The sequence below is a fragment of the Tachypleus tridentatus genome, unplaced genomic scaffold (assembly GCF_004210375.1).
Source record: "Tachypleus tridentatus isolate NWPU-2018 unplaced genomic scaffold, ASM421037v1 Hic_cluster_2, whole genome shotgun sequence".
NCBI lineage: Eukaryota > Metazoa > Arthropoda > Merostomata > Xiphosura > Limulidae > Tachypleus > Tachypleus tridentatus.
Genome location: NW_027467782.1, coordinates 13,331,836 through 13,403,924, shown reverse-complemented (window position 1 = coordinate 13,403,924; position 72,089 = coordinate 13,331,836). Strand labels below are relative to the sequence as shown.

General features: G+C 35.8%; 2 protein-coding genes and 2 long non-coding RNA genes across 5 annotated transcripts; 3 read left to right on the top strand and 1 right to left on the bottom strand.

Annotated features, from left to right (window-relative positions):
• The first annotated feature begins 9,041 nt into the window (after nucleotides 1-9,041).
• On the top strand, nucleotides 9,042-21,437 carry LOC143242163 (uncharacterized). The gene is made up of 3 exons (XM_076485484.1): nucleotides 9,042-9,421; nucleotides 16,809-16,977; nucleotides 18,920-21,437. Exons 2-3 carry the CDS (start codon nucleotides 16,841-16,843, stop codon nucleotides 19,266-19,268), a joined length of 486 nt encoding a protein of 161 aa, XP_076341599.1. The 5' UTR covers nucleotides 9,042-9,421; nucleotides 16,809-16,840; the 3' UTR covers nucleotides 19,269-21,437.
• Nucleotides 21,438-34,928: 13,491 nt separating this feature from the next.
• Nucleotides 34,929-50,319, top strand: LOC143243086 (uncharacterized). Its single transcript, XM_076486822.1, has 2 exons — nucleotides 34,929-35,004; nucleotides 49,667-50,319. Exon 2 carries the CDS (start codon nucleotides 49,735-49,737, stop codon nucleotides 50,113-50,115), a length of 381 nt encoding a protein of 126 aa, XP_076342937.1. The 5' UTR covers nucleotides 34,929-35,004; nucleotides 49,667-49,734; the 3' UTR covers nucleotides 50,116-50,319.
• Nucleotides 50,320-55,787: 5,468 nt separating this feature from the next.
• On the bottom strand, nucleotides 55,788-59,229 carry LOC143242807 (uncharacterized). Of its 2 annotated transcripts, XR_013023258.1 has the most exons (4): nucleotides 58,925-59,229; nucleotides 57,764-57,830; nucleotides 56,917-57,079; nucleotides 55,789-56,083 (listed from the first exon to the last, which is right to left on the bottom strand). It is a non-coding gene; the product is annotated as an uncharacterized LOC143242807 (long non-coding RNA). The 2 variants fall into 2 exon arrangements; XR_013023259.1 differs by lacking the exons at nucleotides 57,764-57,830; nucleotides 58,925-59,229 and having other exon boundaries at nucleotides 55,788-56,083; nucleotides 56,917-57,414.
• Nucleotides 59,230-62,299: 3,070 nt separating this feature from the next.
• On the top strand, nucleotides 62,300-65,713 carry LOC143243194 (uncharacterized). Its single transcript, XR_013024160.1, has 4 exons — nucleotides 62,300-62,775; nucleotides 62,947-63,077; nucleotides 63,362-63,492; nucleotides 65,619-65,713. It is a non-coding gene; the product is annotated as an uncharacterized LOC143243194 (long non-coding RNA).
• The last annotated feature ends 6,376 nt before the right edge of the window (nucleotides 65,714-72,089 follow it).

The window sequence follows — 72,089 nt, the reverse complement described above, 5'->3', positions numbered from 1 at the left end:
CTAGGGACTTTTTTCCCACTGCTTTGCTTCGTTGCTTCAGATATTTCCCCTACTGCTTTCCCCACGTTGCTGGGATCATTTCTTTTACTTCTTACCACCAGTTGCGAGGGACATTTCCTCACTGATTACCACCGTTGCTAAAAACATTTCCCTTACTGCTTACCCCTGCTGCTAGGGGCATTTCCCCTGCCTACCCCGCTGCTATGAACATTTCGAACACTGCTTACCCCCGTTGGTAGGGACATTCTTTTTCTGCTCACCCTCTTTGCTAAAGACTTTTCCCCCACTGCTTAAACCTGTTGCTATGGTCATTTCCCCCACTGTTTACCCCATTGCTAAAAACATTTCCCCTTTGCTTTTCACCATTAGTAGGGACATTTCAGACACTGCTTACCCCGTTGCTAGGAATATTTCCCCCACTGCTTACACCCGTTGCTAGGGACATTTCCCCCACTGCTTATCCCCAGTTCTAGGTACATTTTCTCCACTGCTTTCCCCCCGTTGCTAGGGACATCCCTCACTGTTTACCGCACGTTTCAAGGGGCATTTAACCCAATGCCTACCCTTGTGTCTAGGGACATTTCTCCGACTGATTTCTCCCATTGCTTGAGACATTTCCCCGACTGAATATCCCCCGTTGCTAGGATCATTTCCACACTGCTAATCCCAGTGCTAATGACATTAACCCACTGCTTAACACCGTTGCTAGGGACATTTCGAACACTGCTTACTCCCGTTGCTACGGACATTTCCGACACTGCTTAACACCGTTACTAGGAACATTTCTGACACCGCCTACCCCCCTTACTAGGGACATTCTTCCCACTGCTTACCCCATTTCTAGAAACATTTTCCCCACTGAATACACCCCATTCCTAAAAACATTTCCACAACTTCTTACCCCAGTTGCCAAGGGCATTAAACTCACTGTTTACCCCATTGCTAAGGACATTTCCCTATTGCTTATCACCGTTGCTAATGACATTTCAGACACTGCTTGCCCTGTTGTTAGAAATATTTCATTTACTCTTTACCCCCGTTTTTAGGGACATTTCTCTCTCTGCTTACATCCGTTTCAAGAGACATTTCCCACTCTTCTAACCATTCGTTTCTTTAGACACTTCCTCCATTGCTTAACCCCGTTGCTAAGGATATTTCCCCCACTGCTTACCCCTGTTGCTAGGGTTATTTCCCCAACTGTTTAACCCGTACCTAAGGACATATCCCCATTGCTTATCACCGTTGCTAGGGACATTTCCTTTAGTGCTTAACCCGTTACTAGGGATTTTACCCCACTTTTTAACCCCGTAGCTCGGGACCTTCTCCGCACTGATTACTTCTGTTGCTAGGGACATTTCCCCACAGCTTATCCACGTTGCTATGAATATTTTTTCTACTGCTTTCCCCACGTTGCTAGGGACATTTCCTTTACTGCTTACAACCATTTGCTAGGGACATTTTTCCACTTTATACCACACGATGCTAAGGACCTTTCCACCACTGTTTACCCCGTTGCTAAGGACATTTCTATCTGAAAACAACTCATTGCCAGGGACCTTTTCCCCACTGCTTTCCCACGTTGCTACGGATATTTCTTTTACTGCTTTCCCCACGTTTTTAGAGATCTTTCCCTTACTGATTACCACCCGTTGATAGGGACTTTTCGAACTGAGTACACACTGTTGCTAAGGAAATTTCCCCCACTGCTTACCCCTTTGCTAAGGATATTTCCCCCACTGCTTATCACCATTGCTATGGACATTTCGGACACTGCTTACCCTCGTTGCTAGGGACATTTACCCGACTTCTTATCCCCGTGCATAGGGTCATTTCCCCAATTGCTTACCCACGTTGCTAGTGACACTTACCCCACTGTTTACCTCCGTTGCTTGGGACATTTCCTACACTGAATACACCCCGTTGCTAAGGACATTTCCCCCACTGCTTACCCCCTTTGCTAAGGATATTTCCCCCACTGCTTACCCCAGTTGCCAGTGACATTTCCGACACTGCTTACCACTCGTTTTTAGGGACATTCCCCCACTTCCTACCCTTGTAGCTATAGGACTTTCGGACACTGCTTACACCTGTTTCTATGGACATTTCCCCCACTGCTTACACACGTTGTTTGTAACATTTCGGACATTGCTTACCCACCTTTTAAAAAGACATTTACGACACTGCTTATCCCCATTGCTAGGGAAATTTCCCCACTGCTTAACCCCATTGCTAAGGACATTTTCCCTACTGTTTACCTCCGTCGCTAGGGACATTTCCCCACTGAATACAACCCGTTGCTGAGGACATTTCCACCACTTCTTAACCCCGTTGCTCGGGACCTTTTTCTTACTGATTTTTCCCGTTTCTAGGGTCCTTTTTCCCACTGCTTTCCTACGTTGCTTCAGATATTTCCCCTATTGCTTTCCCCACGTTGCTGGGATCATTTCCCTTACTTCTTACCACCCGTTGCTAGGGACATTTCCCCACTGTTTAACTCCGTTGCTAAAAACATTTCCCTCACTGCCTACCCCGCTGCTCTGAACATTTCGAACACTGCTAGACCCCGTTGGTAGGGACATTCTTTCTCTGCTCACCCTCTTTGCTAAAGTCTTTTCCCCCACTGCTTAAACCTGATACTATGGTCATTTCCCCCACTGTTTACCCCGTTACTAGACATTTCCCCATTGCTTTTCACCATTGGTAGGGACATTTCAGACACTGCTTACCCCGTTGCTAGGAATATTTCCCCTACTGTTTACCCCCGTTGCTAAGTACATTTCTCCCTATGCTTACACCCGTTTCTAGAGACATTTCCCACTCTGCTAACCATTCGTTTCTTTAGACACCTCCCCATTGCTTAACCCGGTTGTAAAGACATTTACCTCACTGTTTACCTCCGTTTCTAGGTATTTTTTCTCCTCCTTTTTACGTCCGTTGTTAGAGACATTTCCCATACTGCTTAACCCCGTTGCAAAAGATATTTCTTCTACGGTTTACCTCCGTTGTTAGAGACATTTCCACCACTGAATATACCCCTTTCATAGGGGCATTTCCCTCACTGCTTATCCCCCGTTGCAACTGACATTTACACCACTACTTTCCCCGTTGCTAGAAAAACTTTTATACTGCTTACCCTGTTGCTAGGGACATTTCCCCACTGCTTAACCCTTATTTTAGGTCATTTCTCCACTGCTTACATTTGTTGCTAAGGACATTAACCCACTGCTTAAAACCGTTGCTCGGGACATTTCCCCCACTGATAAAAACAGAATCTAAAGTCATTATGGACACTACTTACCCCAGGGCCTAGTGACATTTCCGACACTGCTTACCACACGTTTCTAGGGACATTCTCCTACTGCCTACCCCTGTTCCTAGGGGCATTTCGGAAACTGCCTACCCCTGTTGGTAGGGACATTTCCCCCATTGCTTATTCCTATTTCTAAGGATCCCCCACTGCTTACCCTCTTTCTGGGGACATTTCCCCCATGTTGCTTGGGACATTTCACCCAATGTTTAATCCTTTTACTAGGGACATTTCCCCCACTGTTTACCGCCATTGCTAAGGACATTTCCTCACTAATAAACACCGATGCTAATGACATTTCGGACATTGCTTAACCACGTTACTAGTTATATTTTCGACACTGCCTACCACCCGTTGCAAGGGACATTTCTCATTTGTTATTCCCCATTGCTAACGACATTTCCCCTAATGCTTACTCCCGTTGCTAGGGGATATTTTCCTCACTGTTTACCCCCGTTGCTAGGGACATTTCCTTTACTGTTTATTCCCGATTCTAGGGACATTTCTTTCACTGCCTTCCTCCCGTTGCTAGGGACATTCCCCCACTGCCTATATGTGTTGCTAGGGGCATTTCGGACACTGTTTACCCCCGTTGCTAGGAACATTTCCTCCACTGCTTTATCCCGTTGCTAAGGACATTTTCTCTACTGCTTACTACTGTTGCTAGGGTCATTTCCCCATTGTTTATCACTGTTGCTAGGGATATTTCGGACACTGCTCATCCCTATGCTGAAAACATTTCCCCTACTGTTTACCCCTATTGCTAGGGACATTCCACTACTACTCACTCCATTGCTAGGGATATTTACCCCACTTCTTGACCCCGTTGCTACGGATCTTTTCCCCACTCATTACTTCTATTGCTAGGGACTTTCCCCCACTACTTACCCACGTTGCCACGGATATCTCCCCTACTGCTTTCCCCACTTTGCTAGGGATATTTTCCTTACTGCTTACCATCCGTTGATGAAGACATTTTCTCACTGTTTCACTCCGTTGTAAGGGACATTTGCAATGAATATACTCCTTTGTTAGGGAAATCTTCCCCACTGCTTACCCCCGTTCCTTGGGACATTTCCTCCACTCTTTACCCTCTTTTACTACGAACATTAACATCTGAAAACAACTCGTTGCAAGGGAAATTTCTTCACTGCTTACCCCCGTTGCTAGAGACATTTCCCCCCACGGATTCCCCACGTTTCTAGACGCATTTCACAAAATGCTCACCCTCGTTCCTAGGAACATTTATCTCACTGTTTACCTCCGTTGCTTGGAACATTTCCTGCACTGAATACACCACTTTGCAAAGAAAATTTCCCCAATAGCTTTTCCCAGTTGCCAAGGTTATTAAACCCACTGTTTACCTCGTTGATAGGGACATTTCGGACACTGCTTACTCCCGATGCTATGGACATTTCCGACACCGTTGCAAAGAACAATTAGGACACTGATCACCCCCGTTGCTAGGGACATTTTTCCCACAGCTTTCCCCTGTTGCTAGGGGCATTTTACCCAATTCTTACCCCTATTTCCAGCGATATTTTCCTACTGGTTTTCCACGTTGTTTGGGACATTTTTTCCACTGCTTACCCCCTTGCTAGTGACATTGCTTACTCTCATTGCTAGGGACATTTCCGACACTGCTTATCACCATTGCAAGGGACATTTCCGATACTGCTAACCCCCTTTCTAGACACATTTCCAACAGTGCTTTCCCTTGTTGCTAGGGGCATTTTTCCAACTGCTTACCCTGTTGCTAGGAACATTTCCCCCACTGAATACACCCAGTTCCTAAAGACATTTCCACCACTTTTACCCCAGTTGCCAAGGACATTTCCTCATTGCTTATCACCATTGGTAGGGACATTTCAGACGCTGCTTACCCCGTTGCTAAAAACATTTCCCCCACTACTTACCCTTGTTTCTAGGGTCATTTCCCCACTGCTTACTTTTGTTGCTAAGGGCATTAACTCACTGCTTAAAACCGTTGCTCAGGATATTTCGGACACTGCTTACCCCCGTTGCAAGGGACATTTCCCCCACTGTTTACCACCCGTTGCTAGGGACATTTCCAACACTGCTCACCCAACGTTGCTTGGGACATTTCCCCACTGATAAAAACAGAATCTAAAGTCATTATGGACACTGCTTACTCCAGGGCCTAGTGACATTTCCGACACTGCTTACCACACGTTTCTAGGGACATTCTCCTACTGCCTACCCCTGTTCTTAGGGGCATTTCGGAAACTGCCTACCCCTGTTGGTAGGGACATTTCCCCCATTGCTTATTCCCATTTCTAAGGATATTTTCCCCAATGCTTACCCCCTTTCTGGGGACATTTCCCCCATGTTGCTTGGGACATTTCACCCAATGCTTAATCCTTTTACTAGGGACATTTCCCCCACTGTTTACCGCCATTGCTGAGGACATTTCCTCACTAATAAACACCGATGCTAATGACATTTCGGACATTGCTTAACCACGTTGCTAGTTATATTTTCGACACTGCCTACCACCCGTTGCTTACCCTGTTGCTAGGGTCATTTCTCCCACTGCTTACCACCAGTTGCTCGGGACTTTCCCCCACTGTTTACCGCCGTTGCTAAGGGCATTTTTTTAATGATAAATCCCGAATTTAAAAGCATTTCGAACACTGCTTACCGCCGTTGCTAGTGACATTTCCGACTCTGCTTACCACCCGTTTCTAGGGACATTCCCTTACTGCCTACCCCTGTAGTTAAGGGCATTTCGGACACTGCTTACCCTCGTTGCTAGGGACATTTCCGACACTGATAACATCCATTGCTAAGGACATTACCCCCACTGCTTTTCCTTCGTTGCTAAAGTCATTTTTCCCAATTCTTACCCCGCATTGCTAGAGACATTTCCCCCACTGAATACACGACGTTGCTAAGAACATTTCTCCCAATGTTTTCCCCAGTTGTCAAAAACAATAAATTACCTGCTTAACCCCGATGCTAGGGACATTTCGGACTCTGCTTACTCACGTTGCTAGGGACATTTCACACACTGCTTGCAACACTTTGCTAGGGATCCTTCTTTCCCCAGTTTATAGAGACATTTCCCTCACTGTTTACAACAGTTGGTAGGGAAATTTTACCCACTGCTTACCCCCGTAGCTTCAGATATTTCACCCAATGCTTACCCCTTTTGCAAGGGTCATTTCCCCACTGCTTACCGCCGTTGCTAAGGACTTTAACCTACTGCTTAACGCCGTTACTAGGGACACTTCGGACACTGCTTTCCCCCGTTCCTAGTAATATTTCCGACACTGCTGACCCCTCGTTGCTCGGGACATTTCCCCCACTTTCTAACCCCGTTGCTAGGGACATTTTTCCCTCTGCTTATACCCGTTGCTGGGGACACAACTTGTACTGCTTACCCCCGTTGCTAGAGAAATTTCTTATACTGTTTTCCCCCCGTTGCTAGGGTCATTTCCCCACTGCTTTGCCCCGGTTTCTTGGAACATTTCCTTCAGTGCTTACCACACGTTGCTTTGGACATTTAACCCAATGCTTACTCTTGTTATTTGGGACATTTCCCCTACTATTTACCCACGTTGCTACGTACATTTCCTAACTGCTTACACCCGTTTCAAGTGTTATTTCCCCACTGCTTAACCCCTTTCCTAAGGACATTTCAACTACTATTTACCTCCTTTGCTAGGGACATTTCCCCCACTGAATACACCCTGTTTCTAATGACATTTCCCCTACTTTTTACCCCCGTTGCTAGGGACACTTACCCCACTTTTTTCCCCATTACGAGGGACCTTTTAACCAATGTTTAACCCCATTGCTAGAAACATTTTACCCACTGCTTACCCCCTTTGCTACGGACATTTCCCCTACTGCTTTCCCAACGTTGCTAGGGACATTTCCCCACTGCTTATCCCCGTTGCAAAGGATATCTCCTCCATTGCTTACCCACGTTGTTAGAAAAATTTACCTTACTGTTTACCTCCGTTGCTAAAGACATTTACCCCACTACTTACCCCCGTTGCTAGGTACATTTCCCACTGCTTATTCCCGTTGCTAGGGACATTTCCTTTACTGTTTACACCTTTTCATGGGACATTTCCAACTCTGTTTATTTCCCGTCGTTTGGGACATTTCCAATACTGCCTACCCCCGTTGCTAGGGACATTTTCGCCACTGCTATAAACCGTTTCTCGGGACATTTCCCCCTCTGCTTACCCTGTTTTTAAGGGCATTTCCCCCCACTACTTACCATCGTTAATAGGGACATTTCCCCACTGCTTTCTTTTCATTCCTAGAAGCATTTCCCTCACTGCTTACCCCTATTGCTAGGGTCATTTCTCGACTGCTTACCCCGTTGCTAAGGACATTAACCCACTGTTTAACACAGATGCTAGGGACATTTCGACACTGCTTACCCCCTTTGCTGAGGACATTTCCGACTCTGCTTACTACCCGTTGCTAGGAACATTCCCCCACTGTTTACCCCCATTGCTAGGGTCATTTTCCCCACTGCTTTCCCTTTGTTGCTACGGAAATTTCTCCCACTGCTTAACCCTGTTGCTAAGGACATTCACCCATTTCTTAATACCGTTTCTAAGGATATTTCCCCCTCTGCATACACCCGTTGCTAGGGACATTTTCCCAATTGCTAACCACCCTATGCTAGGAACACTTCACCATTTGCTTACTCCCGTTTCTAGGGACATTTACCTTCCTGTTTATCTCTCTTTCTAGGGACGTTTTCCCCACTGAATACACCCTCTTTCTAAGGACATTTCGCCCACTGCTTATTCCCGTTGCTAGGGACATTTACCTTACTGTTTAACTTCATTGCTATGGACATTACCCCCTTTTAATACACCCCATTGCTAAGGACGTTACCCCCTTTTAATACACCCCATTGCTAAGGACATTTCCCCACTGCTTACCCAATGTCCAAGGACATTAAACCCACAAATTTCCAAAACTGATTACCCCCCGTTGCTAGGGACATTTCTTTCACTGATTACCCCAGTTGCTAAGGACATTTACCCCTCTTCTTTCCCCCGTTGCTAAGGTCATTTCCCCACTGCCTATAGGTGTTGTTGGAACATTTCGGACACTGCTTACCCTCTTTTCTAAAGACATTACCAACACTGCTTACCACCGTTGCTAGGGTCATTTCCAACACTGTTTACCCCCGTTTCTAGGGACATTTCCCTTACTGTTTATACACGATTCTAGGGACATTTCCCCAACTGCTTAATCCCGTTGCTAAGGGCATTTCCCATACTGTTTACCCCTATTGCGAGGGACATTCCCCCACTGCTCATTCCGTTGCTAAAGATATTTACCCCACTTTTTGACCCCGATGCTAGGGACCTTTTCCCGACTCATTACTTCCATTGCTAAAGACATTTACTTTTTAGTTCTAAAAATGAATCATTAAAACACAATAGTTTGAAGATCACGATAATTTAACACGTTTAATGATTTACCATCAAGTTGGAATATACCTAAGCCTAAAGCAAGGTTGCTACTGCAGCCTGTCTTTTTCAACTCTTCTGCATAAACACATTTTCTGGGACTTTGAGAAAAATATTATTATTTTTAACCAGTGGAGGTATTTCGCTGCTATACATGATAACTTGTATAACTATCTCTCTTTATAGGGCATTCGCCTCTGGCAAAAAAGGTTCAGAGCACATCATATAATGCATAAAACCTGATATTTAGATTTTTTTTTTCAATATTCACTTTTAAGTTAAAAATTTAACTGATATATAATACTAAAATTTGAATTATAATTTCCAATTTAAAACCAAACTCATTTGTTTTGAATTTCCAGCAAAGCTTTACGAGGGCTATCTGTGCTAGACATCCCTAATTTAGTAATGTGAGACTTGAGGGAAGGCAGTTAGTCATCACCACCCACCACCAACTCTTGGGCTGCTCTTTTACCAGTGAATGGTGGAATTGACCATCACATTTAACACCCCCACAGTTCAAAGGGCCAGCATGTTTGTTGTGATGAGGATTCAATTTCTCAACGCACGGGTTACAAGTTAAGTGTCTTAACCACCTGATTTGAAATTAGTGTTTTGAAGAAAATGTTTAATGAAAAATTTTGTTGTAAGTAATTTTTTCTTATCCAACTTTTGTCATTAAGTCATAGAAATTGAAATGAATGTTATGATATTATGCCATTCAGTAGACATGTGGTATCAGAATGTGTATTTTCACCACCTCAGTTTCAAACTTCCAAAAGGAGTATGCAAAGTATGTTTTTTTTATGTAACCATTGTTAAATAATACAAAATCATAAGTTATTTTATCCATACTATAAAATTCCATTGTATTAATCATTTTTATTAGGTAAACTGTATCTGGTCTAAAAACAAAATCTTTTGAACATCACCCTTTCTTCATAAACTATAACAACAAAAAGACAAGTTTACTTCTGAATACACTTTGCAAAGCCTGAGAAATTGTGCAGGAGGAACTGTGAACTTTGATTGGTTATGTTGATTTCTCCAAGCCAGTTCCCTTGGCTGTGGTTTTGCGAGATAGTAGATACAGGGATAGTTGGAATCTCCTTAATCCATTCATGCACGTCACTAATAAGATGATGAGACATTTGGCTAATCATTCAAATTAAATTTCCAAGTAACCATGGTTTATTCTCTTCAGAAAGCACACTAGCTGAGCTAGCACTCAGTTTATTAAACTAAGCCTCAGATTGACCTTAATGTGTGGTATTCAAGTACAGTAATGCCTGTCACACAGTTATAAGTAGCTGCAAAATACAAATCCCTAAATGTTTTGCACAGAATTGTTTCAAACATGAACAATAAGAAATTCCACCTAATATCATTGTGCAATCACCAAAATAATCATTACTCAAACATTAAAACTAAGTCTCCATCCAACTACTGACTACAACAGGCTCATGGAGAATTGAACAAGAAGATGTGTAGATAGAGATGAAATCAATAACTTTAATACATATTCCACACTGTTAATTCTAACTCTGAACCTTGTGCACTGTACTACAGTCCATTTCACAGTAAGGAAGTACTAATTATTGTAATGATGTAAAATAGTCTCACTTCAGGATGACATGACAATAAAAACACAACTACAAGTGTTACAGCACAATAGATACAGCATATAACGTTTGCCAAAAATAAAAGATCAGTATTCATATAAGACTTGCATCTGATTTACATAGGTACTTTAACCCTATTTAAAAAGTATGTAACAACAGAAAATATAACATACTGAATAAAATAAGCAAAAAGATTAAACAATGTTTTGTGTTAAAACTATGAATCAAAACCAATTTATGAAAAACAATTAAAATTTATCATACACCTGGAATGGCTGCTGCAGACTTACTCCATGCAGTGAAATATTAAACTACTTATGTATGACCAAACCGCTCCAAAAATAATTTTCTGATCATGACTTCATCAGTAACTAAAACAGTAAAAATCACTATTTGTGTGAACCTCAACAGACACAGTTACAATGTTAATCATAAACTGGATTCAAAAGAATATAAATCTTTAAATCATTATGATGTAGAAGCACACAGAGATGAACTGAAAACTGCTGAGAATGATATATATGATATTGATGAAATAACTTTGTTGAAGACCAGTATTTTGTAGAATACAATCATGTTTCAGTTGTAATGCAGTACATTTTACGTATATTTATACATATTATTATTATTACTGTCTACAAGTAAATCTTGAAATATCAATTACTTATCATAGAGCACAGAACATTAAGTAAAGAAATACAGAAAAACAATGATGTTTCCTTCTCAATGAATGTGTACTTACTTTCCACAGTTTGCTAAGCCTTGTCACATTTTACAACTGAAGTATGTAAAATATTTTTCTTGTTTTATATACACATATTGATATAAAGAACATCATAGGTTATATTTAAGTACCACAGATTTCTAGTGTAATTAATAAATCTTATTAATTAAAATGTATTTATGTCTAAAAATATTTTTAAACATCATTCATCTCACCTTTCCTTGTGAGTCTACAACAACAAAAAAATGGATCTACTCATGAAGACACTTTTCAAACCTAAAATACCATGTGGGTAAAAATTCTGAGCTTTCAATTGGTTGTAAACATTTCATAGAACAAAGTAAGAATGTGTAAACAATCATTTCCAAAAACCAAAGAAATTGACAGAATTAACTTTTTTGATTTTCTAAATATAGTAATATTTCAGAAAATAGATAAGAAAGGAGGTTTTTTTTATTTTATATTCAAGCTTGTCAAAATAGGTAATTTAAATTTCTATTTGTTAAAAAGTGTAAAATTTGCCTTTGGACATCAGAAATATAATTTAAACCAAAGAAGCCTTCAGTTTTGTGCATGACAAACAAAAATTGATATTTAGGAACTTGTTTAAATATTTATTTTTAAATTAATTAATTATTGTGTACTATTACATTTGAATTACAATCTGCTACCACATGTATTCACACATATTTGTAAAATAATTGATCAATAAAATTTTGAATGCAAATCTACAAATGTGATAGCACCCTCTGACCCCTACACATAGTAATAGAGTTAAGAAGGTGTAGAATGAAACAAATACGATTACTAGTATAAAATAATAAATAACATTCAAGCCACCAGAAGCAATACTTAAAGATTATATATGCTATTACAGTGTTGTGACATGCATTTTGAAAGCAGCGTCTTCATATACTGTATGGTTTATGGGAAACATGCATGAAAGAGTGGTGTGATTTGGACATGAAAGCTTTCTAATAGCATCTTTTGCAAGGGCAAAAATGCTGCAGACACACAAAACTTGGTTTTGGTAAATACCAACAAAATCATGTCAACAATAAAGGAGAGTACATAATTTCATTGTAGCAGTAACTTTGTTGTTCAACATCATAATACTATTGTATTAATTTACCACATGTAGGTGTGTGAATTTCTACACATTACATGTGGCATTTAGAGCATAATGAAGGCTGATCACTAAGATGTTACTGACTAGTCATAGCATATCATTAGTTGAAATATATCATGCAGACTCTCCCTTCAGTGTCACACAAAGAGGGATATCTATGAATGGGTTAACATTCAAAGAGTCATATCCATAGTTTCATGAAATAGTTGTATTGTACTTTATACTTCCTTCTATATATGAAACTTTATTGTTGTAAGATGTAGAAGCTACTTCTCTGGATACTTGTAATCTGATTTGGTGAGTGATCAACTGAAGAGAGGGAATGGATATGGTCAGATTTATTTTGGAAAAGTCAGGATTTGCCGTTAAGATATATGTAATTTCTTTCTTGAACATGCTAAATGTTTGTGTTTTAGTTATTCACGTGGTGTAAACTTTAGGGATAGTAGTTTTTGATACAAAAGAATGTTTTTGTCGTTCCAAAAATATGAAGAGACTGGCTAAGCAAAATTTCCAGTGTACCTTTGAAAGATTATAAATGGCAATGCACTAGATGCAAAAGTTAACACTGAAGGTAAACAACAAAAATAACCTGAAGTCAGCTTGTATATCTAATGAATATAAAGTTTTTGATGTTTATGACAATATCAGTCTGAGGCATGTTCATTGTAGTTTTGAAAACTGATTTAAAAAATCAAATACAAGAAGAAGATTTTCAAACATATCTCATACAAATATCTTTGGTAGCATGTATGTAAAGTTCAATTAAAAGTTGTTGCTTATAATTATAAATATTGTACCAAATATAGTTTTGTTTCTGGAATATGTTAAATACTTTTTCCTTTCATAATTACTTGCAGCAGTCTACATATTGTGAAGACTGTAATTGTACAGCCTGATTCAGTGTCAAATTTACAAGTCATATTGATATAAGAATGTTGTTATGAATTAGGAAGAAATAAACCTTTTGCTTGTATCAAATTATTATTTTGTTTGCCACAATGAACATTTTTTTATTATAATATTTGTTATCAAAACTGAGAAAAATGAATGAAAGTAACATTGATATCAAACTGATACTTTTGTGAAATCTTCATCTGTTAGTCACAAAACCTTGTGTTATGGTCTTATATATTCCAAGTTCAACTCACAGTCTGGAGTAGTGGGTTTGAATTCATGTCCAACCAAAAATGCTTGTTCTTTCAACTTAGGGACATTATAATATTATAATCTTTTTGGTGGGAATACAGTTTCCATTAAATACTTTAAAAAATAAATAGAAATCACCCCTGATATTTCTACCAATCATACCTCCAACCTTTGAAAAAAATATATATTAATTTGAAATATACACCCTACTATGATATTTGTGTATGATCTTTGATGATTATTCATGGCAACTAACTAGATTGACATCACTCTTTGGATTTTGACTGATAGATGGAATATTATGAACACATTTCAGTGCTGTTCCATTATGGCAGTAAGTTGGCAGCATGGACTATTAACGACAGTGCAGTATTTATATATATATATATATATGTGTGTGTGTGTAAAGAAACTCAGGAAATAACCAAAATTATATAATAAAGCACATACCTACACAAATAGAAGTCGCACAAAAATAAAACCAGTATGCAAGTGGTACATAAACACTTAACATACCATAACTAAATAGTTGTTGTTATCGTAAAGGTACATGAATAAAAAATTTTATACTTAAAGTTAAACTTCAGAAATGTATTTCTGGACAAAAGTATGAAAATTACATGATTATATTTTTATAGGTTTAAGTTATTACAGAAGCAGTTTTATGTTTATCAATTAATTTTAGGTGCTGATATATTTATATTCAGTCCAGTTATGTTTTAATCGTAATATACATGTGATTATCATCATATTTTGAACTTTTTTGTTAGCTTGTATAATGAAAAATAAAATTATTAATGACATTGTCAGTTCATCACGTGATTGATTTATAACATCTACAAACTAAAAGGTAAACAGAATGTATCTATGATTCACTCTGTTCCTGTGCGGGTACAGTGGTAAATTTATGAATTCTTAATGCTAAAATCGGGGGTTCAGTTTCATTTGGTGGATACAACAGACAGCCTGATGTGGCTTTGCAATAAGAAAACACACACACTTGTCTCCTTAGTAATGCAATTCTGTGTTTCACCATCAACTATTTCTAGTTTATTCATATAACATTTAATTATTTTCAGGCATATTTTAGTGTTTTTAGTTTCAAATTTTATGCATATTATTTCGTAAAATTTGTGAAGTATAGTTATAATTTATAATGCTAAATTTGGATGTTTCCTTGATAAAAGAACCGATTTTAATTTAAACTTATCAAAACTCCTGTGAATCAGTATTAAGTTTATCAGTCAGAAAAGTCAAATAACATGAATATTTTGAAGTACAAATGTTGTTTGTAGTAAAAGATCTGTTTGTATGATTGCAATGCATGTGGAACTTGTATATGCTTGGTTTAGTTGTATTTTTATAAATGAAAGGTAAGCTATATTACCCACATTAAGCAAGAATAAATTTGTGTCTAAGAGAAATAATCTCAGATTTATAGAACAATGGAAAACATTCAAGAATCATTATAAACTTGTATGGGCACATCTGTCTTTAGTAATGTAGTACTAATATTAAGAGTCGTATTTCAGTTATTTACCTTTTTTCTAAATTTGAATCAGGAACAGCAAGATAGTTGTACTATATTTTCTGTCCATTTTCCTTGTCATATTGAAAATTAAATTTGATAACAGTGTGTTACCTTAGATGTTATGATTTTTATGATGTGTATAGTTTACATTTGGTTGGATTTGATTAATATGTAGCTTACCTAGTTGCAGCCAACAGTATGTAATATTCCACAGTTTTAAAATATATATGGATGAGTGCAAAGTAAATTGTTTTACTTTGACTGTATACACAATATGTAGTTGTTTCTAAATATACTATACACATGACAACCATGTATATACTTTTTTATAATTTGTAATGACTACGTACACTACTGTGTACAGTATTTTGCACGTGATTAGGTAGTTCAGACTGTATAACTTTAAAAATAAATTTCCAAGACAGACATGTATGTCGTCAAGGTTTAAAATCAACTGTATTATGGTTATCTATTTATTTTCATTTACCTCTACACAAACAAATTGTGTGTAAAACGTTCAGCAGATATTTACAACAATGTTATAACAATAACTTGACACGCATAAATGTACAGTTATAATAATATTGTCTTACATGACATATTTTAAACTTGAAGTGACCGAAACAAATCATCTTATTTAAGTTATAATGAACATTAAAATTTTAGCACATACATAAGCTCTTATCATTAGGTTTAATTTAGTTTTACTTCTGTTTAGCATTGTTTTGACCAGAATTGTATATTTCTTCTGAATAGGTTTGCCATATATTTTCATGTACAATGAGCAGGCTTCATAAATGGTGACCTTCAAGTCATTTGTTAAAAATGGTATGGGGTATTATGCACATTAATATTTAGAACTCTGTTGTTTCTTGTAAGTGTGTTTAACTGTTGGTTATTGTGGAGGAGTGAATTTGAACTTGAGTATGAAAAACAAAACAGGTTATTGCAACATTCTACATGTAATGAATAGTGTATTATAAGGAACTTTTCAAAGTCTTACATTTTACTGAGATTTACTAAGAATGCTACTATATTTTTATTTGAAATGTTTCCAGGGTTTTTTTTGCTCATAATACTGAACTGATATCTCTCACTTTTGGCCCGGCATGGCCTAGCGGGTAAGGCGTGCGACTCGTAATCCGAGGGTCGCGGGTTCGCGCCCGCGTCGCGCTAAACATGCTCGCCCTCCCAGCCGTGGGGGTGTATAATGTTACGGTCAATCCCACTATTCGTTGGTAAAAGAGTAGCCCAAGAGTTGGCGGTGGGTGGTGATGACTAGCTGCCTTCCCTCTAGTCTTACACTGCTAAATTAGGGACGGCTAGCACAGATAGCCCTTGAGTAGCTTTGTGCGAAATTCCAAAAAACAAACAAACAAACAAACTCTCTCACTTTCTTCAAATGTTGGCTGTGATTAAGTTTTCGTTTGCCATTCTTTGTATTGCTTTTATATTGTTTTAATAATTTCATATTGTGCTGTTTGTTGTTTTTTATCTCATGAATTGTTTGTTCTGTTTTACTGTATGGGTATTGTAGTTTGTAATTTAGTCTGCATATTGCTTGCTGCAGGTGAAGAAGTGCCTACTTCAAGTTTATCCTTTTAAGAACTTTATAAAGATTTATACTGAATACTATTATGTTTTTTCTCAAAGATTTTATAGTAACATTAAATGAATAGCAGTAAAACTTGTTAAACAGTTAACTTTCTTGTAATTCTATATTTAACTGGAAAAGAAAATCTTTGCAAATTTTAGATGACTTGAATCTTAATTGTCCAGGGATTAGTTAAAATGTTAAAAATAAATTGGGACTAAAGTGAGATTTTGTGTTCAGAACAAGATTTAGTGTGAAGAAAAGTGTATTTTTCTTCTTTACAGAACTATAAGATTTTAATCCTTTTTTACTGTGAATGGCCTTCAAGTTCAACTTTCCAGCTCCTTGTCATCATGTCAGTGGTGCTGAACAAGAAAACTGTGAAGAAGCCTGTGAAGGAAGAATCTGTCCATCAGAAGGAAAGGTACCAATAAACCGTGGAGGTGAAACTGTGTGGGTAGAGGTGTCAGCCATTCCACAGCACGTACAAATTTGTTCATTTCCTTTTTTTTGTTTGTGCATGCTTCTATGATAATTTTAGTTTTGTTGGGTTTTAAAATTTTTTTTATTGAACATTAAATTTCTTTAAGTGAGCTAGACATACATAGTGTAGCTCCTACAGTAACGTCTCGAGGTTATTATAAACGCTAAAATCAGGGGTTCGATTTACCTCGGTGGGCTCAGCAGATAGCCCAACCTGGCTTTGCTGTAAGAAAACACACACAAAATAACATTAACGAAGGAAACGATCCTATATAGTTGTGACGTGCAATATGTATCAATACTGTTTATAGTTCTGATGGGTCTAGTAAGTTATGCATTGTTGTGAATTTGCATGCTTTTATTATAACGACTGTATTTTACGTTTAAATACTGATATTTTTGGTCCATATTATACACATTCGAAGACATGGGGTAGTTTTAATAAAGTAATTTGATGTGTATTTGATTCTTAATTCCATGTCGAATCAAAGCCAACGCTCGAGACAAAAAACAGTGAACAAAATAATACAAAATGCTATACAGGTTATACTACTTGAAATCATTAAGTTGCATGACCTCCGAAACAGTGTTTACTGTATTGTGTTGGACAATTCACGACATTACCGCAGATTATTTATGTCGTAAAGATTAAATGTCAGAATAGATAATACTATTATTTTATTTCATCTCAAGAACATAGAGGGGGATTCCAGACGTGTAGTTTCCAGAGACTCTTGTTGATTGTTTGTTTTTGAATTTCGCACAAAGCTGCACGAGAGTTATCTAAGTTAGCCGTCCCTAATTTTGTTGTGTAAGACTAGAGGGAAGGCAGCTAGTCATTATCACGCACCACCAACTCTTGGGCTACTCTTTTACCAAAGAATAATGGGATTGACTGTAACATAATAACGCCCCCATTACTGAAAGGGCGTGCATGTTTGGTGTGACGGGGATTCGAACCCGCGACCCTCAAATGAGGAGTCGAGCGCCCTAACTACTCGGTCATGATGAACCGAATCGTGTTGAAGCGAACCAGTTGCACCCTACCTCAACTAAAGGCTCTAACGTCAAGCACTGTGTAAAACCGTACATAGTTTGTGAACTGAGCTATAAATGTACAAAATCTCTTATACTCAAGTATGTGCATTTGTGAAACAAAATTGATGAGAATTTCATACTTTTCTCAGTTTCCAGTCTAGTTATACTAATATTTCCATTCAGGTAGTTCGCTGAACATTGTTCAAATATTGTCTTAATGTATACGGGTTCTTTTCTGAAGAGCTAGGACTGAGAAACTTATTTTTAAAATTTTATTCTGTGTTGGTACGAAACACACAGCTAATGTCGTGTTTAATGTGCTAATGAACAAGAAAGAGAAAAAAAACAAAAGTTTTATCTTTATAAAAAAATAAATAAATATTAACGTTAACGTGCAATAAGTTGTATTAAATCGAGTCATTAGGTGTAATTATTCAGCTGGTTCACAGCTCGACTTTCAATGGCACTTTTATTCTCGAAAATGCTATGTTGAAAAACACGCGAAAAGTATTTGATACTAGTTCTTCTGTACCAACCAAATAAGATGTATTACATAAATACAAACTATACAGGCAGTTGTGAGTACATACAAAAATTCCCCTCGGTGGACAGAACGATACAGTTCTGTCTCACACGCTATCATTTTCAGCATACTGCAATAAGTTAAGACTTTTGTGTAAATAAAGATAAGATACTAATACTCGGGAAGAATTCAGGTTTAGGTAGTTGAGAATTTGAAGCTCAGAATGTTAGTAGCCGAAACAGAATATTCTTTAAGATAATTCATATGTGTGTACATTGATACATCTTAATGAAAGGACTAAAATACATATGTGCATTTAATGATACTTCAAGAATCCAGTTCCATACACAGGAGCCCTATGGATACCAGCGGCGTGAACAGGATTTCCATATGCATAGGCAGTCGTAACATGAGCCTTCACTACAGTAAGTCCGTAAGCGACAACACCTGGTTGGCTGGAGGCCACAACGGCTTCAGCAGGAGCACTAGCGGCGGTTCCTGGTTCGTTGGTCTTAACCGCAGCACAGAAACCAGCACCATCAACAACGTACTCAACTCTGCGGTAACGACCGTCGATGTCAGTCAGACTGTAGGCTCCAAGTTTGTTTCCGTATCCGTCTCCAGCCTCCCAACGGCCATTGGTGGCCCCGAGTGGGTCAACAATGTCGTAGTTGAAGGCGTAGTTACCAAAGTCCTGTAATATTTTAAATTGTGTTTAAAAAATTTAGAAGCAATCGATAAACATTTGCCTTCATTCATTTTCATTCGAATCGAGTTAACTCAATTAGCTATCCTAAAATTTCATGTGTGCTTATACTAAACATTGGTGGGTGAATATGTTATGTAATTCAACTTATTACCTTTAGCTGAATTTCATTCGTTAAATATATTGCTATTACTCTTTATGGCAAAAAATACGTCACTTTATAGGATAAAATATTATTTATATCATGGCGGCGAGAACTGACACTAGAACCACCTGCTAAACCATAGTACAGACCAGTGATGTCGAGAAACCCACTTTAATGAAAACCCAGTGGGAAACATTTGAAGCTGTTAGAATGCCAAATGAAAAAAGACAATATAAAATACCTTTTACAAAAACTGTAAAACTTGAAAGTTCATTAACATCATGTGGTTCACTTCATGATGCTTCACCACAGGTCTCTGTTCCCCAACTTCAGATTTCTCACTTGGATAAGCATGCCCGCAATAGAAATGCAAACTCAACCCAAAATGAAGTGTTGCTAACTACATTTAATTCTGTATCCACAACTCGCACACTACCACAATTAACATACCAAGATGCAGGTTTTGGACCAAGTACTAGCTCTTTCATAAATAAGTCAAAATTCAAGTTAGAGGATGCAGCAACACCTGATAAAACTCAACTGAGCAGAAGAATTGCTGATCCTTTAGAAGATGGTTTTACACTTTGCTGCAGTGTGTTTTGTGTGTGGAGAATGTTCTTCAGCAACTCAAACCTATTCACTATGGGCACATCCAAACCAAGAAGAAACAGCTTTCTTCCCATTTCTGTTCAAGCATATGCCTCCTAATAAAAGTGAGCCTCTTAAAGAAGATAGCAGCTGTTTTGTGTGTACTTTTTGTAACCACTCGTTGACAGCTCAGTGGATTGCTTATGAAACTTCACCTTATCCTGAAGATAGCAACCCCTGGCAACGTCAGTACGATACTTACCATTACGTGTGTTTATATGTGGAATCACTACTTACAGGAAGAGCACACGCTCCATATCTGTGGAAGATTTCCCTTTTCTCATCGAGCATTCCAGACCAGCTGGTTTTCTAGCAATAAACAGAGGGGAAAGTGTTATCACCTGTCTGACATGCTTTGAGTCTTTAATGTTCCAGTGGAAAGACTTTGAACTTACAGAGATTTGGATCTTGTATCACTGGGTTCCTAGGACACCAAATTTTACCATTATGGCTTTTTTTATTTTTTATATTGTGTATTCTGCTGCTGAAAATTAGATTTGTAAGAAGATGTGCAAATTCTTGGAAATTCAGAACTGCAGGTATTTGGCATGTACCAGTCAATGAAAAATGTGTATCAGATCAAAACTATATATATTTAATTCACAAATCATTAGTAATTCTCATGGTAACAAACATTTAAGTTATTGCAAAACTATTATTACTTTTACCTACAGTTTGATTTTAAACTCTAGGAAGGATATACAAGTTGATAAGAAATACAAAAGTTTTAAACTGTTAACTATGCACATTAAATGTCACTTTAGTTACATGGTAGAAATAAGGTAAACTTCTTTTATTAGTTTCTTAGGTTCACATGAAAAACTTGGATGCAAAATATGGTATAATTTATTCCCAACAACATATATCTGCCAACAGAATTATAATAATTGTACTTGCTGTTAAAAATTACATTCTAGTTTTTTGTGGAATGCAGAAAGAATGTGTAGATTTTTTATTTTGGTCCTTGGGCAGGTGTTTTGTTTTTTTTCTTCAAATTATAAACTCCTTCATTAAGGCATATCTCTAGAAATCATATCTGGCATTAGCACACAGGTAAGAAACTTATCTTTGGAAGAATAAAGCTAAATATTTTAGGGTGATTAAATTGTTTGTTTGTATGTACAGTATTCTACAATTTGTAAATTATGTTCACATGCATACTACAATATAAGATAATATAATAGTATGAATACATGGGCATTGTTATTATTACTGATTAAAATTTTTACAAGAACAGTATCTTTTATTTTTATTGTAATTATCCAGAACAAGTATCATTTATATATTGGAAACACCAAAAGGCAGTACATAATTGTGGTAATTTTCAAGAACTAACTTTTTTCCTCTTGTAATTATCAAAAAACCAGTACCTTTCTTTCTGTTTGAGATATCAAAAAACTAGTGCATAACCTTCTGTTGGAACTGTCAAGATCCTTTCTTTCTTTTAGAGTTATTTGAAAGTGGTGAAAGGCATTTTCTCATGAGTAAGCCAGATCAGAAACCCTCAGATCATATTAAAACTCTGATGTTCTATCTACAGAGCTATACGTACAGGAGTTTTTTAGCCCAAGCCGATAACTCTATACCTTACTTATTATACCATATTTAAATACTAATGTAAAGCTACTTTGTGTTCAATAATCATGATAAATTAATCACCACTCTACTTCCCTTTTCATGATATATCAAAAAAGGAAGATATCTTCATGTTTGGAGGTGACATTTGCAACATTTTAAATTACCAAGTATTTTTGTGTACAGATTTTAAATGCTCTAAGTAAGACTGCATGCTTGTGGGGATTGATTTGGTTGAGGGTGGTTATATTTCAAACACTAACCATCTTTATGGACACAACCTTTTTCTTTTTTTCCTGTGTAAATTAATTTATTTTTATTAATGTTAAGCTGTACAGAAAAGTTTACAGTGGTAGCCTGGTGACTATATAGTTGTTGCAATATATTATGTGGAGATGTTTTATTTCTTTAACATTCCTGTGTTAATACAAATTATAACTCAACATTTTTAATAAGCAGTCTTTGAAAAGTACAGTTGGCTAGTGGAATGTCTCTTCTGCTGGTAGATTTCTCTAGCACTAGCTCAGCTAACCACTTCCTGGAAAAGTTAAAATAAACCCCTGCTTAAAAGTTAAACATTTAAAGAAAACAGGAAAGAGTATGGTCAAGACAGATGTTTTTTGTTTTTTTTAAAAGACAATTGGTTTATGGAATTAGTTGCTATGAGTAGTAGTTTTTGTTAGCACTTTACATATAAATACATATAATTTAAGGGCAACATATGACTTGTTGGTTCATCTAGGCCATCAGATCCACTAAACTCTAAGATAAAAGTAACACACTCAAAGCTCGTCTTTATCACTTTTCAAACCTTCCCTTAAACACCTGTAAATTAACTGCATTTACATCTGAAGGCAACTCCCTTTTAAAGGCCAACAACCCTGTTAGAAGAATAAAACTATTAGCTGAACATCACTCCTATTTTGCCAAAGTATGTTTTAAATTCCCTGGTCTCACCATTTTAATCATCAAATATGGAAAAAGATGATGCATCAACACTTCTGTTTACAATCTTGAACACTCGAATCAGATCTCCTCTAAATTCTTTCCTCAAAAAAACTTTCAGTGATTTTAACCTGTCCTCATTGGACAACAGTTTCATCCAAGGTATCATCATACTAGTCCTTCTTTGAACCTTTTCCAGTAATTCAGTGTTCTCTCTATATTAAGGAACTTTAAACTAAACATTACTCCAGATGTGATCTCACTTATGACCTGCACAATGGCATTATAACCTCTTTTGGCATGTATTCAATATTTCTGTAGGTAAAGCATGATATCCTATTTTCCGTATCACTAGCGACAGTATACTACTTGGATTGCTTGAGAGACTGGTCAATCTAAACATCAAGATCTTTTTCTGCTGCAACACAGTTGAAGCTATTTCTATCAAAATTATATATACTGATAATTCAGATTGTCAAAGCTCAAATACATTCCCTTGCATTTATTATATTTAAAAGCCACCTGCCTTCTATTCACTCAACTTATCAAATAAACCAAATCATTTTCTAAAGCAACAACATATTCTTCTTATAGCCAGCAGCACACCTTATTGAAGCTAAACACCACTTTGATCAGTATTCTTCTTATAACCAGTAACACACATTATTGAAGCTAAACACCACTTTGATCAGTATTCTTCTTATAACCAGTAGCACACCTTATTGAAGCTAAACATCACTTTGATCAAGGAAAAAAAAATTAAAAAAAGCAAATTCTTGCATATCTTTGAAGAAAAGTAAAAAATATTAATAGCCTGGAAGTTTTAGAAATATATATAGAAGTATCAAAAACAACTCCAGAAAAAGTTATAAATGACCGAACCAACTTAAGCTCCTCACCACTTGTTTCAAGGTGAATTTGAAGGCTATTTCCTGTTCTTTGGTTAAAAATATATAAACCTGTTTACAAACCTTTTCAGTCTAAACCTGATGGTGAAACCATGGTCATTAATGAATAGAGTACTTGTGAAACATAGTTTTTTTTCTCCTCCATTCTTTAAGGCATGGGGGCCCAGCATGCCAGGTGGTTAAAACACTTGACTCGTAATCTGAGGGTCATGGGTTTGAATCCACATCACACCAAACATGCTCGCCCTTTCAGCCATGGGGCATTATAAGTAACAGTCAATCTCACTATTTGTTGATAAAAGAGTAGTCTAAGAATTGGCAGTGGGTGGTGATGACTAGTTGCCTTTCCTCTAGTCTTATACTGCAAAATTAGGGATGGGTAGCACAAATAGCCCTTATGTAGCTTTGTGTGAAATTCAAAACAAACCTTTAAGGCCGTATATTCCCTTAATAAACCATGCTGATTTTCTTCAACAAAATTGTAAACTCTATTAAATGACTTTGCAAGTAATCTCTTATCAAATTTGAAACAAATGTTCCTACTACTGATATAAGAATAATAGGTCTTTAATTACAAGGACAGTATTCACTTCCTTTGAAAAGAGGAGTAATATTAGCTAACTTCTAATCTTTTGACACCTGCCTACTTTATGAGGAGTTAGAAAATAAAATAGTTCCACATGGTTTGCATAACCAATCCTTAAGCTCCTTCAACACCCTTAGGCAAATATTATTTGGCTCAGGTGATTTATTCTTTAAACTTCTCAATTTGTTGTGTTTTATTTTTCACAACCTCAGAATTAATGTGATCATCTTGTTCATTTTTTGTTTTCATCTAAAAGTTGTTCAGGACAAGGAACACTGCTTAAATCTTCATCAATGAAATTTAAAGAAAAAATAGAATCCAGGAACATAGCCATCCCATAACCATCGTTATCTTTCTGGTATTAGCCCTATTCTTATTTTGACATTTTGTTTATCTTTAATGTATTTAAAGAAATCTATGCTATTAATTTTCAAGTTTTCACCCAACCTTTCTTTCCATAGTTTTTTTTATTAACTTTCCATTTGACAACAACTCTCTTGATCTTTTTTTAATTCTCTGAATCTCCCATTGTTCCATTAAATTTAAGTTTCTTATTTTATCTTTTATAAAATTTACAAGTCATTCTGATTTGTTGATTTTAGCTCCATTTTTTTATGAGAACATTCATATATTGAATATTTAATAATTTTTTTAATTATTAAATTAGCATCTCCAATTAATTTATTTTTCCCCTATTCATAGCAGACAACTTTTGTCTAATCCCTTCAGAGTGTTTGAGAGAGCAGTTGATGCCCAATAGTGTGTAAGGCTTTGAAGGGTCAAGTGGTCTGTTTTTGTTTGTACATTATGTACTTAAACATACTGGATTTTATGTCATGAAGGGACCTTTAACACCAAAAATAGCAATGTGCATCAGAACTGCCATTCCTGTTACTACTGAAAAAACTAAGATTAATAGGCACAAACAAATATTTTCATTTCTCAACCAGATATTATTTTGCAGAATAATAGTATTAATTTGAATTTAAATAGTCATTCTGGTAGTACAGGAATCATGATGTACAAGACATCTGTGAAAGTTGAGCTGCTTTACTAGTCCAGTCAACAAATAGCTAGAGATTAGCAGTACTTAAGTTATAAGGGGAATTTCTCTTGTAAGCTAAAAGAATAAATGTGAAAATGTGTGATGATGAGAAACCCACTTGAAATAAAATGTATCTCAGGATGGCTGGTATGGGTATTAACACTTTAAAATAAAGTACAGAACGGCATTTTTGTTAACCTAAAGATGACCTAGGAAAATTGAAACATTGTTCTGTACTTTATTTTAATTACAGTTTTAATATCCATATCAGCTGTCTTGAGAATACTGTTTTCTGTGTTTACTATTAATTTTGTGTTGTGTAATAATTTCCAGTAACACTTTGTTTTTACAGTTTATTGTAAATGTTTGATAGTCATCAGTTTCCAATAACAGTTTTGTATGATAATAACTAATTTTCCATTAGTATGTTTTCCTGGTGTAATATATTAAAATTTATCAGTCATAAGCACAATCTAAGTCATGCAGCCATTTTATAGAATAGGAATGGAAAAACAGTTGATTAATTCAGCAACCTACTGCTATGTAACATTTCTTTTGTGCTACACTTGGGCAAAATTCATGGTATGGTAAATATAAAAAACAACAACTTGCAGATGTTTATGTACCTAAACAATCAAGGCACACCATTTTCCAATTTATTTGAAATTGTCAGTTCTGAGAGAAATTTATGTTTGGACTGTCTAGCTTTTGAGTTAGCTCAGTCATTGAAATAATTTATTGTTTGCGTTTTTATCTGAAATAAGAAATGAAACAAGAATAATGAGGAGTCTGTAACATCATATGTTGAGAAACCTTTGTTACCATTATACTATAGATCAGATTCCATTTTCCAAGGTAATTTTCCATATAAACCTTAATAAAGGATTCTCTTTCTCTTTGTTTTCTTATGTCAACTTAATCAGAAATTTTTCTGATCTTTTTAAAACCTCTTTCTCTTGTAGCTGAAATTTAAATAATGTGTATTTGAAGTATCAGGAATGTCTACAATATCCACAATGTTGAAAAACTTTCACTTCCTATTAATGTTCTCTATTAATCTTTAATAGCTTTTAAACTTTACGTCTACATGTAATGTATATGCAAAATACTAGACAATTAAACATCTAGGTAAAACACCCCCTTGTTCCAAATAAAAGTTAAAATCTCTGTTTTTTGTTATTAATTTACTCAAAAAGATAAACATTTTTAAAATTTATTTATAAAAACTATTCATTGTGCACAGTGCTAAAACGTTGTTAATAGTGATTAGCTACCTTTTGAAATATCACATTGAGGTATTTGTAAATGTATAGTATTAAGGCATTTATATATGTAGAATAGATTTCAGTTCTGCGTGCGTTATAAAAGTTAAATTCTTGTGTTTGTAAATCAGTCATTCACAAAATACAAAAATGAACTGATTTTTCGTTGAAAAGTTATTCCATTATGAAAGATATAGTTTAATTTTGAGACATTTTCGTGTTTGTATTTACAAAAAAAAAGTTTGAATATAATGTCGTTTCATAAATTGATATCCTGTAATAAACTGTTATTTTGTGTAACGAATAGTGAATTGAAAGTATTTAATATACTAGTTTTGAAATGTGTGTTTATCGGATAAAAAGGTTATTGCACGTGACCGTGGAAGTGTCCCACATGGTCGATGTTTGAAAATATTCCATGACGTCATTTAGGAATTGCGAATTTTCCGTGAGCTGTACTATGTTGTGAGGTAGAAATAATTTAAATATATTGTAGATAGTGAAAATATATTTAAAAAAGCCCTGAAACAAAGTAAAGCAATGTACAATATAGCAATAGAAAAATATCACGAGTGGGTAAATGCTGAAATTACATATGCATTGCGTATACAGTTAATTTTCACTTGGGAGCAAAGAACTTTATTTAATCTATAGTACCCTGTGATGAAAGCATGCATGCGACTTTATGATAGGCACTACATGATGTATCCACGTGTCGACAGTACATATATTTATTTATTCAGACTTAATTTTTTTGCTGAACATACTGTTGTATTATATCGTGGCTATATATTTTTTCATGGAAATATTTAGGTAGTAAATAATTATCTTAAGACGTAAGGTCATTAAAATGTCTTAGTTGAAGTCGTTCGTTTATTCATTGTGTATATATATACTGTTATGCGTGTTCAAAATACTTTATTAATTTGGTGAAATGCCACGCGTTATCATTATTTCATGTTAATGTTTTGGTATAGTAGACGTAAAAAAACAGCATCGTTAATAAAGTATACATACTAAGTATAGATAACTAAGAAACTCGCGAAGTCTGACTTACTACAATCTTAAAATCACCCTAAAACACACACGTCTAACAGTTTAATCTGTCGCAATGTCACTCGTTTTTGGTTATATTTAACGTTCCAGGTATCTCATGACTGACTTGTGAAACTCAGTCAAAATCGGTTTAATAGTAATATTTTATAGAAAAACATAACGTACACAATGATACGTTTTGTTCAGTTTTGTGTAAAGCTGCCCAAGGGCTATCTATGCTAGCCGCCCCTAATTTAGCAGTGATAAGACTAGAGGGAAAGTAGCTAGTCCGCACAACACCCCAAAAGCTCTTGGCCTACATTTTTTTTTTTTTTTAATTTTCGACTCGCATGTTAAGAATTAAGAGCGCTAACCACCTGACCATGCCAGATCGTATACAACGGTATGAACAACATGCAAATTGTACAACAGTATGAACAACACACCAAAATAATGAATGGAAAAGCTGAGGTTGTCCTAGTTATTAGCGTGCGCGAACTATTTGTTAAGATTCCTGGTTTACAATCCAATTCTAACGAACATATTCCACATTCTATGATAATGGAGAATACTATCTGACGATCATACAAGAGTCCGATATTTGGCGTTGACGCACAAGTACTAAACGTCCATAACTTGGAGAATTTTGTCCATACTGTGATGATGAATGTTCGTTATTTAAGCATTGACCTTTAAGTCCATCAATTACGAAGGATAAAGATACATGATTTCACGTGTCCACCAATGAGAGTAGTGACCTCGGATAACCTTTCCCTTCTCGTCTTTTGTGTTCTGTGCCCAAGAAATCTGAGAACTCGAGAGATGTACTTGGATATCACAGTTGAAGGAGCACAGAGTGACCTTACAGTTGTAAATCTGAACGCATTATAAATTTAAAATGCAGTGCTCACTTCAGTATAGTAGAGCCTGCTTAACAATATTAGAAGAAAGACTATCGAAAGTGCCCATCACATGGTGCATCTTGAGTTGAATATAAACAAAGAATATATATATAATTTATGTAATTTAAAAGAAGATCATGTCTCTTGACCGTCAATCTGTACGAGTTCGATGTGACAGAAGGTGCACGTGCAACAGGGCTTGTCACACACAGCATGTCTCCCTTCTCTCTCCCTAATCATAAGTGTTAATCACCACATTTCACTTGTGTTAAATAGTTTACGGTTGATTAAAGATCGACTTGTGTAAATAACAAAACACATCGATAAACACGTAAAAATAATTGATATATTGATCAACATCGTATAAATATCATATGACGTATTGATAAACGCTATTGTATGAAAATACGTAAAGTATTAATAAATACTTGTATGAGTAGTAAAAATAAATAAACAATTTTAAAAGAAATTAGGAACCATTGGGTATTTTGGATGGCATTATGATCCATATAGTTAAATGAAGCAGTCTAAATCACGATACCATCCAAAGTATAGACTGAAAATCGTTTTAAAATATATCCAAGTCGTATCACTTTACTTATTACTGTACTTTTTATTATGACACTTAATTTGTTTTGAATAGTTTTACAGAAATTTTAACAATAACCAATGATACCTATTTTCCGTTAAAGTTTTAATTTTTCCCTATATATTTCAGTTTTATGTCTATGCAATGAACACGATACATATAAACTTTCAGAATAGCCATATCCACGATAGCTATAACTTTTACAATAATTAAAAATCACAATCAGAACTACATAAAATTTAATACTTACTTTGATCAGTATATAAGTGTATAAAACTGTCACAGTAGGGATTGAGGTTTATAAATTTTGATTATTATTTCCTTACTTTTGTAGCACGATCTCTACTGAATCTTAATATATATATATTTATAATATTCTTGCTTGCTTTCTTTTCATGTTCCAGGTGGGTTAAGGCGTTCGACTCGTATTCCGAGAGACGCGTGTTCGAATCCCTGTTGCGCTAAACATGCTCCCCCTTTCCCCCATGGGGGCGTTATAATGTTATGATCAATCCCACTATTCGTTGCTAAAAGAGTAGCTCAAGAGTTAGCGATGGGTGGTGATGACTAGCTGCCTTCCCTTTAATCTTACATTAATAAATTAGGGACGGCTAGCACAGATAGCCCTCATGTAGCTTTGCGCAAATTAAAAAAAAAAAAATCTTTTTTATGTTATTCTTATATAAAGTATACACTTTACCTATAGAAATTGTATTTATCCACCAGTTTGTAGCACCATCTGTTGGTTTAAATCGGGTTGAAAAGATATTTATGTATGTCTATGATATGTTTACTATTAATAAAAACTCTGTATATATTTATAGGTATATTAAAAGTAGATACCCTCAGACCAGTCAAGTAAGCTAGATAAATCTTGTAACAATAGTCCAATCCCTCTGCCCCCAGTGGCTCAGCGGTATGTCTGCGGATTTAAACGCTAAAAACCGGACTTCGATACCCGTGGTAGGCAGAGCACAGGTAGCCCATTGTGTAGCTTTGTGCTTAATTCAAAACAAGAACAAAAACAACCAAGCCCTGTAGGGGCGAGTTTCGTTGACATGATCGGGTAGGAAGTAGACGAAACATTGATGTACCGTAAACCTTAGCGACCTTTTATCTTATTATTAGTATATATATATGACAGGTTTTCACTTAGGAATTCAATAGGATGGTTTTTCGGCGCATGAATTATTTGAAAACCTTGTCAGTCCCTTCTATTACTGTACTTAATAATAAATAAATGTACTGCAAAACTCTTAAAAAATAAATATTGTTAAACACTTTCATGAATCATCTTACTATAACGGTAGTAGCGCGTATATCAATATCTATGTATATAACCAAAACTCATGCGCTATATATTGAACCACACCACAAACAAAATTCATACATTTGAAACTTTGGGTATTCAGAACTTAGACAATTAGAAAAATAACTGTAGTATGTGTAACAACCATTTCTGTATAATATAACACAGTTTTAAATAAAAAGTACTCGCTTTACTATGAAAACAGGAATGGAATGGACAGGTGGTTAAGGCACTAGACTCATAATCTGAAGGTTACGGGTTCGGATCCCCGTCACACCAACCGTGCTTGCTATTTCAGCCGTGAGGTCGTTATAACGTTACCGTCAATCTCACTATTCGTTGGTAAAAGAGTAGTCCAAGAGTTGGCGGTGGGTAGTGATGGCTACTGCCTTCCCTTTAGTCTTACACTGCTAAATTAGGGATAATTAACGCACATAGCTCTCGTGTAGTTTTGCTCTAAATTAAAAAATAAACGCAACTTTTTCTCGGACTGCACGTGAATATTTGACTATATGTTTATTGATACAATTTTTAAATGTAGTACTGAGACTTCATAGTTCGTATAAAATATCTTTCACTAAACGGTATCACTTTTCATATATAAGAGCATTACAGTTTATATTAGTAAAATATATAAAAATATTAAGTTTTGTACATTGAATCTTTTTTAATGAAGTTACGTATCACTAAAGAAACAATCCGAAAACGACTCTTCCCTTGTATAACTTTTTGCTTTTATGTTAAGTGGTCTTTGGTTTGAATTGCCTCGAAGTGCGGCGCTGCATATTGTATTAAAAAGAAATATATATATTTGGTAACATATTTTCTTCCCTTTATATATATTTTTGCATAAGTATCATGGTAGCTAAGGTTTATCTAAGCAGTCTCGCGTTATAAAGCACGTGATGGTATTTTACTTTAACGTGTTGTTGTAAAACAAGTTTTTCTTAGAATTTGTTTGTTTGTGTTTTGAATTTCGCGCAAAGCTACACAAGGTTATCTACGCTAGCCGTCCCTAATTTAGCAGTGTAAGACTACAGGCAAAGCAGCTGGTCATCACAACACAAACCACCGCCAATTTTGACCCTCACATTATAACGCCCCCACGTCTGAAAGGACGATCATATTTGGTGTAACGGGGATTCAAACCTCGACCCTCGGATTACGGGTCGAGTGCCTTACTCACCTGGCCATGTCGGGTCAGTTTTCTTAGAAGGCTGTATTGTTGCAAAGTTGTTAAGAGATCGAAAAAATTACAATAGCCTAAGCAGCTGCCACGTAAAAGCTGGTTTGCTGTATAATATCTATATAAATGTAATAGTACTGTGCTATATGTCCATATACTTACTTCGCAGGGTGTTGATGGATCTTCAAAATTAATATGGAGGCTTATTAGGTCCATACGGAGGAATAAGTTTTCAGTTTTGCGGTTTTTTACCACTACTTCGTCCTCTGTAGATGGATCTTTACCAATTTTGGTAAAAGGGTTCCTTGGGTCTATGGGAAGATATTTATAAACTTCCAGTTTTGCGGTTTTTGTAAGGCTTTTTTTGCGTTTTTTACCACTACCTCGCCCCCTGTTTACGAATATTTACTAAGTCTGGCAAGAAGGCTTGTTAGGTTCATACAGAAATACAATGTAATATGCAGTATCACCTTTTATGTTTTGCAGTTTTTATGGGCGTTTTTGCAGTTTTTACAATCGCATTTTAGGAAAACAACTTTGCATGTTGCAATATAACTTTTCATTTATCATGAATTTACATAATTTCTACCCAGAAAAGGGGTACTTTAGCGAGGCTAATAATAAATTAAGCATAATGTCATAATATTGGTCACACACCTAAACCATTTTGGACTACTATATTATGAATTATACAGACCTCAAGTTTTATATAACTCGAGCTTTGTGTATAAGGAGTGGTTTAGTTTTAATTTTCTGAATGCTCAGAGAGATATTTCAATATTGTATTTACTTAGTGACAAAGGAAAAGACTACCACCAAATCACCACAGTTTAACTTCTATAATAAATAGTAGGCTTATCACAAAATAACGTTGAATTTCATATGTAGACGCCTTTTCGACACCCGCAGAAGCGAAGGAAACTTATTTGAAACGATTTTAATTCAGCTCTTAAAAAAGTTACAAATTTAATTCTTTATATGTGGAGTCAAAAGGGGTTTGGCGTTTTCGGTACTGGATCCAAGGATTTACATGATAATTAGCACAAGTATTAGGGAGGAAAAAACTATTACTAAATGTAAGAGCTATGTAGGGCTGCCTGGTGAACTTGAAAAATGTGATCAAAGAAGATAGGGTGAGAATGGACTCATCACTTGATCCGCTTAGTATTTATATTGCAGACTCGGCAGTCTTGGCTTTACATGGAAAATAAAATCCTTATATTACTGGCTTCTCCGTTTCACCTATCGAAAGCTTAGTGTTTTAATTTTTGTCATCATTATACTTTCCCTATAGTTAATTTAAGAACACTATTTCTATTTTTTAATACAGTAACATTTCCAATTTCCAAGTCTTGATTCTGTTTCTTTTATAGTGAAGTCGTCAGTAATATAGGAATTTTATCCTCCATGCTAAGTAGAGACAGCCTTATTATTTAGCAATACAGTATACCCTCACCTGTTCGCGGCCCCGCATATTCGCGGGTTAGGCTCTTAACCCTATCGCCTCGTATGCCGTTATACCGGGCTAGCGTCGTAACGTCATAAAAACGAATGCTCGGTAAACCGGGTTTTTTGTAGGTCATAGAGACTAAAAGCGCTTTTCGAGGGTATGTCTGTATTTACTCTCTCAAGCAGTTTTATCGATTGACGTCTTTATCGAACAATTATTACTGAACTGTACTGTATTATTATTACCTGAACTGTGCGTACTGTATTTATCTGTCTAAGTTTGCCTTTAAATTTGTTCCACTTTCTGTCAATTCTAATACATGTGTTGTACGCATAGAAAATGACTTTACGGTACAGCAATACAGTATGGGTAACTATACTATGTACGTTTCTTTTTGATTAAAATATTGTTGCAGTACAAAATTAAAATGTGTTTACATTATCATTACTACATTAGTGAAATACATGACTGCATGCAGTATTACTACATTATTACTGTATTAATGAGTAAGAGTGTCTTTAGAAAGTGTCTGGGAAGCATTTAGTACCGTATATAATCTCATACATAGAAGTTTTAAAACTGCATCCAATATTCGCGGTTTTTCGCTATTCGCGGGGGGTAAAGAACGTAACCCCCACGAATAGCGAGGGAATACTGTAAATGTTTTTCCTAACACGTGTTTACTTTTTATAAGATGGTATACATTGGTTACTTGCATTCTTAAGCTTTATAAATTTTGCATAGAATAATACTAAAACAGCCAGTTAAAGATCGTGAAAACTATTTTTCTCTATCGGATGATGATTAAATTATAGTTTCTTTTAGAAGTAGTTAAGCGCTAGGCCTTATAAAGAAAGATGATAATGCTACGAAAACAAGAAATCTCATTTATGGCTGTTCGTTGGTTTCCAACTCTGGGATGATCTGGATAGCTGAAAAGCGGCATGTACACCGAAGATAGAGCCACTGTACCAGTGATTTCCAACCTTTTTTATACCCCACACCCCTAAAAAATTTTAATATGTTGTCGCACCTCTCACAGTAATTATTTATTTAAGAATGAAGGTGAAGATGGCCAAAACAAATGTTATCTCTCACCCCCTGGAACGCTATCTCACACCCCTGGTTGGGAACCACTGCACTATACCATGTGGCTCTTCGTGCTTAACTTCTGATGACCTATAGAGAAATAATCTAGATTTCTTGTATTGCTTTAATACGGGCTTTATCTCCATTTCTACATAGTGTTAGTACACTTAGACGCTTAAGGGACTGCGCAAATTGAGTCCCCCTCCCCAGTGACAGAGGTGTGTCTGCAGACCCATATCGCTTCAAACCGGGTTTCGGTACCCGTGGTGGGCAAAGTAGAGATAGTCAATTGTGAAGCTTTGTGCTTTTTTTGAGACAAACAAACAAATTATCTGCGTTTAGGTTTTCGTTGGGTTTGTATAGAGGGATCTCTGGTTGTACTGCATGTATTTGCTTGCAGATTGAGTGTACTGTAACTGATAGTGCCAAGGAAGGAATACAGAGTTTTCTGTTGAATTATCTCGTATTTTCTATGAATAATGGTTGCTGCACTTAATTATATTTGAGCCCGTTTTTAGGGTAGGAGCAAATAACACTTGGCCTGTAGTACAGATCAGGAGTTTTTAAACTGGTCAATTAAACTCTCTCGAAGTCCATCTTAGTTATATGACGAGTTCCTCTTGTCAGTGGGTAATAACTTATATAAAACTTCTTGTTTATTGTTTGTAAATCCTTTATCAACTTCCACTAGACGTAGTGAATATAAATTTGTTTAATATGGTTTGTCTGTTATGCTGGTTTCCACAGATTAGTTTCAAATTTGATTTTTATTTGAACAGAGGGTTGAATTTACTGTTACCCTTTTCAAACAGTTTGGGAATTTCGGTTGTAACTTCAGTTCTTTGAAAAATAATTGAGATATTAAATCCCATCTTCGTTATACATGTTTTGAAAGTTAAAATAGAGATTATAATATGTTTTTTTCGAACTTGTGGAATTCGTTTTGCAAACTTCTCCTTTTTGTATTTTTTAAGGCCAGTTTACGTAGTGTGGCGTCATCTAGCGAGGAAGATACTAAAATTATTGACAACGTCGAAGATACCTCGGCCACTGAAGGTTAGTTTTGTTTTTCACGTACGTATTTTAAAGTTATGAATAAAATACCAAAATAACGCTGTGGCTAAGTTTTATAATATAATTTAAATAGCAAGTTCTATAATTGAGTATTTACTCTAATGCTTTAATTCAACTGTTTGAACTTTTGCTTTATATGTTAGTTACTTATACCGTGTGAAGACTTGAAGCCTTTAGTTAAAGAGAATAAAGTATTAAAAAACATATAGTTTCTATACTGTTTTATTTAAAAAATCGATATTTTAATTTATAGTAATCATAATATAGCTTTTCTACTAATTGATAAAAGATGGCGCCATAGAGTATTAAGCGTGTGTTTTTCTTTGTACTATTGTCAGCATTTTAATCTGAAGTAAGTGTGCATCTTAATTTGTTTTCGTTTGTATTCTGAGCATTTTTAAATAAAATAGTTTCAAATGTTCTTTCACTGCAATGCAGACTGAGGAAAAAAGAAATGAAGCATACCACGTAATTAATATATTTGATTTATAATCATATTTATAAATACCTCAAAACTCGTTCCTTAGAACGCTCAATTATTATTTGATTATATATTATTATATAATGGTTTATGATTAGATTTTAAACTACCTTATTTTTTACTAGTTGAATTAACATTTTTATGGGATCTGTATGTACAATAATCAAGAAATAAATAATGGCTGATGTATATATAACATGTTAAGTAAGGGGTTTCAATTTAGACGTTTGCTGATGTATTATTAGGAAAGGGGTTGTTTCAGTTTAGACACTTAATTGAAGCTTCCCTAGTTTTGAATAAAAGTAAGCTATTTCCAAGACTGATCAGCTATTTTAAAAGTTAAAGAAGTTTATAAGAAGTGAAATAATTCAATATTTTAAATACTTTTAATAATATTGTTCTTGTAACTTTAAACAAACATCTGTTTGTATATAGTGTTGTTATTTTATTTGTATTTGCTTTAATGGAGAAAATGTTTTTAAGACCTTTTGAAATAACATGCATCTTTTTAATTTTATCCTCAGAACTGACTCTGTAAAATTTATTAAGATGAAGTTGATATTTTAAAATTAATCTGTACAAAAAAATATAGCATAACCTGTCTTTCTAAACACATTCAATTAATCAAACAAAAAAACCTGAATTTTCATGTGCCTTTTCTCAAATTTCAATTGTTCATCTACATTTTTAGAATGTTTAAAGATTAACAATACTTCTGCACCTTTAATCTTATGATATAAATAACAAAGTAATTCTTAGGCATTCCATGTGTGATATTATATTTGTTAAATAATAAAGTGCACCTCATATAGATCAATAAACCTGACATAGCGCTGTAACTACATGGAAATTAACTTTGTTCAAATTGCATTGAAATGAAAGTTCTTGTAGGTTATCTGTTGAATTAAAAAGTCGTGATTTATTTTATTACTTACTTAATTAAACATCAAAGGAGTAAGACTAGATAATAAACCTCTGTGAAAGAACTCTACTGCAGGAGTTTCCTTTCAGAATATTTCCTTGAGATGGGGTTGACTAATGCATTGTGGGTAATTTGAGGGCTAAAGGTGAAGTATATGTTTAAATATTGTCTTGTAAACCCCTAAGTTAAGTAGTACAGTTTTAAAGGTATATACCTTTCTCAAACCAAATATTATTGTTTAGAAATAAAAGCAACATATATTTGCCAATATATATATATATATAAAATGTAGGTGGAAAGTTGAGTTTAGGGGAAAGTATTCCCCCAACACTTCAGGAAGAAATAAAATCCTGGTATTATATTACTCCTGATGGTTTATTTAATTTCATAATGAACAATTATGATTATTTGATAGTGTTTTATCCATGTAAAAATGAAGTAAAAGAAATATGAACAAAGTTTTGACAAGAATTTTCACCTCTTTTCAACATTCAAATGATATTAAAACCACCCATCTTGTGAATAATTTGACTGATTATATATGAACATTTAGTTCATAGGTTGTAAGTTACTTGTTTACTCAGAATAAATTTTTGCTAAATAAAGAGTTTCTTATGCAAAACATAAAGATCTTTATTAGTTTATTTAAAAGTTCTGTGCAAAACTTTTAAAAGATATTTTATGCTATGATTTGTAATGTTTTGAAGTATTTCAACTGTTTTATTAGGATAATTATGATTGTGAAAAAAGGTTTTTTTTACTTCAAGTAGAAAATGTTTAAGGTAATTTAACCACTATATGTTAATAGCCTTTAGAATTGAATGTAAAACTCTTAACAAAAAGCACAAATTCTTAGTTTGTTTTCTGTTTTTGAGAAATATTGAAATGTAGCTGTGAGGAATGCCTACGAGGTTTCTCTGAGTTCTATATTTTAAAACATCCATTCATGTGTTAAGAAAACCAAGTAAAAACCAACTGTTTTTGAGGATGTTTTTGTGATCGTCACTTAGAGGACTCTTCATTACATATACTTTCCTGTCTTTGTTGACATTATTTCTTCAGCCTTGTGTTGGGTTCTGCTTTAGAACATGTATGAATTGTGTACTGTGTTTTCTTTTATAACGTGTGAATTCTGTATTGGTATATTCTTTAGAACACCAGTTGTTAAAAACAAATTCTCTCTGGGTATGTTTTTACTAAGCAAATATTTTCTATGCATTTGAGAAGTGTGTGCTGCTTAGTAGGTGATGCAAATATATGATGTGATAAGAAATGCATTAGTAATTGTCATGCTGTATTTGTGGTTATATTAATTATTCACACACAGTCTTATGTGTATTCATTACTAATCTACTCGCTTTTTTGTGTACCACACAAATGTTTTCCAGAACAAAGCTGTTTCTCTTGTACAGTCATTGTGTGTCTTCTTGATACTTAGCATCTGTGTTCTAAAGTTGTATATCCATTCAAATGATGACAGTTACAATACAGATCAAGATGATATTTTGCCTTCTATTTTATCATTCTGTAGTAATGTGAACCAGTATCATCAATGTAAAAACCAAGTTCAGGAATCACTTTGAAGTGGTATGCTGTTTATATGTGAAAATGGTTCACAATCATTTATGACAAGTGAGCTCTTCTGCTGTAAGTCTTCCAAACAGTATATTCTGTATATTGAGCTCATTTTTTTTTTGTTTTTTCTTGTTTTTCTTGCTGAATGTTTTCATTATAGCGTAATGTATGTATTATAAAACCCTCTCCTTGAGAATACTGTGAGGTATAATAACTTTTCAGGATGAAATCTAAATTATGAGTAACAAAATTAGCGAATAACTTTATTAAATAATTTCATTCTCATTTATGGCTGTATTCAAACTTACGTATATTATACACCTGCTGTTACATTAGAAACCGGTGTTTCAAGCGCTACTTTTGGTAACACGAACATTGGTGGATTTTAATTCCGTATAATGTTTCTTACTTTTAAATCTGTTTAGTTTGACGCTTGTACATCGACTTTTCTTGTATGACTTACTTGTATCACACGAAAGCGCTACTGAAAATAAACGTGGCGTTTAAAGCTGCATTATTTTGTACACACTTTCAAGATTTCTGTGAATCAGCATATACGTTTTTAGTCGTATTTTCTTGCATTTCTATGTAAATAAAGCGGATGCAAACAATAAACACACAACCCATTCTTAAAGAACTTTATCACAACACTGTTCTGTTTTGTTACTCTTAACCTTGTAAGGTTTTCGTTATTCGACGTATCTTATAACAAAATATCTTCTGTTTTCCAAAATATGAGTATTATTAATTCATACAGTAGTCCTATTCTCTTATATTATCACAAAAAAATAAAAAACAACTCGTACATCAGCAGTTTGTGTCCCAGCATGGCCATGAAGGTTAAGGCATTCGACTCGTAATGCTAGGGTCGCAGGTTCGAATCCCCGTCGCACCAAATATGCTCGCACTTTCAGCCTTTGGGGCGTTATAATGTGACGGTCAATCCCACTATTAGTTGGTAAAAGAGTAGCCCAAGTGTTGGCGGTGGGTGGTGATAACTAACTGCCTTCCCTGTAATCTTACACTGCTAAATTAGGGACAGCAAGCGCAGATAGTCTTTTGTAGCTTTGCGCGAAAGTAAAAAAACAACAACAAAAAACAAACATCAGGCGTTTGTATAATAATCCTGCGTTTACATTGTTAAAAGAAATCTCGTATGGCGGCAGCTCCTACAATAGTCCTGTTTTCTTGTGTTGTTACAAAAACCTATCGCATGAGATAGACTCCTGAACACAGTTATGACTTATTGTAAGTTAGAGCTTTTACAGTAAAGAAGAGTAAATAAAAAAAATCATCCTCAAGCACACAGGTGATCGGAACGTCGTGACTGTTTTAAAACACAATATTCGTCCTAAGTGTAAAAGTTGTAACTTCTGATAAAATCATGACGTATCTTGTACGTGCACAAATATTTAATGTTTATAGTTGGAAAAATATGAGCGTGAAGTTATGTACATAACGCTGTTTTCTGCAGGCAACACATCTGCAGATGTTTACTGTTATTTTAATGTAAATTATGTAGTAAGTATGGGTACTGTATTCGTTTAGTCAGTGACAGCAGTGCTTAATGTTGCCTGTTTTAAAGCTTAGAGGCCACTCAGTACTGCTAAAGGTATTGTGAACATTTCGTAAAATGAATTATACGCTGTAATTTCTTTAACAGTGGATGTATACTTGTCATTCCTTCAATAGCGGAAGTTTTTCCTTATTGCTATAGTGAGTGATTACTAGCGCTTCAAATATTAGCAGTACTATCTGGTTGTGGATTTGGTCGGTTCACGTCAAAACGTTTTGGTACACATTGTTAACGTGACAGTAACCAAGATAGCAATAATGGCTCAGAGGAAACCTCATCTCATCTGTTATGGGAGAACGAACTGAATAAAATGGGTCACGTGTGCATCTCCCGATCCAGGACAAACACACAGAACATCTGAAGTGTTTTTGACGTGCGCGAGTTAATTACACAGCATGGCTGGGAAAACCGACATGTGACTGTTTGCAGTGGGCAAGCTGAAACTATTGTCCAGTCCCTGACTCTTGTCAGTTCGCGTGCGAGGACGCCAGCAATATTGCTTGTGGCAGAGAATTAATGATAAAAATCAGCGAGTGTACTGACATGCACTGAGTTGTCGGTGGATTCGAGGGTTCGGGTTGTTCTGCCTTCGAGTGTCAGATCCTCACCCCCACATTCTTTCATCAACTCGCCTGCCTCATTGATTGTGGCTCGACGGCATTTATCATCACGCTAGTATAAGACAAACCATTGCTACAGTCTGCTAGCATTCACGGGCGTGTTGCTTTTAATTCTACACGCAAAGCTAGTACTAATAGCGACCTTCCAGTTCTTAACTCGGGTGTGGCTTTCTTTTCACACACACAATAAAACCAGCTACTTTAACTTCAACATACTCTGGACTGTTCGCCCCTTTTACTTTCTCAATTTTCCAACATATGAGAATAGCAGTACTTTAATTTAAAATGCACACTACTAGATTGTCTGGTGCAGATTGTATTAACTTCGTGCGTGTCTTGTGGTTAAGTGTTACATTCATTACACATTGCCGACAGATTTACTGGTTTCAAAGGCAAAGTGACTGTAAATATTGATTTGTATATTTAACCATTATGTTTCCCGTGTGCGAAAAACGCAAAGAGCGCGTATGTATTCGTTAACGCCTGTGCTACAGCTAGCTTAGTCTTTTGTAACTTTTGAAAGGATCGTTTGTGTGTTGGTGCTGTTTGTTTGTGATACATCAAGTATGAAGTGTTAAGTGGTGGTTAGCCAAAAGAAATAAAACCTTAAAAGTAATGTCGGCTGTGTAACGGTATTGTGTATATTAAATCAGTTAACAAACACACGATCTAAGTTAATACTCGTGGAACAAGTTGGTCAACCTTAGCAAATGTTTGTAACCCATTTTTAACACAGATTTGAACAAAGTTAATATTTGGAGAAGCCAACTCAGAATTGAACAAGGCTAATACAGAATTCGAAGTTGAAACATTTGGACAACGCTAACAAAGTATTCAAAGGTTCAGGACATTTAGACAACACTATTAAACCTTTGAACAGTGTTATACGATGTTAAAAATATGTCGATCCATTCTGACTCTCCTTCTCATACGTATTCTCAGTGTTAACATCATATTGAATTAACCGTTTTAAAGGCGTCGCTTAGAGTATGTTAAAACAAGATGAGCGTTTCTCTTACAATGAATGAAAAATATTACTTGATCCATATATGATGCACGTGTAGGGTTACACGTGAGTTACATTCTGAACTCAGTTCAGGTGTAAAAGATTTAATACGTGATGTTCTTCGGTAATACTGTTAGGTATTTTATATACGTACACGTGTGTGTGAGTGTAGTAAGTGGCTGGTTGTATGCAACAAAGGAATATGACAAGTCGCATGCCGTGTTTGAGCAGTAAACCAGTTGTGTCGTCACGTGAGAATAAAGTGAACATCTTAACGATACATGTATCTTGTGCAGCAAATTTATTTCTTCACTTTCTGGTCTGTAATCTCATTTGGGATATTTCCCATATTCACCTCTGTATTAATGAACAAGTAGTTTCACTTTCATAATATATTTTGTACTTTTAAATCCTGTAGTAGGTGGATAGTATTTGTGTGTTTGGACACACAACTATCTATCAACAATAATCTATTAACTCGCATCTTGCCCGGCATGTCCATGTTGTTAAGGCCCTTGACTCGTAGTCTTAGGGTCGCGTGTTCGAATCCCCGTCAGGTCAAACATGCTCGCCCTTTCAGCCGTGGGCACGGTATAATATATTACGACCGATCCCACAATTCATTGTTAAGAATAGCTCAGGAGTTGGCGGCGGGTGGTGATAACTAGTTGCCTTCCCTCTGGTCTTACATTGCTGAGTCAGGAATGGCTAGAGCAGGTTGTCCTCATGTAGCTTTGCGCGAAATTCTAAAATAAACAAACCACTTTATCATCGGTGTTTATAACGAAAGAGAAAATATGTAGTGAATGGTGGTTAGTTATGCAATTGAAACTTAATTATTCTGTGAGATCCACTCTTTATAATTTTACAAGATTCTGCGTTATGTATTAAGCTGGGCCCGGCATGGCCAAGCGTGTTAAGACGTGCGACTCGTAATCTGAAGGTCGCGGGTTCGCATCCCCGTCGCGTCAAACATGTTCGCCCCTTTTAGCCGTGGGGGCGTTATAATGTGACGGTCAATCCCACTGTTCGTTGGTAAACGAGTAGCCCAAGAGTTGGCGGTGGGTGGTGATGATGACTAGCTGCCTTCCCTCTAGTGTTACACTGCTAAATGAGGGGCGGCTAGCACAGATAGCTCTCGAGTAGCTTTGTGCGAAATTCAAAACACAAAACAAACAAACAATGTATTAAGCCCTCTAGTGACTCTGCAATAAGCTTGAGGGTTTCCAGATGGAGTGTTAGATACTATAAAAGATCATTCTCTTGCAAAACAAAAATACACAAATCATAAATTAATTACACCCAAACACAGACGTTTTCTATTATACTTTATTTTAGCCGTGATGAAGCATTTTGCTTGAATGACATATATAAATGTGTAACGCGAATGTGTTATGTGTTGACTTTTTTACACAACAAAGACATTTTTAACAGCGTCGGACGTAAAAAAAGTTCCTTCCAGTGTCACAGTGCTATGTCTGCGGACCTATACTGCTAGAAACTGGGTTTCGATTCTCGTGGAGGGAAGAGCATAGATAGCTCTTTGTTCACATTAACAAAACAAATATAAAAAGATACATAAATTAGGGAACAAACTTGGGTATGAGATAGCTACAGAATATAGTCCAAATAGTTGTAGGTATACACACAAAAACAAGACTTAATCTCTGTTCGTAAGCCTGACGCGTGAAAAAAAAATAACTATACATATATTATAACTATTATAAAACTGAAGTGTGTCACCAAGCACCGAGAGCGGAAAGTAAACTTTCTTGAAGATACTTCAGGCCCTATAACGCTCACATAGCTGTAGGTACACCGTAAAGAAACGTAATAACGTGGTAGCTAAGTTATCGAGCACAGTTATGAATATCCGAGAGAAAGAAGAGAGAGAGAGAGAGAAAAAAAAAGTATTAAACCCATTATCAGTTCAATCTCAACAAATGCGTAGAACATTTCCGCCAGAGAATTGCGTCATTTCCTTTTGATCCATCGTTATTTTTTATTTCATGATTTGTTAATGTAAAAAATGCGGCGACATTTTGTTTTGAAACCTTAATATTTACTATTTAAGTAGAAAAATTACATATCGTTACTAAACTAAACTACCGTGGCAGGGGTTCAGTTTAGAGAGAGAAATCAGAAGAGTTCTCTCCCCAACTGGGGTGTTCAGGAACTTTGTAGTTCCTCTTCGTCCCCTTTCGTGGATTGTTATTAAGATTAAGTGGTGTTTTTTTTTATTATTATTAATAAATTAATTATCGTTATTATTCTTGACTTTTTGGGTGGAGAATGTCTCACTAAATGTTGTTTTGGGTGGAGGCAAAGGCAGCAGAGGAAAGAAAGGCCGGGACCTGTCCCGAAAGGAAAAAGTTGGGCAGATGTGAACATGAATGTAATTCATTCAAATTCAGATCAAATCAAACGGCCCGATTCTGGGTCTGGCAAAAAGGTTGCCTAGGCTGGGATCTAGAAATCCAATGCCTGAAGAATTTGATGTGGGGAAACAGGGGTGCCCCGAGAAAACCACTTTCACGACAGGCGCCGAAAGTTTTGCCTGTCGTGTGCCCTGTACCTGAAAAAAAGGAATTCATGTTAATAACATAGATTTTATTTATTTAGATTCAGATTCTTTGTTGAGTGGATTGTGATTCTTGAAATATGTTGTAAGGTGATATGTATTTTGTTGGTGCACTTGATAATTTGTGTAGTGATGCCGTTGGTTTGTTTCTATTTTCTGCTTTTAGATAATCTTTCAGAGAAAGTTCTGTTATTCTGTCTCTTATAGTTGGTAAATTACTAATTTGGTGTAGATAATTTGTTGGCGTAAAAGATGGTAAACTGAATGCGGATTTTAATATTTTGTTTTGTTGTACTTGGATTTTTTGGAGTGTGTTGTTTGACATATTGTATGTTACTTGACATCCGTACTCTATTAGTGGACGGATGTAAGCCTTGTATATTTGTATAATGGTGTTCGGTGCGCATTTCGATTGTTTACCAGTTATAGTCTTTAGATATGAAATCCTTTTTCTGATTGATGAGTGTATATTGTTTATGTGTTTTTTCCATGTTAGTTTTGTGTCGAAAGTGACGCCAAGGAATGTGATGTTTTTGCTCATGTTAATGGTTGTGTTTTCAAGTGATAGTTTTATTTTTTCTAGATTTGTTCTTTGCTTCTTTAGTTTTCTGTAGAAGGTGATTGCTTGTGTTTTTGTCGGATTTAACACGACCCTCCACTTGTTGCTCCATGTTGAGACGTTGTTTAGTGATTCTTGTACGCGAGACATGGCCATTACTGGGTTTCTGGATGTGCTCCAGATTGCGATGTCGTCTGCGTATTGTGAATTGTGTGTGTATGTTAGATTTGGAAAAGGTATGTCACTGACGAAAATTATGTATAGAAGTGGAGAGAGGACTGATCCTTGGGGCACTCCTGCCGTTATATTAAATAATTTGGATATGGTTTTATTGACTTTTACTTGTGCTGTTCTATTGGTTAAAAAATTTGAAATCCATTTGACTATCGTAGGATTTATTTGTAGGTGATTTAGTTTGTATATGATGGCGTTGTGCCAAACGCTGTCGAATGCTTTTTTGACATCTAGGAATACCCCGATGGTTACTTGATTGTTGTTGTAAGCTTTGTAGATTGATTCGGTGAGTCGTGTGAGGTGATCTGTTGTTTGTCTATTTTTTCTGGAGGCATTTTGAGATTCTGGAAGGATGTTGTTTGATTCGCAAAAATGGAGGAGACGGTTGGAGATAATTCTCTTCATCAGTTTGCCAAGGCAGCTTAACAGACTGATGGGGCGGAAATTATCTGGATTTGTTCTGTTAGTTTGTTTCTTGGGGATCGTTGTTATGATGGCTTTTTTCCACGTGTCAGGGTAATACCCGGTCGCTAGTGAAATGTTCATGATGTTTGTGAGGTGTTGTAGTAGAAGAGTGGAGCTTTTTTTCAGAATAATATTTGGTATTTGGTCATGTCCGGGGGAAGTGTTCTTCAAGTTTTTGATATTAATCTTTAGTTCGGACATGGTTATTTTTCTATTGATTGAATTTGAGTATGCTTCTAGTGTCTCTCCGGGAAATCCTGGTGAGAATGAAGCTTGGTTTGTATTTATGTAGTTGTTGACGTGGTGTTGGTGTTGTGTGTCGAAATCTACTGAGTTTAAATCGCTAAAAGCGGATTTGTAATAGTCAGCTAATAAGTCAGCTTTCTCTTCGTCCGTCCTTGCGATTTTATTGTTGTGTGTGATGTGTGTTTTTGTCTGAAGCAATACTCTTGAATTTTTTCCAGAATTCTTTTGGATTGTTCTTGGTTTTTCTAAGTTTTTGCAGAAGTTATGCCAATTGTTTTCTCTGACTTTTTTAATTTCTTGTTTAATTTTTGTATTTGTTCTATTGATTTCTGTTTTAATGTGTGGATCGTGTGTGATGTAGTGTGTTCGTCTTAATTGTCTGCGTTTGATTATTAGTGCGTGAATTTCTGGTGTTAGAGTCCATTGAATAAGTGATTGTTTTCTTTTCGATTTAGGAATTGTGTTTTTTATGGCTTCTGTAATTTGATCAACATAGTTGTCTAGTTCTGCTTTGTTATTTACATGTTCGATTGGATGGGGTAGGTATGAGTCCAGAGAGGCATTAAAAGTGAGCCAGTCTGTTTCAGTGTAGGTGTATGCGGAAGGAGTCACGTACGCCACAGCAGGGTGGCGCGGGTGAATCATACATGACATGGGGAAGTGGTCACTGGTGATTTCATCATGCACTTTAAAGTTAGATATTCTGTTAACCATGTCCTTGGGTGCGATGATGAAATCGAGTACATCGTATGAGCCGTTAGCGGCTGAGAAGTGTGTAGGTGTATTGTCATTAATTAAGTGCATTTTATTGCTAGAGATAAAATTTTTTATGCACGATCCTCTGCGTGTGTCTCTGTTACCCCTTAATTCTGTGTGCGGTGAATTAAAATCTCCAATAATAATTGTTTAGGTTTACGATTAACACATTTTTGAAGGAAATTAATGTCGATGTCTTTGGTTGGTGAGCAATATATGGCTAGAATCGGAATAGTTAGCCGGTTGTTAAAGTGTATATTACAAAAAATGGTCTCATTAATGTCAGATTTAAATGAATCTTCTATCGAGATTAGATGCGATATTTTCGTACTAAAGTAAGCTATTATACCTCTGTTGTTTTCTGAGTGAGGTATGCTGTGTGTGATGAATCCGGGGATTGTGGTGTTTTGTTTCTCTATTTAAAGTGTTTCTGAAACGATGATTATGTTGGCGTTTATATGTTTGTTTATGTTGTATATTTCTATCCTTTTGTCTTTGAGATTTCCTTGGCAGTTGATGTGTAAGATTTTAATGTGTTGTATCATTGTGTTGTTTTATTTCCCTTGCGTGAATTTTGAGTGAAAGATGGTGTGGTTTGAGGTGAGGAAGGTTAAAATAATGACTTGCAAGGTTACAAACAACCTTGAGTGACTCGTGCCTCGATTCGAATGAGGGAGATCACTCAATTCTATCAGCATTGCTAGCAAGTTTGTGGTGAAATCTGTGGGGTTGAATGCTTGTGTTGTTTTCGGGCGTGTTACGTCCGCGTAAGTACGTGTTGGTTGAGGTTGTGTGTGTTTAATTTGCGAGTCGGTTGGAGTTGGTAGTAAAGGTTGTTTGGTGTTGTTTTGGTAGCCGGGGGTTTGATTATTGTTGTTCGTGGTTTTGAAAAGGAATCTGTTGCGTATTTGGGGCAGCCTTTGTAACTGGCTGCGTGAGGGCCCTGACAGTTAGCGCATCTAACTTGGTTACGCTCGTTAGGACACTGAGCGACCTCGTGAGATCCGCCACATCTAACACATCTGTCCTTGGCCATACAATTAGTTTTTGTGTGTCCGAACCGTTGACATTTGTAACATTGGATAATTGGTATTTGGTGTGTTTTTTCCGGTTCGGTCGTGTGTCTTTTGAAAAATAAAAAGCAACCGTTTTTTAATAATTTTTCCTGATCGTCTTTTTTGTTGACGGTTACCTTGATCAGTGGCGTTTTTTGTTTCGTTCTGAATGAGATAATTCTGTTTGATGATGCAATGTCAAAGTCTTGAGTTGTTAATTCGTCAGTGATTTCATGATCTTCAATGTCGAAATCGACACCTCTGATTATGACTGTTAGTTTTGGTGTGTTGGTTTTTGGAGTAGTGATAGTGGTTTGAACACCGAAGGCATCCTTGGGCCAGTGGGCCAAAATATGCGCAAACTCTTGCGGTTCGGAACATTTAAGCATGACTCTTCCGTTAGGAAGACGTTTGATGTCTTTAAACTGAATGCCCGGGTAATAGGCCCTCAGTTGTTTGACAATCTGTGGAATGCGTGTTGTGTTGTTTACTCCTTCGATGAACAGAGTTGGGATTCTGTAGTTAGGAGAATTGTGTATTTGTGTGACAGTGATGGTGTTCTTAGAATTAGTGGCGATGGTGGTGTTGTTAGTATTCAAGTTATTTTCGTTAGAGCAAGTGGCTTTGTCGTCGTTAACATGGGTTATGTTACTAATACTTTGATTTTTAGTACTACTATTAGTAGCGTCGTTAAGGTTGGGGTTAATAGAATTGTCAGAAACTATACTTACCATGTCCTTTTTCTTCTTCTTCTTCAGACTCCTCTTGTTTGATGTCTCGTTTGTTTCCTGAAATTCTGGTCTTGGTGATTCTTCAGCTCCTGAGTGTTCACTTTCGGAACTCTCAGTTGAACTACTCAGTGATTCAGAGGCTGGTCCTTCGATTGCTTTGTTCAGCATCTCCATAATCTCTTCGTTCGAAAGGGCTTTTCCGTTGGATCTTGTTGCTATCTTCCTTCGCTTCATATTGTTTTACTAGTCCTGATAAGGACTAATGGCTAACCTTTTTGAGTAAAACTTTATGCACTTCACCGGATACTTAGTCTTCAATGTATTTGTCTCGCAGCTCTTGACTTGCACGTCTGCTCTGCTTGACGGCGACCTTGAAACCCTCAAATTATTTAATATAACGGCAGGAGTGCCGCAAGGATCAGTCCTCTCTCCACTTCTATACATAATTTTCGTCAGTGACATACCTTTTCCAAATCTAACATACACACACAATTCACAATACGCAGACGACATCGCAATCTGGAGCACATCCAGAAACCCAGTAATGGCCATGTCTCGCGTACAAGAATCACTAAACAACGTCTCAACATGGAGCAACAAGGTGAGGGTCGTGTTAAATCCGACAAAAACACAAGCAATCACCTTCTATAGAAAACTAAAGAAGCAAAGAAAAAATCTAGAAAAAATAAAACTATCACTTGAAAACACAACCATTAACATGAGCAAAACATCACATTCCTTGGCGTCACTTTCGACACAAAACTAACATGGAAAAACACATAAACAATATACACTCATCAATCAGAAAAAGGATTTCATATCTAAAGACTATAACTGGTAAACAATCGAAATGCGCACCGAACACCATTATACAAATATACAAGGCTTACATCCGTCCACTAATAGAGTACGGATGTCAAGTAACATACAATATGTCAAACAACACACTCCAAAAAATCCAAGTGCAACAAAACAAAATATTAAAATCCGCATTCAGTTTACCATCTTTTACGCCAACAAATTATCTACACCAAATTAGTAATTTACCAACTATAAGAGACAGAATAACAGAACTTTCTCTCAAATATTATCTAAAAGCAGAAAATAGAAACAAACTAACGGCATCACTACACAAATTATCAAGTGCACCAACGAAATACATATCACCTTACAACATAATTCAAGAATCACAATCCACTCAACAAAGAATCTAATTAAATAAAATCTATGTTATTAACATGAATTCCTTTTTTTCAGGTACAGGGCACACGACAGGCAAAACTTTCGGCGCCTGTCGTGTGAAAGTGGTTTTCTCAGGGCACTCCCGTTTCCCCACATCAAATTCTTCAGGCATTGGATTTCTAGATCCCAGCCTAGGCAACCTTTTTGCCAGACCCAGAATCGGGCCGTTTGATTTGATCTGAATTTGAATGAATTACATTCATGTTCACATCTGCCCAACTTTTTCCTTTCGGGACAGGTCCCGGCCTTTCTTTCCACTGCTGCCTTTGCCTCCACCCAAAACAACATTTAGTGAGACATTCTCCACCCAAAAAAAGAATAATAACGATAATTAATTTATTAAAATAATAATAAAAAAAAAAAACACCACTTAATCTTAATAACAATCCACGAAAGGGGACGAAGAGGAACTACAAAGTTCCTGAACACCCCAGTTGGGGAGAGAACTCTTCTGATTTCTCTCTCTAAACTGAACCCCTGCCACGTTAGTTTAGTTTAGTGCCCAAGTTTGGTCCGATACCTTTGGATGAAATTTATTGTATCGATAATTAACCTCGTAATTAAACTTGCAGTGAAGTATTTCGGTTATTTCCAGAGGTGAGTTTGACTGATATTTTGGTTTTGGGACCTGAGCTAGCCACCGAGCAAGTCAGACGTGCCAATATGGTATTCAGAACGAAACGTTCATCCTCGCCAGTCAGGCCGTTAGTGCCGCCTGTAATCGTCGATGGCTTACCGCCGAACCTCACGCCGTACCAAGTCGCCACGTTGATCGCCCGAGCTAAGCCTGGGGCAACCAGCGAACCGTCCAGGACCCGTATTTTACGCCGGGGAGGAATCCTCATCCAACCAGCTACTACTGCAGACCAAACCTATCTGTGCCAGCCATGGAACACTGAATTTAAAGTAAGTTGTTCCCCTACGAAAAGTCCAGTCAATCTTTATTCTGTATTCCTCAGGGGCGTCGACCCATTAATTCAACCAGAAGAAATTAGAACCCCAAATACAAGCCAAGGTATACGCAGTTCATCGAATTTATTCTAAGAACAGTAATCATCCCACACACTTCATGAAGATAGTGACAACATCGAAGTACAGTGCCGACTGTATTTTACGAGATGGCTGCTCTTATCATATATTTCATTTTAGAGCCGAACGCCCACATCGACGACCACTCAAGAATGGTTCAAACCAAGCACCCAGATATCGCAAACAACCAACGGAAATCTTCCAACAGGAAAATACCAAAATACCGCCGAGTCCAGACCGTATTAGAAGAAACATGAAGACGGATTCAGACAACCCGACTCAGAAGAAGACAACACCCATTGTTAGCAACACGCTAAATTCCAGTAGTTCAAGAAAGAAAAAGGACAGTTCCTGCCAGACTTCAATCCTAGTTTCACAGAATTCAACAACCAGCCAGACTCAAACCATTACGAAGATACCCATCGACGCGACAGCACCAACTGAAAAACAATCTACCTCCACGCAGAAAACTCAAACCAAAATCTCGAGAAGAAACAAAGCATCACAGACCAGCGAAGAAAAACTCACCGAAGAACAGCCAGTAGTTCCACCACCAAGACCACGTTTCTCAGTTGCACCAATGGGCTTCAAGTGTGGAAACAAGTTCATGATGAAGTTACCACCCGATCTACAAGACTGCAGCTAACAGTTTCCACGTACACCATCAACGTAGTTCATCAGTTTTGTGTGTGTGTGTGTGTTTTTTTGTTGTTTTTTTTAATTTTGTGTTTTTTTTTCTTTCCCAACTACTTCCGGGCACGGTCTGGGTAGATTATTCGGCGCCCAGGCCCTGAAAGTGGGTTTTCTCGGGGCACTCCCGTTTCCCCCCACAGCAAAATCTCTGGCATCGGACCTGTAGGTCCCAGCCTCATTCTGATAAGGGCCGTTTTCCCAGTCAAGGGTATCTAATCAATTACAGTAAATTTTAAAAACCAATTCGCCAGCCGCCAGTGTACTCCATCCTCGAGCCAAGGTCTGGCTCACTTCACTTTCGCTGCTTTCGTCTAGTTCTCCCGTCCTTCCTCTCACTCACAAATACACAACTCCATTTTTTGAAATGTTAAAACAAAGTAAAATTCCACGGATATCTTAAAACATTTCTCATGTAAGGGGACGAAGAGGAACTACAAAGTTCCTGAACACCCCGGTTGGGGAGAGAACTCTTCTGATTTCTCTCTCTCTAAACTGAACCCCTGCCACGTTAGTTTAGTTTAGTTTAGTTTGACCAAGTTTAGACACTCCCCCAAGCTACCTCAACTCCCTAACCCAACTATCACCAATTAAGGACCGATTTATCAAACTCTCCAAAAACTATTATACCAAGGCTTATAACGGAAACCGCCAAACACGGCAATTATTTCAAATAGCAGATACCCCTCTTACCTGGACTAAGTATACTTCGCCCTTAAATTGGACCATTAACCATAGTGACCAATGCTAACTAACCAAGTGTATACATGCCATTAACACTTCTTTTATATTTCAGGTTGGGCACTGGGTGGGTAGAATTTTCGGCGCCCACCCAGTGAAAGTGGTTTTCTCCGGGTACTCCGGTTTCCTCCACACCAAAATTTTTGCCATTGGATCTATAGATCCCAGGCAACTAGGCCCTGTAAGGTCCGTCTATCCCTACACTTCTCTATCCACCCCTCCTATTCCCTCACTCTCATGCACTGTTCTCCACCCTTCAACTTTTCTTACTCTCTATATCAACCTTTCTACCACTCTCTCCCTTTACCACTACTCTTGCCTCTCTCTACGTTACTGGTCCCAAGAAAAATGCAAGACCCCTGCAGCCTTGATCTTCCTGCTCGTGATCCAGCTCTCCGACTAAAGACTAAAGCCTATCATCCTGGTTCTTCTGCTCCTCAACAACCAAATATCATAGTCACATCCTGACACATAACAATAAAATTGATATCCCCCCTACACGACACATCACACCTAACTCATGTGTGGGGCTGAAGAGAAACAAAAGTTTCTGAGCGCCCCTGGTTTGCCTTAGGGATATCCCTAAGGTCTTTAAAACCAAAACTACTGTCAAGTCTAAATGAAATGAATGCCCAAGTTTATTTTTCAACATGCCTCCACAACAAGCGTCTGGAAAAGCTGTGAAGAAGGCCGGAAAGGCCCAGAAAGCCGTACGAGCTGGAGACAAGAAAAAGCGAAAGAAGAGGAGGAAGGAGAGCTTCAGTATTTACATTTACAAGGTTCTCAAGCAGGTCCATCCCGATACTGGAATCTCCAGCAAAGCTATGTCTATCATGAATAGCTTCGTGAACGACATTTTCGAGAGAATTGCTGCCGAAGCTTCTCGTCTGGCTCACTACAACAAGCGATCAACTATCACGAGCCGGGAGATCCAAACTGCAGTGCGTCTGCTTTTACCTGGAGAATTGGCCAAACACGCCGTCTCCGAAGGGACCAAGGCTGTGACTAAGTACACCAGTTCAAAGTAATGTGTTCTTCTTCTCTTTTCAATTCAAACGGCCCTTTTCAGGGCCACCACATCTTGAAAAGGAGAAAGTCACATCGAATCTATTTCACTATTAACAGTTCAAGCATGCTTTCTCTATAACCATGCTTATAACGTGCGAGTAGAAATACACACATTATTAGAGAGTTTTGTTCCATTCCCACCTCTATGCTCTCAGTGAGTATTTTTCGTTTGTAGTTAAGTGAATGAAGACAGACAAACGAACGTATACACACCCAGCCAATACATGTCGTCACCGAAAGGTACAAGATAATTATGATAATAACAAGAAAACAACAGCTACTCATTATTTAAGAAAGCAAAAAAGAGAGAATGACAGAGGGTTAATCGATACACGGAAATAGTTATTTCATTTAGAGTGACATCCATTACATGTTTAATATCCATGCGCTTGGGAGAAAACGAAATAGTGTCTGAGGGACAGAGCAACAGAGAAATTGTCTCTATTAAGGAGCATAAATCATATTAGTTATTAATAACTAGTAAATCTAATAGTAAGGCACACTATTCAGCCGTATATGCATGTGCATACGGAATAGATTTCTCCATTACATTTGTGAAAGGCTCAGTACACTTCACTAACTAGTAAGGAGGCATACAATTTATATGGGTGGCTAGTAGTATAATACTGTTGCGAAAGAGTTAATTAATGAAGGAGCCCCGAGTTATTTTCCTTCGACCAATTGTGATTAAAACTAAAATGTAATTAAATGCAGTACTAATTGAAATTAAACTAAAGTTACGAATCATTAAGTATAATTTGAAAACGAGCATATCTATAACAGCACAGGGGAAGAAATAAATAAAGTCGCACTACATTACTTTCTTTTCTCGAACGTTCGTTAGACTACAAATCTGAGCATGAAACGTTTTAAGAAATTTTTTACCATTTCACTCGCTCGATATAACAAGTGTTGTTACGAGCGGAATGAGTGTTTTGTTTGTTTTTCTGTAACGACTTATATGGCAAACTCTTTATCAGGAGATGGTGGCCCTGAAAAGGGCCGTTGATTTTGTGATATCACACAAAATTGGAAAAGAAGCAGCTTACTTATTTCTTTCCTGCCACCTTCTTGGAAGCAGCCTTTTAGGGGCGGCTTTGGCCTTCTTGGGGCTTTCGGTTTACTGGTTGCAGGTTTCTTTGCTGGCTTCGCCACTTTCTTTGGTTTTGCCTTTGCCTTGGGTTTTAGCAGCTGTCTTTGCTTTCTTCTCAGCTACTTTCTTGGGCTTACTCGGGGCTTTACTTTTCTTTGCAGTCGTTCCTTCTTTGGTTTTTTGGTTTTTCACCACCTTCTCTTTGCTCTTTTGAGCACTCAGCTTGAAGGAACCCGTAGCTCCTTTTCCTTTAGTCTGTGTGAGAATGCCACTATTCACTGCTGATCGAAGATACTTCTTGATAAAGGGTTCATCCGCTCCACGTCCAGTTTATAGTTGGCAGCAATGTACTTTTTGATAGCCTGGAGAGAAGAACCTCCGCGTTCTTTGAGAGAAGTAATGGCAGTGATTACCATTTCGTATACCTTAGGATGTACGGGTGCCGTTCTCGGTTTTTTCGCTTTTTGTTTGCTCACCTTCTTAGGAGAAGGAGCCGTGGTAGGCGCCGTCGCATCAGCCATTTTTAAAGCTTTTTTATTTATTAATCTTTCTACTCGGTTGAAAAATACGAGCACAAGCACGTGAAGACCTTAAGTAAAGAGAGAGCGGCCGTAATTGAGAGCTTCATCTAACTGAGAGAAGTCAGCTGGGGTCGCCATTTCTCGCGTCTGAACGTATCATCCGGCTGTGTTTGTTCACAAAATTCTGGGTTCCTTTTGAGAAGTTTCGAATTTCCAAAATTTTTCCTAAGGTCTACTAAACGAAAGTTCTATCTTTCTTCTATAGATAGGTCTATCCACGATTCGTCAATGGTGGCATTTTTTACCATAAAAACGTGCACCAGTGCGAATGAGAAGCTTCTTTAGGATACAGAAGTTTTTCTAATCGTTTCTTAAGTCACATCATAGAGTGTTTCAAGTAAACAAAACATTTCACATCGAATATCTATATCACACACCCTCAAATGAAAGTGGAGTATTTGTAACAGAGCATTATATCATCGGAATATCACGTTAGAAACGAGGCAGTCTCTAACACGTCGTCATTTCATGTTGGGTAGTGCTAAGTGCAGAAGCTTGTTCCACGCTACAAAGAAATTCTCCCGAACAACACAGAAAAGTAGTTTCTATTCCTTATTCAGAAATTGTTTTCGATCCTTATTATCGTAAACAGTGCATTACAAAGAATATTCAAACAGCAAAACGATTACAGGCCACCCTAAGCCAGTTTGAAAGCAAACTGGTGAGAGTTCGTGACAAATGAGAAACGAAACTAGTGTTCGTCGATACAATCATATAACACATATTCGATTTCAATAAGATGCCTTGAATCGTTAATTTATTTCTTTTTATACTTCCTCTGAAGGTTGATTAATATATATAATATTTATATATATAGAAATAACGATGCAGTTTTGAAACGCAGTGTTCTTGGCTTCGTCGACCTTTCTGACATCATTAATTAAGGAATATTTTATTGTAGAGTCTATGTTTACACACATTTTTCGGAGATAGAAAACTTTAGAGTGGTATCTTATAAGCTTGCAACTTTCATCTTTTGAATAGAAATTAACAATTGAGCAAGACATTCATTCGTCTCTCTAAGTGTATGTGTACTCAATAAGCGTAACGCTTCTTCATTGGCGAGTGTTATTTCTACACTGTTAGAAATTGTTCGTAATTTTACACTGCAATGTAGTGGCAGCAGAGTTGACGCTACACTGGAGTGTAATTTTTACGGTGCATTGCAAAAACAAATCTTGTCATTTAACATGGCAATACACCGTAATTTTCATGCAAATACAGTGTAATTTTACATAGCAAGGTAGTGTAATTTTAATGCTGATAGGAGTAATTTTACATGGAAGGCAGGGTAATTTTTATGCTGATGTGGAGTAATTTTACAGTAATATTTAGTGTATAATTTTTACGACCATGGTGGTGTTACTTTACAGAAAGAAATGCTCAATATGATAACATGCGCGGGGCCTGCATTTTAGCATAACATTAATAGAAAGAAAGAGACATATGACTTTTCTTGAAATAAAAAAACAGAGACTCCTGTTTATTTTCCATATTTATTGCAAACTGATGATATTTTGTTTTTCAAAAAAACATGAAATAATGGTACACAAGGAATGTCATGCCAATGTTCCTATTTATTAACTGGTTAAATTTCAATATTAGAAACCATAAAGTCTTGCAGTTGTTTAAACTTTTATTGTCCATCTTTTATTAAGCAGAAATAAAATCTCAGTAAATAACTGAGATATCATTATCAAAATCCCTTAGATTGTCTATCAACTTTCTAACTTTGGTACTAAAGGCAGGCCTCCTCTTGTCGGTCTTCCTCACTTTGGAGCCCCTCTGAGGATTTATGCCAAGGAAGATCCTGTTAAAATTGATAAGCATGGTTAAATGAGTCATAATATCCTGGAATTCTGTTTTATATATATATTTTTTCATAAAATTTTGACAATTCAAATTATCTGCATTATAACAAAATACAATAAGGCCACAAGGAACAAATCTTTTGTTACTCATCCTTTTATTCCTTCTAGAGTGGGTTACAGGGGCACTTTTTTTTTTATTCTGACCAGTCCACTGTTCAATTTGCAACAAAAATCGCTCAATTTTTCATACACGTCAATTCTCTTATAGAAAAAATTGTCATATTCTGCTGCAAATACCATGTACTTCTATTTCTGCGTACTAGTGACATAACTTTTTAAACTGAATATTCAACCAAATACTTCTAGCAAATATACATTTCATGCTGTTAACATATATTTTAAAAAATTTTATTCAGTAAAGCCATAAAGATGTTTATAGGGCAGCCAAGACTGGATGCACATAGCGATGATTCACAAATCTGTATTTCTTGTGGCCTAAGCTTAAGTTTTGTATGGTGAAACAGGTCTGGGACATGTGAGAGAGGACCTGTGTAGTAAGACTAACTAACTACTTCAGCTGGCCTTGCATGTCGGCCAGTCTAAATACATGCAAATTGATTAGTACAAGTTTAAAACTTTTGAAAGACCAACTGTGAGTAGGGAACATTTAACCTTGGTCCTAAGAATGGCTCTATCAAACTGATGGGTAGCAACCAAAGTACCGGTATTCTTTTGCATAGGAAAGAACTATTCATATTTATCATCTTCATTTACAGGTCACAAGAAATTATGTAAGTAAATACAGGTAAATTAAGAAAGTGCTATTCCAAACCTTTGAATAAATTTAAGAGTGTTGGCAATGGACTCTGGGTAGGTGATGTTCAAGTTATAATAAGCTGCTATGGTCAAACCAACTGCCATCCGTAGGGTGACATTTTCTGCCAGGATACATCCTTCTACAACTGCATAGCAGTTATTTTCAAATGGATGGTTTCCTACAAAAATATAAAACAACAAGAGTACATTTTGATGTTCTTGTGAGGCATATTGTCTTGTTAATACTGTTATCAAGTTTTCAGCCCTGATAATTCAGGTCAGACCAAAACCACATATGGAACCCTGCAGCCTGTAGTGTGTAGTTTTCTTTTATATATCTCTCCTGATGTTACAAATAAAACAAAGTACTTAGCAAACTGCCTAACAAGGAAATAATTACAGCTGCCCTCTTCTGTCAGAGGCAGCTATCATATTTTCAGTGACGTCTGTGTGTCTCCCTGTGTGTGTGAGTTGCCCACATTTTTTGCCATGCAGGACTGCGTAATTTTGACCTTGAATGGTCAAAAATTGAGGTCTAGCAATTCACAGGTCTAAACTCTAAATTTACAGAAACATCAGGGAATTCTGAATATTGTATTATATAATCTGCAGTGGTGCCATATATTTTAAACATATCTCAAACTTTAGGCCTTCATTATCATTTTCTTGTTATTTTTAATATATTTAAAGAAAAACATGACTAATTGTTCTTAATGAAGGTTTTAGAGTTTCAAAAAACACAATGAAGTCCATTAAATGGAAAAATAGGCATACAATGTGATGCACATACCCCCCCCCCAAAAAAAAAAATCCAAGTACAAAAACAGTATGCATGAGTAAGAATATATTAATAAGTATCTTACCTCTGATGACTACATGGGGGTGAGGTAGGTCATCATGTTGTTCTAAATCAGCAGATGTGATGATATCCTGTTGAAAAATTATATAATCCTATTACATGTATTTATAAATTAGTGTCTAATACTGGAAACATACAGCAGGTCAAGTGACAGCAAAAGTTGATTTGTAATCAGGATTATAATATGAACTTATCTGCAGCGCAGCCCTAATTTGACGGTCACATAAGTGCTTAATTCATTTGTATAAATTCTGCCAACTTCAGTGATCCATAATACAACATTCAAAATGGCTCATTTTGCTGGGGAAAATCTTCAAGGACTGGCAACATTGGTAAGGTTGATGAATATTTTTCTTTAGTGAATATTTTCCTGTTTACAGTATAATCCTGTTTCAAATCTTAGATAAGCGTTTTATGTTAATTATGTTAATGCTGGATACTGTCAGTCTACTAAATGTTTGTGAAAAGAACCTTGAAAAGACCAAAAATGTGCCATGTTATATGATTCGCTCAAAAGTTGGCCCAAAATTTTAACATAATCTCTTTATAATTTTGGAATACTCTAAACATCAGTAAAATTCTTGCCCTATAACTTCATGCCCAGCAGCCAGACTGATCATGCCATGTACTTGCTGTAAAACCCTAATATTAGCGAGCCTTTTACTTAGGCAAATTTGGTGACTGGAATATTGTTGCTAAATTAACTGGATGGTAATTTATCTAGCTAAACATACTGAAGAGTGCAATTTCATAAAAATGCTATAGCAGTTTTTAAAGAAAAACGTGAAGTTCAGCCTACCTACGATCTTTAAGCCTAACCTCCATGCATGACTGAATCTAAGAATATGCTCTCACAAGGTAACCAGACGACCAGATCTGAAGAATCTACACTACTAGGACTTAGCCTATACCTATTATAGTATAAGGTTCATCAGCTCATCAATCAGGAACCGTTTATCATCAAACGGTACCCAGGTACCGCACATTCCCAAATACCTGATACGAATTGACCAGGCCTGACGTTAGATCGCTAGAAAGCTACAATTTTAGGCAACGCAATAGGCCTAGAATATAGTTTGTCATGAAGTAGACATTGGGCTTCACGTTAGTAGATTTATCTATGTACCAGTAATATCAATGGTTATGAACCAAATAAAATACAAACCTGCCTCCTGGAAATGCACAACACAAAGTTAATTTAAATTAAACTGAATCTGGATTGCGTAGGTCTAAACAAGGGGTAAATAAACTGATGAGGTGTAGAACGCAAGTTGACTGCTAGACTCTATTCGGAACAAACTGCATCCACGATCCACTGGCACTGCTGATTCCTTTGTGTGAATTCAAAATTCTCGCTTCCGGTGCCGCGAGCGACCTAGTTCATGACCCCGCATCCAGCACTGCGTCAGCAGAGTCCGGCTATAGCTGATAAACACGCGCGTACGCGCATCTAGCCCCGCGCTAGCTACTTTGCAATGCCATGTTATTTGCGCCATGGGCTTGAAAGGCGGTGCCTGAGCGGGCCGCAGTGTTGATTACGTTGGTTAGCAGCGTGATTTCACGATGCTTACCAGCGTAGATGAGAAAACATGCGTATGTTCCGTAAAATAACGAGGCATTTCTTTGTTATAAAACGGTTATTTTTTACAGTGTAGGTTAAACATGTATATAGATGTCAATTTTACAACTTTTTAAGTATTTTTAAACAAATTTAGGATCCAGAGGAGTTTTTCTTTAAATTTTAAAACTTCGATCAGTTCTAACTCATCGAAACACACTTGTCACCGAACATTAACTTAGTACTAGTCTGATCCGCTAATTGTTAGTAAGGCTTTGCTTATATTTCAAGTAGCATCCTGCCTTTTTAAAACACATAATTTGTTTGTTTGATGTTGACTGCAACTGCAAATCTACACAGTAAACCGTCTTTACTCTGTCTATCGAGGGCATCGAAACCCGAACATAGAATTATAAGCGTTTAGACTTATCACTAAACCATTGGAGGAGAGAAAACAGCTTAACTTGAAACTCTATTTATCTGATTTCATGACTGAAACGTTTAAAAACCTAACGAGAAAAACGTCTGAAAAATGATCAAAATATGTTTATCTTTGCCTCTTTTAATCACATGTCGGTATTCGACTTGTTAACTTATCCAGTTAAACAATACAGATAGTTAAAGTGGAAAAGTGGACACAAACATGTGAAGGAGTATATTACTGAAGTTGATTATTGTTATAATACAAATTGTAAGTTGTTATAAAGTGCTTTTTCTTAATTAAAGGAGAAAATGTTACGTTGATTATCTTTTAAACGAGTGTAACGTCTCTCTTAAACATGTTTACACGTGCTAACTGATGCTTTTACACATGTTTACATATAATGGATGGTTCTCTTATACATGTTAACATGTGGTAAATGATTCACTCACACTTGTTTACATGTTGTAAATGAACCTCTAATGTGTGTTGGTATATGGTAAATGATCATGCTACACATGTTTATATGTGGTAAATAATCCTTGTACAAAATGTTTATCCAGTTTATATGAAGTTATGCATATCTATAAGTATTAATGAACGTCAAACAAATTCTGCATAAGTAATATTTCTGATAAAACATAGATACCTCTTATGATATTAAGTAACGCCTCCATCAGTATAGTTGTACGTAATTTCTCTGATGATATATATACACATATTTAATATCACCAATACTATGTTAGCATTCTTAAGTACTAACGACAATACAAATGAAACCTATTAAATAATTATTTCTTATAATAATTACGTTTATCTTCATGTAATATTTTTTGTAGTAAATACAATACATTATTATGTTCTTGTTTTTTTACAGTTTCAATTTTTATTAAAATGTAGAAAATTTGTGACTTTATTCAAGAAATGGCTCCCAAAAATGAAAAATCAGAAATCGTCAGTGTAGAAAAAGGGGTGAAAATATCACAACACCTGATGACCAGTAGGTAAGAAAGTCAGATAAAAAGAACGAACCAGAACGTGGGGAATGGGTAGGAAAACTGGGCTTTATTTTCAGCTGCATAAGCTACGCTGTCAGTCTTGGCAACGTATGGCGATTTCCATACTTGTGTTATGAAAATGGTGGCGGTATGTGTCTTGTGGTTTAATCCAACATAATATACATGAAACCTTTACCTTACTAAATGTTAAATCGATGGTTCTGATGGATTACATGTTGTTGTTTGTTATTTAGGGGCATTTTTGTTTCCCTATCTCATCTGTTTAGTCTTGTGTGCTGTTCCTCTATTCTTCCTGGAAGTGGCCATTGGTCAGTACCTCAGCGTTGGTGGTATCGGGGTCTGGAATTTGATTCCTATCTTTAAAGGTAGCTATTGTTGTTTACTTCTAGTGCCTTAGTATTTTTCACCTTTTCCGGATATATATAACTCATACTTGTTTCTCAAATATGTCAACAGTTCTTATATTATGTAATCTATACTTTCAGTAGGAATTGGCTTTGCTTCAATGACCATCGTTTGTCTCTATAATATCCACCACGTGGTGACAATAGCTTGGACTTTATTCTACTTCGTGTTTTCAATGACGACACAACTGCCTAGGGAATCGTGCGGTAATTATGTCAAATGTATTTCTCTGATTCTAGTCAACTGTTTTAATTACTCATTTGTTTAGGATTAACTGTTATAAGCATACAGACACTGGGGGACACTGAATTAAATTAAGAACAATTTAATTCGATAGTATTTTACATGTGGCCGAGAGTGGCCTTGTGGTTAATGTGCCCTTAGTACTTTACATATGGCCGAGAGTGGCTTTGTGGTTAATGTGCCCTTAGTACTTTACATATGGCCGAGAGTGGCCTTGTTGTTAATTTGCTTAACTGTTAAACCGGAGACTTTTGAGTCACGCAAAGTTATCATAAATCGCATTATACGCTTTTGTACCGTGTGTGTGTTATAAGAGTGACAGTCAGATCCCACTTTTAGAACAAGAATGATGTGTCGAGAATTGTCAGTAGATGATACTACTACTACTTTTCCTCGATTCTGTTATTTAAAAAAAGCCTTTTTATTACTTTGGGTGCAGTACTGAAGCAAAATACACAACATTTCGATTTAATAGCACAGTATACTATAATAATGAACATTTCTACTTGATAGAACCGGTTATTACATAATTACTAATTATGCATTACACTATACTACAGCAATGTTTTGATAACTTTGAACACAATAATTAGGTTTCTAAGCAAAGCCAATCCTGAATACTTTTCTCATATCTTCAGTTTTTCTGACCTTTCTCCACGTGAGGTGAACAACTGCTTTTGTTTATATATATCAGGTAAGTGATTTTAATCTGTTGAAAAGACAGAAGGTAGTCGTTGTACAGAGCCCATCACATATTCTTTTACCAACGAATATATATAAATGTTATTGTTATTACATTCATATATACATGTTATTGTCATTATATTCAGATTTAAATGTTATTGTTATTATATCAATATACTAGTGTTATTATTATTACATTCATATACGATATAAACACTAGTAAATATTAATGTTAGATGTTACAGGTTGTTGGACAGAACCAATGGCATATTCTTTTACCAACGAATAGTGGGATTAACCGTACATTTTAATGCCCCTGACGCTGAAGACAAACACTAACAACCAGGCTGGGCAACAAATAAAACTTCCCATCTAATGAAGCTATAGTTTACGTCTTCAGTGAAAACAGTGTCATTGTTAATCAGTAACTGTCAAGCGACTTTTTTTTTCGTTTATTTGCTATCAAGCTTTAATACTAGTTAATAATTCTTTAATCAAAACGTAACGAAACTAAATTAGTGTTAAATTTAAAGAAGTTAACTCTTTGTAATCAGTGTTAATTTATTGTATTAATGTTATTAGGTCTGGGTGACAGCAGGAACGCAAGTGTTTTTCACCTTTGGTATTGGTTTCGGTTCCGTCGTAACTCTTGGAAGCTACAACAAGTTTAGCCACAACTTCTTCCGGTAACAAAAAAACAAAATAATTTTTTTATTTTTTATTTGATTATTTAACAATGATTCGCACAAAAATGTTCAATATAATAATTTTCTGTACTCTGTATTCGTTATTCTTTCAATAGATATTATTGTACACTTTGAACACATTCATTATTGTTTCTACATCTTTATTTCTAGAGACGGAAATATTCTATGTATTGTTAACCCTGCTACTAGCATATTTGCTGGTACTGTGATATTTTCCGTCCTCGGTCACATGACCTACTTGAAAGGCGACGGGACTGAAGTTGCTGACGTTGTGAAGTCCGGTGAGATAATTCAGTCTTCTTGTGCTTCAATTGTTTATATAAACACTAAAAGTTCTGTTTCTTACCAAATCAACGTATAACAGAATATTTCAGAACAAACTTTATTAATATTTTCTTGAATCTTGGTTCTAAAACATTTAAAATGAAACGTTTATTGGTAAGTTACAGTGTATCAACATCTTAATATAAACTAAGTATTATCAGACACTGACCTGCTGTGTTTTTTACAGAGTACAAACACGGTCTTTGTTCAAATATAATCTAACATGGTGTATTTTCTTCAGGTCCAGGGTTTGCTTTCCTTGTTTATCCAGAAGTTGTTCTACAGTTGCCACCTCCCCCTTTATGGTCAATTGTGTTCTTCCTCATTCTGTTAATTCAGATAATATGTTGACGTGTGTTATTTGATAGCCAGGTGAGCATATAATACGTTGATGTGTGTTATTTGATAGCCAGGTGAGCATATAGTATGTTGATGTGTGTTATTTGATAGCCAGGTGAGCATATAATATGTTGATGTGTGTTAATTGATAGCCAGGTGAACATATAATATGTTGATGTGTGTTAATTGATAGCCAGGTGAACATATAATATGTTGATGTGTGTTAATTGATAGCCAGGTGAGCATATAATATGTTGACGTGTGTTATTTGATAGCCAGGTGAGCATATAATACGTTGATGTGTGTTATTTGATAGCCAGGTGACCATATAGTATGTTGATGTGTGTTATTTGACAGCCGGGTGAGCATATAATATGTTGATGTGTGTTATTTGACAGCCAGGTACATATTTTATATTCTCATTTTCATTTAATGACATAAATATTCTTTTAAAAATGGGAAAATTTTCAGAGCTCAAAATACTTTTGTAGACTATATTTTTTTTAATTTACGCGTTTGTGTTATTGTTTGTCTGGAGGGAGTTTTCACGTTTTAACTGTTTCAACAATTGAATATTTAATAAGTCTGTGACGTTTGCACTTAATTACTGAGTTAATGAGTTTATTAGTTTGAGAAACACTATGAGAAAAAGATTAACAAGTAACTGACAGTTTAGTGTTATTATAAATTAGACCTGTCTTTGGTATATATAAGGTTAGTACATGAAATCTGTGGAACTAGTAATGGGAGAAATAATACAGTCCACTGTTATTAAATGTGTTGACCTTCATTGTTTTACCAAACGAAACCTGCGCAGTGGCAGAGGCTTATGAAACAATACTGTTAACAGTGTCAGAAGCTAAGGAAAATTCTGATCTAAGAATCGTATGTGCATGATCATGTGACGTGCAGTTAGTGGTTAATTTCTTGTTTAGTTAACCTCAAAATGTGTGGTGTTAACCATTCTCATCAAAATACAACCTTCTGATATGTCATTATTGTCAGAGATTCTATTTCCACTTTCGCCTTATTATCTGTTAGGACACAAGCCACGTGTCGCATGGCAACATGATTGTTGACACGCGTGCATGTTTTTTCGCAGTAAATGACTATTCGGGACTCTTGCATGCTTTCTGCACGTCGTAGTAGTGCTATTCTTGCATGCTGCCTATCCTGGCATCCAGCTACTTTGTTGCTGTCTGCTCCTTTTCTCCGATACCTGTTACATACATCAGTAATAATATTTTTATAATCTTTTACATTTGCGTAACCTGTTACTCATGGCAATAACCAACTAACTAGTTAACAGATGCTGTCGTTTTTTGTAATGTACTACATTTGTTTGTCATAAATCACTAATGCATTATATGGTTGATACCTGCTACGTATGTTTGCTACATAAATGTAGTTCTAGCTTCAAATTGTTGTATCCATCAACCGTTACTTGATACATGTGTTTATATGCTACAAGTGTTCCATGTGTCACCTGAGCTTACATTATTATGTTCTATTTTATATATAACAAATCAAAGAATGGGTGCGTAACCACATATTGTTTAACTGTTTATCGCTGGTTAAGTATTTTAATATGTAAGAAATTTCAACAGGGCCCGGCATGGCCAAGCGTGTTAAGGCGTTTGACTTGTAATACGAGGGTCGCGGGTTCGCATCCCCGTCGCGCCAAACATGCTTGCCCTATCAGTCGTGGGGGTGTTATAATATGACGGTCAATCCCAATTTTTGTTGGTAAAAGAGTAGCCAAAGAGTTGGTGGTGGATGGTGATGATTAGCTGCCTTCCCTCTTGTCTTTCACTACTAAATTAGAAACGGCTAGCACAGATAGCCCTCGAGTAACTTTAGGCGAAATTCAAAAACAAACAAACAAGTAATTTCAAAGTACCATTTTTCAGTGATTCATAGAGATAAACTTCTATATAAAAAAACTTAATACTTTAAACGTACTCTTACGCAAGATGAAGTGTTGGGTTATCAAACTAGATAATAACACGTGTGTTTGAAACTTTATTATATAAAACATTAATTCATTAAATATATGGTATACAATTTATATAGATCTGTCTAACTATGTTATTAGGTTACTTTGATCTTATGTTATGACAACATGTGTACTGATATTTTTCTGTTTTTGTTTTTCATAGTTCTACACCGTGGAAGCTCTGATAACAGGAATTGTAGACGAATGGGCATTTGCATTGAGACCACGAAGGAAATTATTTACTATAGGTCACTGAGGTATGTTCCATAATGTTAAAAATCAATAAACGAGTAAAACGAAAAACCACAGTTGTTACAGTGTGGTTGTTATAGAAAGAAGTTGGTAATAACAATTGTAACAGCATGGTTGTTATAATGAGAAGTTAAGATAAGTTTCAGGGACAACAAGGGATATATTGGTCCATCTCAGGTGTCCCACCCTCTAAGCCAAACTAATACTATTAAAAGCAATTAGTCATCACTTGTCATTCATATATGTATCAAGTTTCTTTTAAACTCACTCAAATTTACTAACATATCTTCATATGCACTGGAAAATAAAGTTGTCATCTTTTATATTTCCTAAATCTATATTTGTGTCACCAAGTTCTATACTTCTCACTATTAAGTTTGAAAAATGTTGATACATCAACATTATAAATCCTTTTACAATATTAAACATTTGAATCAGATCGCCTCTTACTCTTGAGAGAGAAACTTTCAAGGATCTTAATCTCTCCTCAAATGACAACCCCTCCATCCCAGGCACCATTTTAGTTACCCTCTTCTGAATCATTTCCAACAATTTCATTGCTTTCCTAGGGTAAGAAGCCCAAGACTGAACACAATACTCCAAATGCAGTCTAACCAGTGACCTACACAATGAAATTATAACATATTTATACTTGTATTCAATATTTTTGTATATACAAATTAAAATACTATTTGCCCTACCAATATTAGCAACAGCACACTGCTTGGATTGCTTAAGAGACTGATCAGCCATTACAACAAGATCATTTTCTTTCATGACATTGTTAAAATTATTTCCATCCAAATTATTCTTATAATTCAAATTATTATCACCCACATATAATATTTTGCATTTATCATAATTAAAACCCATCTGCCATTTATTCACCCAACTCATTATGTGAGCTAAATATTTTTATAAAGTAGCAGCCAGCAACACCCAAGACCTCAGTGTCACCTACAAACATAAGTAATTTATTGACTTTCTTTATCAATGTTATTAACGTAAGTCAAAAAGAGTAAAGGTCCTAAGACTGATCCCTGAGGTACATCTCTTGCAACATTAATTTAGTTTAACTGAACTTCATTTACACCAACCCTCTGCTTTTGAATTCAGCCACAGTTCTATACAGTTACTTAACTTATCCTAAGCTCCTGCAGAGATAAGTTTCTTTACAAACCTTTAATGTGGCACTTTGTTTGTTTAAAATTAAGCACAAAGCTACACAATGGGCTATCTGTGCTCTGCCCACCACAGGCATTGAAACCCAATTTATAGTGGTGTGAGACAAGAGACACGCTGCTTTGCCTCTGTGGGGAATGGCACTTTGTAAAATGATTTTTGAAAATCCATATATATCACACCTACACCCTTACCCTTATCTACATGTGCATTAACATTTTTAAAACATGCAAAAAGATTTGTAGGGCAGTATTTTTCCTTAGTAAAACTATGTTGCTATCCAATAAAATTCTAAACTTGTTAAATGACTATGCAAAGTATCTTTTATCAGATATTCCAAATCTTTTCTCACAAATGAGGTAAGACTGACAGGCCTTTAATTACTGAGACAACTTCTATTACCTTTCTTGAGGATAGGAGTCAGATTAACCAATTTCCAATCAGTTGGTACTTGTGCATTATTCAAGGGCTTAAAATCTTGTTGCAAGTGATCACATGACCTTGTTTAAAACCCTTGGTGAAGTATTATCTGTTACAGGAGCCTTAGCATTCTTTAAATATCCCATTTTTTTTAACCAGCTCAGAATTAAGGCAGCCATCTTCTTTATCTCGTTTCCATTTATTAACTGTTCAAGATGTGAAATACAGCTTAAGTTTTCATTAGTTAAAACTGAAGCAAAATCAGAATCTAATAATCTAGGCATTTCATGATCATCAGATACAAGCCTTCCTTCATCATTCCTCATGGGTCCTATCTCTATCCTCACATTTTGTTTATCCATAATGTACTTTAAAAAGTTCTCACTGTTAATTTTTATGTTTTAAGCCAAATTTTTGTTATAGACATCTTTTTGGATATCATAATTTCGTTTTTGACCAAATTTCTTAATTTTCTATAATCTTTTACAATACCAGTCAATTTAAATTTCTTTAGTGTGTGGTACTATTCTTTGATTCTATCTCTTATTCCCTTTGTGAACCAACCTGTTTTTTTATTTCTAGATCCCATTTTGTTTCTGTAAGGAATATGTTTATCTTGAATCTTTAAAAAATTATCTTTAAACATTTTCCACTACTGAGTAGTGCCTCAAAATAACTCAGCTGTCCAATTCAGAACACATCTCTTTCAAATTTGCTTTTTTTTTAAATTTGGAATCAAACTATCATTATTTCCAATTTCTAAATGCAGCTAAATATCAAACATAATACAGCAATGATCACTTGTACCTAGGTGCTTCCTAGTTTACACCCTCTTGACCATTTCCATATTAGAATTTAACAATAAATCTAAGATAGCATTATTTACAGTAGGTTCCTTGACCAATTGTTAAGAAATCCATCTTGAAAAGTTTTCAGAAACCTTTCTCCCTCATGGTTTGAGGGATTTTCATTTCCCAATCATTATATCTGTACTTAGAACTACCCTTAATTAAGATTTCATTAACAACTGAGATCTTCATCTTATTACAAAGTTTCTTCCTGATTTCATCAGTTCCATCTGGGGATTTGTAACACATTCTTACTAAAAGCTTTATCCCTTGCTATCCACTAACAGAAACCTAATCTCCTTGCTATTATCCTTAATATTCTCAACTTCAACAGTATGTAACTCACACTTCACATATACAGCCACTACTTCCCCTTTCTTTAATACTCTATTCCTATTAAGTAACCTATAATCATGTATTTCAAACTCATCTACATTTAACCATGTTTCAGTTATTCTAAATCTTCTATTTCTACCAGTGCCCTAAAGTCTTATACTTCTTTAACTTCTATCATTACTATAATGACAATTAAGCCTACTCTTGTAACTTGTACTGATTTCCGATGTTAAATTTTCCCGTACATCTTAGTTTTGTTTTATTTGGTTTATCTTTACCCTTCATTAAATAGTCCTAGTTTAAAACTTCCCTTACAGCTGAGTTAATCGCTTATAGACGTGTATTAAAATGGTAATTCGATTTGTCAATAGATACCACCAAAATTAATTTGAGAAATTCTCAACTTCCTCGTACATGAAAAGCACGTACGCCACTTGTTTTCAAAATATTTTCGGAACAAGTTAAACGTAAGTACATCAAATTCTTCACATTATAGGGATATTATAAACACTACACACACACACAAATATATATAGTTATCTTCCTCTTGTCAAAAGTCCATTTAGGCCTATTCAGTTACTTTAAAATTTCAGTTGACAAAACGAAGTTTCTTCTGTTACTATCTAAATATACTTCACTTATTTTATTATTGACTTGGGCCCGGGATGGCCAAGCGTGTTAAGGCGTGCGACTCGTAATCTGAGTGTCGCAGGTTCGCATCCGGGTCGCGCCAAACATGCTCGCCTTTCAGTCGTGGGGGCGTTATAATGTGACGGTCAATCCCACTATTCGTTGTTAAAAGAGTAGCACAAGAGTTGGCGGTGGGTAGTGATGACTAGCTGCCTTCCCTCTAGTTTTACACTACTAAATTAGGGACGGCTAGCACAAAGCTGCTTGAGGGCAATCAAAAATCACAGCAAGAGTGTTGATAGTGATTATTTAAGTTTGGTTGTATAACGTGGTAAGTTTGTTTGTTTGCCATTAAATATTAACTCACCAAATAAATTGAATAATAACTCTTAAACTAAACAGTTTTGTATGTCCAAAAATATTAATTACTAATTTGAAATCATTCTTTCCCCAACTTGTGTGTCTACAGTGAAGTTATAATTTATAATAATAAATAATCATTTTCTTTGAAACAAACATGGATTTTTAAAGCGATAAAACAGACAATTTTTAAATACTCTATAACTTTTTATTTTCTATTTACATAGATTTTATTTTAATTTTTTTATCGATGTGAAATTTGTGAAAATTCGGTACAAGAAAACATAAATCGAGTTTCACTGTCTCTTATTAGTGAAGAAAATCGTCTGATCATAGAAGTTCTATTGTTGTCTTGCATCTGGCTTTCTAATTCAGTTAAACACCAGTCAAAATCTTTTTGTGGATCTAAATATGTTTCAGGAGCTTACTTTTCTCAATTTTTCTATGTACTCTAGTCCTCGGAACACTCTGATTCTGATGTATATATATATTCATAAAGAGCAAATGCCAAGTTACTTTAAGAAATCTGATAACAATTTGTGATGTAAGCCAAAGAAAAAAAAAAGAGTTAAATTATAAAACTAATTATATTTAGCTCTCACAAACTGAAATGATCAAACTTCTGTATAAACCTCACCAAAACTATTTTTATTGTGCACTTAATATTGGTGACAATGAAATCAGAAAAGCAAGTTTTATATTATATTATAGAGGAAACGAGACTCTAATACACTCACACCATGTAAATATGAACTAGATTATAATTATGATAGTTATGATACAATACCTTTGGCCATAGGTGAATTAAGCCTTACTCAAGCTGCATTCAATTGTTTATGTTCAGTTTTTGTTTTTGTTTCTAGTTTACCATAAACAACAACAGATGTAACGTATATCATTTTACCCTTTTTTCTAGCACATTTGTAAATATTATGTCGTTATGATTGATAGTTAGTTTACAAGTAAAACCAACAATTAAAGTAGGTAAAATAAAAGTGAATTATTTGAAACTCCCTTCAAAATGTAGTAAATAATTTATTCGTCATATTAATTTCACACTCCAATGTACTTGATTGTATATTTTGTACAAATGGTTCTGTTCTTTGAATTTAATTAAGACGTTAGGTGATAATTAGAAAAGAAAATATTGAAATGTCGGAAATAACACGATTTGTTTTGTGTAAATATGTTTGTTATCAACATACACTTGTAATTTAGTGTTCAGTGAATATTGTTTTTACATTTTCAAACCTTATAAATAGTATGTAAATACAATTATTTTCCCTTTATTATATTAGATTACTGAACACTTCACGTTTATGAAGATCTATGGTAAATTTAATAATTTTCTGATATTGCAATTTACCCTTACACGGACAATAAATAAATAGTTTATTTACGTTTAAAAGCCGAGATGTGTAATAAAAGATGTTATGTTTTATTCACAATTCAAGAATGTAGTTCCCTAACACAAAATATGAAAGTACTAACCTCATATTTCTGAGCATACTTCTATGCATGTTAATAAACAATGGAATGGTTTATTTCTAAACTAATATTTGTAGCTTCTGTGTGTTTGTGTATTTCATCCTCCGTATATGTAATGCAAAGACTACCATACAGATTCCACATACAGATAGAATTGTCGGTGAGTGATTTGACTTCGTACACGTGCAGGTAATAATCACAATAAATCTAATCTTACGATGAGTCTTTAATGTAGATTTCTGGTCCAGTGTCCTCCGGAGGTTCTGCGGTAAGTCTACGAACTTATGGAGCTAAAATTCGGGTTTTGATTTCCCACGGTGAACACAATCTGATTTTCTTCTGTCACAAACAGAAATCAGTTTCTATAATAAAAACTACCAGTAGTATAGTAGAACAATACTGTATTAAAACATAGATTGTCGAGTGAACCAAGGAAGCCTTCAGAGTAATTATTATCAATAACTATCAGTAATAACAACAATATTATATTAGAACATAGATTGTCGAGTGAACCAAGGAGGCCTTCAGAGTAAATATAATAAATAACTGTCAGTATTGACAACAATATCAGAATAAAATACAGATTGTCCAGTGATCTACAAAGGCCTTCGGAGTAAATAGTATAAATAATTACTTCAATTAAAAGATCAGTTTTCAGGTTTTATTATCAATTAATAGCAGTATAATATAGAAAAATATAAATCACGAAATAATATCAAATAGATATACAATTCAATATTAATAACTTAAGAAATAAACAATGTTCAGTCAGCATCCTTTAGAATATTATATAACACACGAGTATTAAGCCCATGTTGTCTTGTGTTATACACAACACACAAAATTTAAATCTTTATCTTCTATTTATAAATAGCACACGAGTGTTATATCGGTGTTCTATACTATTATACACGATATGCAAGTGTTAACACTGTGTTCTCTACTATTGGCCAGGTGGTTAAGGCGCTCGACTGGTAATCCGAACGTCGCGGATTCGAATCCCCGTCGCACCAAACATGCCCTTTCAGCCGTGGGAGAGATATAAAGTGACGGTCAATCCCGCTATTTGTTGGTAAAACAGTAGCCTAAAGAGTTGGTGGTGGGTGGTTCTGATTAAC

What these genes read in the sequence shown, in the direction of transcription:
- LOC143243086 (XM_076486822.1), top strand. Translation starts at nt 49,735, where the DNA reads ATGGTATTCAGAACGAAACGTTCATCCTCGCCAGTCAGGCCGTTAGTG.
- LOC143242163 (XM_076485484.1), top strand. Translation starts at nt 16,841, where the DNA reads ATGGCCTTCAAGTTCAACTTTCCAGCTCCTTGTCATCATGTCAGTGGT. An exon ending in AACCGTGGAGGTGAAACTGT is followed by an intron (nt 16,978 to 18,919) that starts GTGGGTAGAGGT and finishes TTCCATACACAG; the next exon opens with GAGCCCTATGGATACCAGCG.